A 72,089-nucleotide genomic window follows, 5' to 3' on the forward strand; every position below is an offset into this window, starting at 1 on the left:
GGAGTAATTATTTTTCAGTTGACTTTTTACTTCTACTTACAGTTTCACACAATTATCTGTACTTTCTACTCCTTACATTTTCAAATTGCCTCATTACTCCTATTTCATTTCGGCTTGTCATCATTCAAATAAAAAAAAACCTATCCAGATAAATCGCGCCATCTGGAGAGAGTGAATTTAATTGTGGTTGGATGAGAAGTATAAACATATACCATTCTGACACCCTATTGGTTTGTACGCAATCCATCACACCTGACTTTTTGCACCATTCCAATACTTATATTCAACTAGTCATCATATCTTCCGCTCCATGAAACACATTTTAATGCTCAGTAGTACACATATATGGTTCTTTAATACATTTGTATTGGACTAAAATGCATTCCTTTTCAATGGGCATATATGGAACTCAAACAGGTAGACTAGTGCATTGCAAATGTTTCAACATTAACGTTTTAACATAACATTATAGTCATTATGGCCTTTAGAAAACTGTTTTTTGGGGAGGTGGGATAGTGCACTATAGGTCCCTGTGGCACCAACCTAAGCTTTTGTCCTAATGGCATTTTATTCCCCTTACATTTACTTTTATACTTAAAGTAATTTTGAAACCAGTACTTTTACACTTGAGTCGATACTTCTTACTACTATTTTAAACCCTAGTATCTATACTTCTACCTGAGTAATGAATGCGAATACTTTTGACACCTCTGGAAATAAAACATTGCGATTTTCACTACAATTTAGAAAATACTCAGAATTCATTAATAAAAGGAATATTACAGCGCTTATATCATATAAGGCCTTGTGCTGTCATCACACAGGCGCTATAACATCTACGTGCACTCCCTGGTGGCAAAGTATAAGCAGACTCTCGAAATAAAATCATGTGAGGGACAGCTTGGGGATGAAGGCTGTCTCCAAGGTCTCCTAACTGCCTGAATCTAAACTTAAGGTCATTCCTCTGCTGCTCGACCAATTACCCATGCAAGCAGCTCTGCAGAGTCTCAGCCAGACGCTTTGGCTGAATTGTTCCAGGACATCCTTCTGTGGGTTTATATTGGAAGTATGTGCTGCCATCGCCTGACATTTTTTCATCAACCACCAATGCACATAGGGGCGAGGAACTGATTTTGTACATGCCAGTTATGGAGAGAGGCTGACGGACATGAGTTTGTATAGCGGTGAAATATCGTAATAATTTTCCATTTTCTACTCTTTTGAATTACTAAAAGACCTTCAGTGACACATCACCACAAAGATGTCTAAAACACATTTTAATAATTTTCATATCTCAAAGGAAATGTGTAATTACTCCCTGATATTTTCTCAGGGATGTGAATGCTTTTAGCATCCGAGACATAGTGTCATTGACATCAGGCACATATTTGTAGACACTGTTTGGTGGGGTGAGTCATGTCATGACTTGTCTGTATGTGTGTTCCATAACCCCCGGTCCCTGCAGAGAATCTCATTACAAGGAAAATGGTGGTGATTGTTATTTTTTGTCTGTGCGTGTGTGTGTGTAGGGAGGAGGAATCTAGATATGTCAAAGCACAGACGAAACCGCAAAGGAAAGTTTGTGGACTGGAAGTAATATTAATGACCAGACATAAAGGCTCTGTTATTAGCAGAGGTGTGTTTCTGATCATCAAACGTATGGACAGACCTTTTATCTGTAATGTAAATAAACTAAATCACACTGATGCACCCACATGGGAAAAAGCCTCCAGTGACTAGATCAGATAAGACAGGAGTGCAGGAGACATCTTTATAAAAAAAGAACACATGTAGTTTTTGATCAAATCATGAATGATATAAATGAGATAAGCCTTATTTATTCATGTGCAGGCAGTTAATATAGTGTGAATATTAGGCAAATGACATAAAGCAGCAAACCTTCAATATTATTCAATTAAAAACTTTCTCAAGGTGATAAATCAGGACAATAGTTTATCTTTTAGTTCATTGTTTTGGTTTCTGGCTTGAAGCTGTAATGTCTACATTTGGTTATTGTTCACAGGAGACTAATTTTTAGTTGCAGAAAGAATAGAAAACAAGCAGTTAGTTGGTAGAGACCAGAGCAAAGTGAAGAGGTGAGTGAAAAGTAACTGGCAGTTTAACAGAAACATAACAGTCTTTGGGTAATGATGTCCATTTACCCTTTCATGCATACTGGTCACTACAGTGGACAGTTATTCTACAGCTGTTCTCTTCTATATTCATGGGTCTTGTTGTTTTAGTTCCATATCAGCTGACACAGTGGATGCTTGTGCACCATCCCATTACACAGACATTCATACCATTACTGTAATTTTATGTTCTTGATAAACCTGATCTGCAGTGACATGATTGAGTGTAAGTCAATTGCTAGTTGTTATTAGACTGAAATTAACAGTTTTCTCAAACAAAAAGGTTTTTTTTTAAAATATTGTCTCCGTGAAGTGAGTAAGAGCTAGTATTAGAATATGATAAAAGGTGAGAAAACACCAGATTAGCTGCATTAAAAAGGCTTTTGTTTCATAGTTTTCCACACAGTTTCACTTTCTGATATTGCGTTTAAATATGTTTCTTTGCTTCAAAAATTAAACACATGGTGTCCAAATGAGTGGACATTTTTGTAACTCCATGAAAAATGGGTTAATTTAAAAGAATAATAATAATTCAGTCTCATTGTTTTTTTCATGCCTAAAAAGGAATAAAAACACTCAAGAAAAAAATCTTGATAAGGTTCTCATAATTCATGCATGAAAGGGTTAAATATGTGAATATAATCACTATCAGCAATAATAAATATATAAATTGAAAATGGTAAACAAGGTGAAAAAATTAATAGTAACAGTACGTAGGTTATATGTATGATACACGTGTCCATAAATCCACTCCACTGCTGCACAAAATGATAATTTTCATTCTAAAATATGAACATGCTCCGTTCCTATTGAACGCCCCCAGACAGAGCGTGTCCGTTTTGATTTATGGAGAGGAAATAGTTGCGTTCTCCTTGCGGGTGGGCCTGTAAAAACCATGTCCCCCCCCCACTCTGGCGTGGCCTTGTGTAAGCTGCAGCGTAAGCCCAAATCACAAGAGGTCACCATCCCTGATAGTCAGTTGCAAGTCTTAAATTACCACTTGGTCACTGTAGAGAAATATTCCCAGATGTAGCTTTAGTTTGAGGGGAGAACCATAGAGGAGATACTTGATCAGCCCAAATACTCTACAGGGGAAGGGCAGTCCTTTGCGCTTCTTGAAGAGCGCAGACTGGAGTGAATCCCTTGATTACTGAGAAGGAAAGAGAAATGGGCTGTGATTCAAGCAAAATATATTCGACGAGTAAATCTGATGCATATCAGTAGTTACTGTAAATGATGTGCAAGACAATGAGCATTGAGTATTGACTTGTTATGGGGGAGTAATGTGTGAACTGACATATGAGGGTAATAATAAAACCAGACATTGTGTAATAGTCAAACACTCATTTACTGCTTCTCCGGTTCTCAGTACCTTTTCAATGGACTGTAAAAATGCAGGATGTGTCCCATGAATTCACAAAATCGATGGTGGTTATTACCTCCCAAAAGACTGTAAGGAGAAAGTATCAAGAGCAGGTGTGCGCATATAAAAACCATAACAGAATTACAGCATATGACTTTGCAAAATGAAGAGATTGAATAAGTTTATTCAACACATGGAAAAAATTTTTAATAATACTGCGCAGTGGGCATATTAAACTAAAACAATCATCCTACGAGGTTAATAGGGGTCTATAGCCATGAAGAGAAATATTATCATAAAGCAGTCCAAAACAGTTCAGATATCATGTGGAGTCTATAACAAAGAAAGTCATTTCCATAAGGATGGTCAGGTCCAATTTACTGCTTACGCAAAGCTGTGACATCTATGTTGGCCCGCTCACTGGGAAGACATGATGTAATTGCGATTAGGTGGTTGGTTTTGGTATCACCTCAGAATGATGTTCTAATGCCGTCATTAAGCAATGTGTTTCTGTGCTCCAAGGACTACAGACTGACGGCTTCCTCGCTGTTTCATAGCTCTGCGGCTGAGCTAACAAATACAAAATTTACTTTTCAGTCTCTCTCAGAGGTCCCCATATCTCTCCGGAAAACAAATTGTGTGCACAAAACTAATAAATTCTAGCTGTAATACATCGTGAAATGTTAGACCACTATAAATCAAGTTAGAAGAAACTTGACAACAATGGGTGTGAGCGAGTAAGTGACCCACCAAAACTCTGTTCTTTTACTTACTGGAGTTTCACAAGAATAAATTACGGATTTTGCTGACAGCTTATATGAATGAATGCAGTACTACTTTAGCGCCATTACTGTTTCCAAATACAAATCAAGAGTATAAGCATATATTGAACGCTATTTACAATTAGTGATGTTAAATGTATGCATTTACCAAAACAATTGTGATTTGTTGAGTTTTATTTTGTCAAAATTTAGCTAAATTTGTTTGACTCCTGAGGCTAGGTCATAGATAATCTTAATCATAGAGTGAAATTTCATGTGAATTATACAGTTCCATTCATCCATCCATCCATCCATCCATTAAGGTTTTGGGGTGCTTGTCTTTGGACCGTGATAGTCGCAGTTCCAAGAGAGAACATGACAACTATCAAATTATAAAATACTGGCCCATAACCATCAGTTCACAAACCAGTGGGTGACATCACCGTTCTTCCGTCCACTGAGTATAAACACTTTATGGTTGACACCCAGATGCTTCAATATGATGTAAAAATTTGTATGCAATTTTTTCAATTTAATACTGTAGCAAAAGACATTAAAAATGCATATATTAGCCATGTCAGATATCACAAAGCAGCCAGACAACTATATATCAAGCAGCTGCCTATTAAAAGCAAAACTCTCATCATACATCATGTGTTTTCAAATGTAAGCAATATTTAATGATTGACCCCTTTAATTTAGAGAATAAAGCTCACCACTAATAACAGAACATAGCAGTAACCTATAGAGCTCGCTCTAGTCCTGAAAACCACAGAAGAGGAGAAGGGAGAAAAGTGACGCACTTTGTTGCATATATATAAATATATATGTACACCCATGGTGATTCCACCTCTTTCCCAAACGGAAAGAATGTCTTGATAGATCCACCCCACATGCATGCAAACATTCATACAGAAAACTGGCACTGGCATAAGAAGCTAGCATTAATGCGCAGCTGCAGTATAGTGATGGTTAAATTAGCATTTCATAAGAGTCGCTGTAAGTGAAACTGTGAAACGGAGTCTATGCAAATATTTGGAGTCTACGCTCAAACCTCGTCACCTCCTGGAAGCTTACAGCAACCATGGGATCAATGGGCCAGAAAAAAAGGTCTGTGATGTTAGATGATACTTGGCAGCACAGTAAAAACATCAAAGTGCAATGCATTCAGTGAGTTAATAGTTTAGGAAGACATACAGTGATGATAACGTATAGAAGAAACTGGCTGGTAGAAGTGCCAGGAGGTGTACCACAAACGTAGTTATTTCCCCGATGAAGCAATATGATCAGAGTACTGTCTGGCAGTAGCAGGAGTTTGCAAAAAAAAAATCAGGAAAAGAGGTGACAAGGTACTTTATATAAGTAATATAACACTACAATAGCAAGTATAACAATAACAGTGACATTATGACTCTCATTTTGGCTATGATATAACTCAGGGCACATTAAAAAAGTTTATATGGGCTGCATAAACAATGTGTTCACTCTTGATTCTGGCAGTGGATTGTCTAATCAAAATGTGTGGGAAAAGGCGATTTCAGTGGCAGTATCTCATGGTAAGTGTAAGGTTAAATAGTTTGTGGTGAATGACAAATTATACTTCACCATGAATTGAAAGGTTGAAAAAAGGCACAACCACTGTGTAACGGTATTGTTCCAGACAATCTTACACATCAGATCCAGTCTGGAATTGTTTTTGGGACAAAGTTGGACGCCTTCTCAGAAGAAAAGAACGCAAATATTCAATGTTTCTGACTCTCAAAACATTGGTCTACCACAGGTGCAAGTTTTCCATACCAATTAGCAAGTGCTCCACCCACAAATTTTCCATCAAAATAAACTGGGAACACATAAAAAATGCACATTAAAATGGGAGTGATTGTCTTTGATATTCAATGCTTTAATTGAAACCAGGCAGTCGAATTACAGAGTCTGTTTTGACGGCTCCATGGTTTCCATCAATAAAAGGGGATTCCTGACTGATATCCTGAGGAACACTAGATTTCCTTTTAGAGGAAAACCAAACAGGGTAACACGTCATTGTTTTGCATTGGCTTCATGGTCAATCGACATTACAGTTTTTTTCTGTACCTGTAATGGACACTGGGTCAAAGGTTCACGCTCCTTCTGACTGCCACTCACACATTTTGCACATATAAGTTCAGTAACAACCGCACATATGGCAGGGCTGGGTAAACATCTGGTAATCTTTGTTTCAGCTTCTCAATAGCTCACCAGGCTATGGTCTGTGTGTGTGTACTCAATCTTCTCCAATTACATAGTTGCTGGCTGCTCCCCTGAGGTTACATGGACAAACCATTTGGGATAGCGGAAGGAGTTTCCACAAAATAGGTGTTGTCCAAAGATTCCTTGCAGTTATGGAAATAAACCCACAAAGAGAGAAAGTGATATAGAGACTGAGAAAAGTCAGGAGAATGAGCTTATGGACATACCTCTGGGTGCATTTAACCATGAGCTTTGTTTTTGATATCATCTCACTCTGTGATAAAGTGAGAGACGTCAAGTGGCAAAATCTGTAAAGACATTTGAGGAGATACTACAGGAGATATATTTCACGCTGGCTTGTTTTGAGGAGACAGGACTACTTCAGAAGTTTGACTTAAAGTCTAAATTGAACCCATTCTCAGGCCATAGATGGTTACAATTATTCCCTCAGTTTGTGGTTGTATTAACTTCAAAAGTTTCAGCCCATGGTTTTAAGCTGGCGGCTTCCTTTTGGAAGTTCTTAAAAGAACACGTCACAGTATTTGAACCTGTGCTTGATGGTCCACACCCTCATGCAGACTTAATCTATTGTGTTGGCTTGGCTTTACCTACTTTGTCAAACATACTCATTTGCCTGGTTTTGATGTGAAGCTACGGTACAACCAGTGCCGTCCATTCATTAATTTGCATTTATAAACGGGTGCATCTGGTCAATGACTTCACATGTCCGACTGTTGAGGCTGCTCCTACCACACCTGGCGGGCAGCCAGAAGGAGGCTGCCGGCCCAGGATCCTTTTCCCAAGTTCCACCCAGACGCTGCGTGCACCGTCATCCTGCTGAAATGTAAACCCCAGATTCAGCTGTGTTTGTTATGGTTGCGCCGGCCCTCAGTGAACACACAACGCTGTCACAACGTAGCTATAACAGCAGGGCAATATTTCAACAACAATCTATTTGGTCAGCTGCAATTACATCACTAGGTGGTCAAACACATACGTTTGCAGGAATGATAATTAGGATTATTTCATGGGCACTCTTAGCAAGGGTCCTAGACACTATTCTTATTTCCTAACCCACCTCGACGTTTAACACAGGAGTTTAAGTCAAGTGCTTTCAAGTATGTTTTCACAGTCTATGAACTTGACCCCACTGGACTGTGTTCACAGGAGTACCATCATTACTGTTTTTGGTCAAGATCCTTTATTTAACAACAGGGCTTATTCTACGCTTATGTCTCTTTTAATCAACCAACTACAGCATAAACACTAGTTTAGACTGAACACTGCTGTTGTCCTTGAGATCACTGGCCTGTTGCACGAATGGCTATTTACTTTCCAGAGAAAATGAGTAACCAAGAAAGTCTAATTTTATCCTGAAATGACCCCTGTGTCAACCCCACCGAGGTAAAAGGGGGGGGGCACATCCTTAACTTTAATCAAACCGCCGGCCCTGCAGGCTGCACACTGTTGCAACAGACTTAGTGTGATTAATTTTTTTCCTGTCCTCTTGTGAGTTCATGTGACCCAAAGTCACTATTATACAGCAGATTCAGAGAGGAGTTAATGTGAAAATATAAATATAAAGTCTGCCCGGTGTCTGTGACAAACGGAGCTGGGGGTCTACGTATTGTGGCATCAGTTGGGTGGGTAATTTATTGTAGGAGCTAAGTGTTTCCATTTGCAGTAAGAGCCACTAAAAACAGACTTGCTGAGGGTTTCTGGGGGGCCCGCTTGTAAAAGTACTGATGCGGTGCTGGCTGGCTCTCAGCCTGACAACCTGCTTTGGGAAGTGTATAGATGGTGTTTTAATGAATACATAATCCAGTCATCACAAAAAGAACTCCTCACACTTGCCAAAAGTTACCTCTGGACTGGTGTATTCTTATTCACCTTATACAGAGAAACGTTTTAAAGAAAATAAGCAGAACTTGCAAATAAATTTCTGTTGGTGGTTACCGTTACTGTGCTTTTGTAAAGATTAAAATACAGACCAGAAATGTATATTGGAGTCATGATTAAGATCAAATATGAGACCCTGAATTCAGTGGAAAGGAGGAAGTGAATTTTTTTGTTAGTGCTTTTCAGTTTTAGAAGTTAGCCCAAAAACTAGACCCCTGATATGAATACACATGTACTTGAGTGGAGTTCAGGTAGACTGTAATATGGGATTTCACCTGGAATTGATTTGAGACTGATACTACTGTATGATACTACAGCCAAGTTTGGTTTGGCTGCATAGCTGTTAACTCGGTCGTAGAGAAATGAGAAAAGTTTGTGAAACAAATGCCAGAAAACCAAAGTGTGCCTCAAAGACCAAGGAAAACATAACAATAAGTGCAAAAGCACATGATATCATCATGCAGCTCAGCATCTGGGAAAGTACCATCTTAACAACCATGAAGAAAACATTTATGGCTGGACTAAACCAAAGAAAGATACAAATTCAAACGACGTATATGCAAAGAATGTATATTTACAAAGACAGACAAAAGTTGAAAATTCACAGGCGAATACATGTCTTAAGTAGAGTCTGTCGTTCATCTAAAAAGCTGTTACTGACAAAAACATAACGTCAACACTGAGTGTCATATCACTGTCTTTTGGAGACTACATGTACACCCCCTGGTTGGACTCAAGCACCTTTCTTCCAGGAACGTTTTCTCCCAGTTCTAACATTAACCAACAGGCCTTATTTCCTGAAACCAGAAACTCCCTCAGCAAAAGGAAACCCAGCAACACCTGCAGTAGTAAGAGGCCGGCCAGGACATGAGTCAAAAACCAGGACATTACATTCAGACGTGGTCTAATAGTGCACTGGAAGTGAAAGTTCTTTCTTTTGGCAAAATATTTGAGTTCTGTACAACCTAAAAAACTACTGATAAAAACTGAAAGTATTCTTTAATGCATCACTGAAAAATATGCAAGTAAGTTAATAAAAAAAAAAATCATCAGAGCACTTGCTGCATTATTTAAACTTTGCCAAGAAAAGAGTGAGAACTCAAGTCATTTTACAATGAAACAATAGAAACAATAGCAAAATACATACATAAGGATGACGACTTGTCTATTTTGTACTGCCGTCACATGGCTTCATATTTTGGAGTGCCGTGCAACCCACATTTGCCCTTGTAGCCCACAACTTTGGGCTGCATTCTCCAAGCAGGAGTTGATTGATTGGCCATCAGTGGAGACACGCTCCTTGAATGAGAGCGCTCACCACAGAACTATCAAGTAAACAGACTTGGAAGTCAAGGCCAGCAAAATCCCTTGTGTCTCCATACCATCCGTTAGGAAGGCAAAGCCGGATCTCATGTATCTGTGGTCAGACATGACCGCCACCACTTCCTCGTATTGCAAGGCTGCTTGAAAACCACGCCAGTGTGTGCTCTATTTCCCTAACCTTTTTTAAGGGTTGGAATTCACATAACCATGTGGTATGCTTCTGGAGTTTAGGACTTCCAAAATCTGACTGTTTATCACTTAAATCAACAAAAATAAGCAGGCCACAGTGAAAACATATTCAGACGTGCTGGAAGAGCTTCATAATGTCATAACTAGACATCTCTTTTGTGTTATCATGTGCTCTCTATTTCCAGTCTCTCACATCTTTCATGGTGGGCTGCGTTTAATAAAAGTGATAAGTTCATGCTAACTAGGACCAGACTGTTGAGTGAGGCTGTCAGTCTTCTTTCAAACTCTCCTATGGACGGCTTCTTCCTGATTCATAATTGAGCGCTCAGCCACTTGCCAAATAAATTGAATCTGGTTCACTGTTGACATAAAGTAACCCCCCCCCCGGTTAAAAGCGAGCTGACAGGGGTGGTCAGCTGATGCCAACCGTGTACGTGCCAACAGGATGTTATAAAATAGCACAGTGTTACATAGTGAAGCACCTCCATGCAACAGCACACACAGCGGCTGAAACAGTAATTAGCATCCATTTCTAGTTTGCACATTTTGACTTTTTCTCTTGCGATTTATCACTATGAGAATTGTTGCCTGTTTGACCTTTTGCTAAGGAATAATGCCTTGTTATAATTCAAGAGGCTCTTTTCACTGGCTCAGAATCCTTCCAAATAACTAAACCTAATTTTCTTCCCAGTTTATAACGTATGTTGTTTTTTGGCTTTAATGGTCATTTTATGCCAGGATACTTAAACTCAACTATTCTATTGATTCCACTCAGGTCGTTGTTCAAAACCCTCAGCTTGCCATTAATAATAATTTCAAGGCACTAAATCTTAAGCGTGTGATAAAAACACATTTGTAAGCATTATGTGCTTATCGTTGATGACAGTTTATCCATAAAATGCATGCTGGAAGTTGAGAAAATTAGGGTGAAATAAAAGAACAGCGCCTTTTAAAAATGTTTTTCAAGTAGAAATAAGGTTTTTCTTTTAGTTCCTCATAATGGAAAAATGTTTAAAGCAAGGTACTAAAACTTAACTAAGATCCATTAATACATTTAATAACAGGCAATGCAATTATGAAACTGATTTTTACAATACAGTGGCATTAACATACTGTATAGTAAAGTATATCACAGGCAAAATACTATGTTCAAAGCTTAGTTTTAAGACAAAGAGAAGGATTTGAACCTCTTAAAATGGTTACAAAAAACCATAAATGCAACACTGACACTTAATCTGTAACATGCTTGCAACTGCCTAAACAGAATATTTGCATTTGCCGATGTGTATCTGACCATATGATGCATTTAAAGCTAACATACACTCTGCTTTTTCATATATAATAAATGAATGTGTTCAGATGACTGCAAACTGTTAAATTAAGAAGCTTACGTAGCACAAAAAAGTCAGCTTCTAAGGTGATAAGTCTCTGAGTTCCTACATTTGAGTGACTGCTTTCACTGAAACACATTCTTTTAATCAATACAAAAAAAAAAAAAAATCATGAGATTAGCATTAGATCTGAAGGAAAAAATCAGCTGTTATGAGATCAGATTTATTCATTTTTGCAACTAATATCATTGCACAGACTTTCAACAGTGATGGCTTGGAAAAAAAACACTCATACATTAGAATTCAGTTACTTACAATCCCTGCTTTTTTCATTGTGAAGAAATGAAAAAGGACTTTTATCCCTTCTATTTACAGTTAATCGTGTAGTTGTATAAAGTATCCAGATTAATTTGGTATTATCAGCAAAAAGACACGTTTACACCACACTGAAATTATATTTAAAAAATATACAGGTATTTCAACTAACAGCGCAGTACGAGTTCACAGAGATAACAGGCCACAATAATGTTACAGAATTACAATAAGGGTCAGTCATTTACAGTTTTTAAATATTATCATTCTTTATCAAGACATATGCATTAGATGCAGACCTTAATGTAAGTTATTTGGCATAAAAAAAATGTAGCAACAGAAAAAGGCAGAGAGAGCGAATGCTTTCTGTTCCGTTTGAGTCCCAGGACTTACAGTGTTTTGATAAATACAGCTAATGATGGGATATATCCAGTTCTGTACACAGTAGTAATATGGAGACATGCAACAGTAAACCACGGAGAAACTATGTCCAAAAAATCTGAGTGAGAACCAGGAGACAGGCTTCAGGACAGAGATGGTTATAGAAACTTTTAGGAAGATTGATTTCACTGTGACAGTGCGACTGAAACCTTCATCTATCATTCTAAAAATAATTCTAATGGATATTTTTTTAACTCTCTTTTAACAACATGCAGCTTGTTTTTGCAAAGAATAAATGTAACTTTCCTTGATTGTCCTTTCTTTTGCTGTAGTCATTATCGATGATGGAAAAGGGCAGACTGTAGTTTTTCTCTTGCATCATCAGACCCTTTACTAACTGTTTATTCTCATTTGGACGGAATAATGTACACTGAGGGTTGTTCTGTCCATCCTTACTTTCTTAAGTTTGTATGTCTGAACGGTATGTTGCACATTGCCAAAAATGTGACGTCACTTCCTTCAGTCCAACTACAATGCATTGAATCTCAGACTTTACGGTATTCAGGTGCTAAAAACTACTCCCTTTTCCCTATGTCATAATAATAATAATAATAATAATAATAATAATAATAATAATAATAATAATAATAATAATAATGCATTTTTAAATTCTAAAATAAAATATGCAAGTTTAGCTGTGATTTAGCATATCAGTTCAATATGATCACTCATAATAGTGACTTTAGTTCTATTTGCGTGGGACCGGTTACTGCCTGTGAGCATCATGTAATGTATGATAACAGAGGTCATCTATGATCTTAATGCAAATCTGAAACATCTGTAAATCATAGAATTCCACTGTAAATTACATACTGTATTTCAGTGAACTCAGTGGTCCTGTGGTAATATTAGACCAGTGTGACTCTATGAGATTTGGTGGAATTTTCAATATTTTTGTTTCCTCTGCATTTCTTTGGCCTTTTTCAGGGTTGAGGCTGATGGAGGCTGCACTGGTGATGACTGACATCTCAAAAGATGATGAGATGGATGACATAAAAAGGAGGGAAGTTTTTTTTCAATCTTTAAACACCTGAACCTGTCCTTCACATCTGAACTTGGGAATAATGTCAGAAAATTTGAGCAAAAAACGGAATTTGCTTATCCGATGCAAATGTGCCACATGAAACAGTGATGTGGGGGATTTCATTTCCAAATCACCAGGAGCCCACAGGTTATACTAATCCTGTGCAAACAGGACTTTACAAAGTTTGTGCTACTTAAATGGGAAGCCATACGAAGCCCATGTAGCCAAATACTAACCCTGAATGCACAGAGGGCAGACTACTGACTCATTATCCCACTAACAGTCTAACAGTTTTCTAAAAAAACATATCACATACATTTGTAGGCACTGACTTGTCTCTTTCAGGAAAGTGACAGTAAAATATGTGTTAAATGCGACATCACTTTTACCACCATGATCATACTTACTGGACTTCCCAGAAATCACTTAGTGTCGTATCATGTCAGTAAACCAGCAAATTAGACACAAGTCCTATTAAAAAGTACAGTGTGTAACGTTCAGAAAACTGCAGCCAGTAGACTCAAGTGTCTATTCTTGAGCTTCTGTGGAGTTTGTGACAAATTCTGTGTTACGCTGGGAGCCGATGGTTTGCTTACTTTAGCAGACTCCACTTCTAAGCTGACAGTAGCTAGTGAAGTGTTATAAGTTGTGACTGCTGTAGAGGAGCAGGGAAGAGGCACTGAGGCACTCAAGATTTTGTCCGAAAAACCATCGTGTCTACAGGCTGATATCACAGACATAGGCAACCAAAAAGATGTGTGAAGGTGGTAATTTTTTAAGCTATGTGAAAATCCATTTAAGTTCTGGAGGTAAAAAAAAAATCAATTAGACTTGGACTTTCCTTAACATTGCTACACATTTCGCCTTGAAGCATTTAAACCGTACAACAAACGATTCTACAGCTGTATCCTAGTGTTCTTCTACTGTCTGATTCTTGTAAGGAGAGGGGAAAAACTCTTACAGTGCATTTTTCAGAGGGGTCATGGGGAGTGTATTTCAGAGCTACAGCAGTCGTTTCATGCGGCAGGTGTGCTTTTCTATGTGCATGGTTGCTCGGTCAGTCGAGCTAGTCAGGACATCCAGAACTTCATCCTGCCGTTCCAGTTCTGTCTCCGCCTCCAAAGCCAGGTTCTTCAGCTGCATCAGCATCTGCACAAACACACACATATAAACACAGTCCAATGAGTACCCATGCACATTCATTTACAGTGAGGTCCTTATATATTTGGACAGTGACACAAATTTTGTAATTTTGCCTATGAACACCACCACTGTGTGGACTTTCAGCTTTCATTCAAAGGGTTTAACAAAAAATATTGCATCAGTTATTTAGGAATTGCAAATTGTGTCACTCTTCAGACATATACAGAGTGTAAGTAGTTACACTCTGGTTCCAAGTGGACGTCGACAACTAAGGACCAGAGATTTAATATTAAAACAAACATAAAATGGTTTAACCAAATGTGAAGAGGTGAGAAGATACAGCAGGGTTAGCATATCAGTAGAAGAGGAGTACATGGGTTTGGTGTTCCTAATTTATTTTGAATTTAACACGTATCTATTCAATTCGACTTGGATTTATGTTGTTATTTAAAATGAGAATCAGTTTTCCATTGACTCACCTGGTTAAATAAAGGTTTAATAAAAATAAACAAATAAACTGATGCAGCCCAGTGTCGGAAATGTGCCTCCATACAAAATAAAACACCTCAGCTCTTCAAACCTCAGTTCAAGTGAGGAAAAAGTTCACCCAAAATAACCCTTTAACAGCCAAAAAATGGAAGAAACCTCAGCTAGGGCCAGAAAGGAAGGATCCCTCACCCAGGATGGACAGACAGTGATTTAAGTATCATGTGTAAAGACATTTACATACAGAATATTATTCTCTGTCTTCTTTCTACTAAATGTTTTCACATAAAAAAACAAAGCTACAATTCAACAGGATGAAATAACTGCTACTCAAGCTGCAGTTATAAAAATATTTCTTATACTTTTATGCAGCATATGAAATAAGAGAAGATATTTCAGAAGGAAATCTTGGCTTGCCTCGTGGGATCTTTGATATCATACAATACTGTTTGTTTTCTACTTTTACTGAGTTTAAGACATACTGTGACTACATCTCCACGGTCCAACAACTGTGTATGTTATGGTTGATGGAACAACCTAAATATACTGTGATGTGCCAAGCAAAACCTAATAAACACTCACTCCAAACCCCACCACCACGGTTTCTAAACTAATATTATGTTATGCTTCACATGCTTCCACACACACATGCATGCTCACACACTGACATTATGTCAGTTTTCAGTGGAAATATGGACATGGACATTGCAACTGAGCACAAAAACTGCTCCAGACAGCAGTTTGAAAACAGGTAGTATGTCAATACACACCAAGAACCTACTGTATTCACTCACTGTGGTCTGTGACTTTACAATTTAAACTGGGGTAAAATGTCTACATCATACCTTGCATTTACCATTCGCATGAATATTTTTAGCTGCTGCTTATACAGTGGTTAAAAGACTTAAGTCATGTAGAAATCCACAAAATCAAACATTTAGGCTAGAGCTAAATATAAAAAATATGAGCTAAAATACCTAATGTTTTGTAAATTAATGCAGTATTTTCGAGGACTGCAAATAAACACAAAATGTAACACACTACATGTAAAAGCACTTCATCATTCTAAGTGACCCAGTTTTCACTTTTACCTGCAATGGAACAAAAAGCTGGGACAAAAGTGAATATTTACTCAAGTACTTAACCCTGGATGACCGTCTGTAGATTCTAATCTCGGCATGAATTACATTAAGAATAGGGTGTGTACAGAAGCATGGCATTAAGTCAAAACTGTAAGACTTTGAAGTTAGAACTATTATCAGCTCTAGACAGTACACCATTTATAAGCACAATAGACAAGTCAACTGTACGGCTGACTCAGTGCTGTCACAGCTATAATGAATCTGTTTGAAAAGCAATTAAGTCGGCTGAAGTAACAGTGAACTTCAGTGTGCCATTTCGCACAGTGATCACTTAAATATTATTCAAAACACTCAACTTGCGATTTATGCAGTGTGTAGACAAAGTAATGTGTGATTAAATTACTGTTATGCATTTCATCATGCTTATATTGGGCTATAAAGCAATGAGTAGCATTAGTCAGCAGGCATATACTGAGCTGTAAAAATGCCAGACATGTTTCAGTCTCTCAAATGTTTGTTTTATACAAGAGCAAACTGGTAGACTGGGGAGATAACCGATCAAAGATACTAGTTAGTAACAGCCCTACTTTAGCCCCTTCAAAGTTTTAAGCTCAATAAATCTACAGCTTAATACTGTATGTATCAAATCATGTTATAACAAAGCAACCGGGGTCAAAGAGTTCACACCAAATGTTTTGTTTTGTGCAACCTATTAGAGTGGGAATCGTAGGTCTAACCCTGCATCACTTTGTAGATCTCCACAAAGACCATGTGTGTAACAGTTTGCAGTGGTGCAAGGCCCTGAATGGAAAGACACTGTACAGTTTGACCAAACAACTGACCAAGTCTCTTTTCCTCTCATAAAACCAGTACGGACTTTGGTTTGCGGTCTCACCAACTAACATTTAACTCCTACCGGATGAAAAATAAAAATCATTACGATGAATTGCGGTTTGGAAAAGAATTATCAAAGTACATGTTACTAAATCCATGGGATTATTTACCATAACAGCTGCCTTTATTTGGGAGTTTGTGTAAGTTGTCATATACAAATTAAAGCTCTATATTCAATAATAGTGAATCGCAGAAGCAGCTGGATTCCAGCTTGTCCCACTGAACCTCACCTGCTTGAGTTCCTGGGCCTCAGCCTGACTGACAGATGGCTGGAGGACATGCACCTGCAGCTGGGACACCTCTCCTGCTGAGACCTCCAGTGGGAGTTCTGTCTCTTGGCACTTCTGCTGCAAACCTAACTCCATGGGTGGAGATGGAGAAAAAGTACAGAGTGCATATGTTGTTTATGCGGAAACCAGACAGTAAACTCACAGTACAGCAACTGAGGCAATCAGGGTGAAGTGACTCATCAAAATACATTTCTGTGAAGGAGAGACACCAATAATAACTTTGTCCAAAATTCATGTGGCTGAAAAGTTTTTACACCAGACCGAGCACTGGAAAAAATACAGGGGTGGAAACATGGAGTTTTGCTACCATCTAGTGGACATTTGGCAACATTATTACCATCATTTCTTTTCCTTACCTTGAGTCCAGCTTGTCCCTTCTGCGTCACATGGAGATGAAGCTGGAGTTGTTCTGAAGGCAGTGAATTCACTAGTAAACTCCACCTTCTTTTTGTACTGCATCTCTAACACTGACATTGCCTCTGGCATCTTGGCAGACAGGAGCCGATAGCATATATCCGGTTTCCCAATAAACCGCTGTCTAACAGTGATCTCATAGGGACTGTGTACTCTGATTTCATCAATTTCATTCCGTTCAAATCGGTGAAGAAGTTGGCAGTTTGTGTCTCGCACTTCAAGCGAAGACACCAGGACTAATAAGCATCCGGGCTTCAAGTCTGAGTCTGCACCTTTGGACACCACTGCTGGGATGCTAGTGATCACCTTGTTCCTCCCAGAGCCCTCGACCAACTGCAGCTGCAGCAGCTCTTGCAGCATCCTCAGCCTTGGCTTCCTGCTGAATCTTCCAGGGTAGTTTACCAAAGGGCCACCAAGAAGGAGACTCCAGTTCTGACAGAAGCCTGAAAATTTGGGACAGGAGGAATTGGTGTCAGAATTTTACTGGTATTCATTACATTTTGACCTGTTTTGTTACACAGGTGAATAGTTACTTCAGGTTACTGTGTGAGTATGAAACACAAGCACAGAAAAATGTGCAACCAACTAATCAGAACAATATCTGATATGTACTTATCAGCCACGCCCAGGTCAGAGTCAATCTTCTCCAATCCCTGCATCATATTATCAAACTGCTCTCCCTGATGGCTGAGCACTCTCCCGGTGTCCTCCAGTCTCCTCTGAGCCCCTGCCACCAAGTTTATCAGCTCTCTGCCTTTAGACGGCTGACTCTCAGCACCACGGGCTTCTGTGCTGGGGGACAGGAGGCGTTCTCTCCAGAAATGCTCTAGTACATTATAAACCACCACTCTGTTGGGCTTCAGAGAGCCAAACCAATGCTTCACATTGCCCTCCTCAAGCACTGTGAGGGTACTGAAAATAAAGCTGGATGACTCCATCTTGATTTCCATGATTCGAGAGATGCGAAAACTGGCAATACTCTCCTTGCTCTGGTTAGAGACAAATCGCACCATGGTCCTGGTGAGTGATAAGGTGCCACTTTCCCCATCTTTTCAACTGTTGATGTAATAAGAGCCGGGCCAACTGTGGATGGGAACGTCCCTGCTCATTTTGGAAGGATATATACTGATTCACCTACAAAAGGGACAAAGAAGATTAGACAATAACCCATGTAATATAAACTACTATTTATTACACTGCTGAGACAGATATGGAGATGTTTATCCCTGTTCTAACCCATAACATACTTACAACAGTGTAATGAGAATCCAGGCAGCAGCAGAGGGGCTCAGTTGATCGTTCACACTAAGGACCTCAGTTATGGAGGACGGTCCTCTATCCACTGACCGCATTACGTGACAAAGTTTGTCCTTTAATGTTGTAAAACCAGTTAATGTATACAACTTCCTCTTGATACACTATCCGAGCCACAACACATTAGTTGAGTATAATGCTGTTTTGGCCTGTTCATGACGATACCCCATGCTAGTACACGAATGTTTATTACGGAAGTGACGTCACATCTGAGTACGGCAGTATTTTACTGTCCGATGTGGAAAAACGCGCTGTCAAAAAAAATTTCAACCAGCGACAAGGTTTGTAAATAATTATATTTAGCTTGGGTGACGGTTATTAAATACTAAGACAAGGTTTAGTGTTAGGTTTAAAGATTTATAAGCACCGTTTTATGATGTGGTGACAAAAATAGACCGATTTCGACGTCGTTCAGGAACCATAGATGGCAATCGTTGCGATGGAGTCACCAGCAGCGACCTGTTGTTGAAATAGAGAAAAAAAAAATACACCTTAGCTTAAATGAAAGGTGCGTAGGTTAACCGGTCTAGAAAATGAAGAAACGTGAAAAGAAAAGCGCCTTTCACCGGCAAATAAATAAGCCCGTCAGCTTTTACTAACCGTGTTTTCTTGGCCAGTGACAGCTAATCTCGCTAACCTCATTAGCCGAGGTGTTGTTTACCATCATGGACAGGGAGGCGTACCGAAATTGCTGTAGTCTGGTCAAAATTACAAGGCAGTCGTATGAGCAGTTTTGGTCCTCGCATTTTGTTGACTACATCGATAAGGAGCTGAGCTATTCTAAATTTTTTAAAAAGTACTTGCTTCCGAATCATCCTTGTATGTTTTCAAGGAGGTTTACTGAAGACTGGAATGCAGAAAACAATGGGTGACCGAGGAGGGCAAGCCAAATTTCCAGAAACTGCTTTCAGAATTGGTAAATCACCTTTGTACTGATATGTTAACTTACATATGCAGCTGTTGCATATCATTTAATATACTTTTTTTTTTTTTTCAATTTATTACAGATGAGACGCCTGTTCCCGTTGCAAACTGCAATGCCAAGGAGTACAATGCAAACCCTAAACAAGTAATGCCTTTCAAAGAATTTATCCACTACTGGAAAGAATACATTCAGAATGGACACTCATCACCTAAAGGATGCCTCTATCTTAAAGACTGGCACATGGCAAGGTATCAAACTACTTCACCATAGACCAGTAGTATTTTTCTTTCATATGTTGAAATGTGAAAAATATGTACTTCTTCCTTATGATTAATTTGTCTATTCTTTTTCTATAGGGACTTCCCAGAACACAATGTTTACTCCACACCAGTCTTCTTCACCTCTGACTGGCTTAATGAATACTGGGATACACTTGAAGTAGATGATTACCGGTTTGTCTACATGGGACCCAAAGGCTCATGGTGTGCAACAGAAAATATGATGTTGGCAATAATAATAATAATAGTGGTAATAGTTTGATTTTTGTTTTTTTTCTAACGCTTGCTTTTTGTCACCAGGACCCCATTCCATGCAGATGTGTTCCGCTCCTACAGCTGGTCCGCAAACATTTGTGGCAGGAAGAAATGGCTCCTTTATCCCCCAGGTCAGGAAGAGTTTTTACGAGACACCCATGGCAACCTTGCTTATGATGTAACGTCATCTGAACTTCGGGACAGAGGTCTTTACCCACACTCTGAGGAAGCCTGTCAACCCCTTGAAATTATTCAGGAGGCAGGTGAAATCATTTTTGTGCCAAGTGGCTGGCACCATCAAGTTTATAATCTGGTAAGAATAACTTCTTTCACTTTAACGTTCTGGTTAAAGAACACTTTAACCCATAAAGACCCAAACATCCACCACCGACCAAGACCATCTACTGATGTAACTGTTTAATACCTTTTGATCCACTAATCCTATCAATTCATGTCAATAATTGGTGTAAAAATACAGATATTCATCTTTTCATGGTCATCAGATATGATTCATTTGGACGTTCAGAGGCTCCATGTTTTTGTTTTTGTTCCATGAGTTTTTTATGTGTTCCGGGAGGGCATTCCAGAGGCAGGGGGCTGAGCGGCTGAAAGCTCTGGACCCCATGGTAGTCAAGCGGGCAGGTGGGAGGGTGAGTTGGACAGATGAAGACAACCTGAGACTGCGGGTGGGAATGTTTATGTGGAGGAGGTTACTGAGGGGCGAGATGGTTTATGGCCTTGAAGGTGAGAAGTAGAATTTTATATATGATGTGAATTTTAACATGAAGCCAGTGGAGTTGTTGCAGAACAGGTGTTATGTGACTCATGGAAGGGGTTCTGGTGATGATATGTGCGGCAGAGTTTTGAACCAGTTGCAGTTTATGAAGAGATTTGTCTGGTAAACCAAAAAATGCAAAATACAGAAGATAGTATTACAATAAATGGTGATAAATCACCTGAGAGAGGTTATAGCTATATAGAGAAAATTTCATTTGGAAACTGACACAAAAGTAGTGCTGGGTCTTTATGGGTTAAAGAGCATGTTGTCTTGTACTGGTTATATGTAATAGTTGATACATTAAAAGCGATAGCGAAAAAGGCATGTTCATAGCTTAATAGCACCCTCATTCAGTGAGCACAGGGGCCAGTATTGAATTGATGACTGAAAGTACCCAAATATAAAATATGTCTCAACCAATTTGAGCCTATAATACAGTACGTAGAATAGATTTGGGGATCAACTCCAAAATTAGGACTTACTTTTTATTCCAGACAAAATGATGTGAATATTATTATCACCAGTTGGTAATATCTGTCTTTTTTTTGTCTCACAGGAGGACACTATCTCTATTAATCATAATTGGCTGAATGGCTGCAACATTGATATCATGTGGCAGTTCCTTCAGAATGAGCTTTCTTCGGTGCAGAAAGAGATAGATGAGTGGAGAAACACCATGGACTCGTGGCATCAGCACTGTCAGGTACCTGAGAGATGACGCTGTCGACAATAATGACTGCTCTGTTAAGATATAATCCAGATTCAGTGTTGTTCTTTTACTTTTCAGGTCATCATGAAGGCCTGCTCAGGTATTGATTATGGGGAATTTGCGTCATTCCTGAAAATTATTGCAGACAACCGAATGGCTTTCCTGAACGCTTGCTCTTCTGGAGATTCATCAGAATACCCACGACATCTCTCAGAGACCCTCACCACCCTTGGACCTTATCATGCAGCTTTTGACCTACAAAGAGTAGCTCATACTATTGAGTGTTTGCTCTGTAATGAAGACTTTAAGCGGCTCGATCATTCAACACTGACTTTGCAGCCTGAAACCATGTTACAGCAAATTCGAGACACCATACAATCCACAAGAGGGCAGCATCTCCTTTATCAGGAGTAAAATGATCTGTGGTGTGTTAACAATGTCATAATCACCTGGACATAGCTTGAATGAAAAGTGCCAATGTGTAAAGTGTAATGTGAGAATGACGACAGAGGTGCTACTACACCTATGACAGTTTGAGATGTATTTCAAACTGAAATATGGCTTGTGAATGTTTGGAGTCGTCTTTGCACTGACAGATAAAATAAAAAAAATAAATATGAAAATAAACAACTTGATGTCAACCGGGAAATTTATTAAACAACCACTGATGGGAAAATATGTCCATTTTGTTACATAGTGCTGCAGTAAGTAACATAATAGAATTCTGTTATTAATAATAATTAACTTAGACTTAACTTTAGACAAAATAATTCTCAGTGTAGATATTATTCCAAACAACGGAAATACTCCAATGAATCCGCATCACATAAGCAATGACAGTGTAACATACTGTACTTCAGGGTTCTTGACAAAAAGTGTCAGTTGTGATGGATGTCACATTTAGGGAACTATAAAACATGCTCTCCTTCAGTTGGTTTTCTCATCTTTAGGCCACCAGTCTGGCACAGAGGCCTCAAGTGTTACTGTTGTGTCATCAGAGGATTTGACCGTCAATACTTCTTTGGCATGAGCTGTGCGGATTAGACTCAGTCCCAGCTCTCCAACCCCGGCGCGGTGCTTCCCAGCTGGCTTCCCTGACTCTGTGTGCAGGGCAGTTCCTTCCTCAAGGTCTTCAACTGGAGCTGACAAGCGAACTGGCATCAGGCGTTTCCGAATCACTCCAGTGTGATGAGTCCTGGCTGTGAGCTCTTGGCCGATGTAACAGCCCTTGCTAAAACTGATGCCCTGCATGTAGACGATATTTGACTCCAGTGGTAGTGCCACTCCAGGAGGAAGGTCCTTCACTCCCTCAGGCAGCCCTACACCACAACAGCAGAGGAAACAAACAAAACCTGTCACATCTGAGTACAACTCCATAAACCTTTTCTATTATTTGGTCTAATTTTTCCATATTTGGTCTTACCTATTGCATATCGATGTCTGTGATACTCCTCTGTGTTTCCTTTCTGACATGACGTGATGATATCTAAGGGGTCGACCTGAGAGTTCGTCACCAATCTCCAGCCCATTCCCTGAGTTCTAGGGTCAGCCTCCCATACCACAGCCTTTTCTGGGGCAGAGAGCTCAGGCTTTATGTCTTCTTGACCTGTTTTTTGTTGGGGTAACACTGCCCATACAGAGAGCTCTGGACATGGGTTTATGTTGACCTTACGGCGTATTTTAAACACCTTCAAGTGTTTCAAGAGTGAGTCCTTAACTGTGCTGTCACACTCCAGGAGAACCCCACGAAATGCATCAGCTTCCATCATGCTGAAAGGGAATAGGAAAAAGGGGAAAAAATATTATTTTCCATAAAAATGAATACATTTTCTTCCTGTTATCCAGCAGACAGGGCATGAGTATACATCTTTGTGAGTCCATTTACAAGGGGTTAAATATGACAGACTATAGTATGACACATGCATATTATTGATGATACTGGGTTTATATTCACTCCTAATAAAAATGGGTTAAAATTTAAAGTGCAACACAGTTATGGTGTTATTTATAATAGCATACAAGCTACAGAGGGAATTCTGGTTGATATTAATACAACCTGTGTGTATTAGTAGCAGAATCAACAATTTATCAGCCATTAGTTGGTGGATGACTGACCAATTAAATGCCTTTTAGAGATGATCGTGTTAGCTGCTGATTATTCTTCAAGGACCATAAATGCAAAAAAAAATCACTGTTGATATATCTGTAGTGCAGGTTGCATTGTTGTTGTGTCTGCTGTGGAAGGATCTTAGAAATTTAATACAAGTTTATTTTACCCTCATTAGACCCCTCCTGAGGTAAAACAGCACATACATGAACAAGCAGTGAAGATGAAATAAATCCACTCACGCAAACAGAGGTAATGCAGACATAATAGTGTTAAATATACATGTTCATTTCAGCAATTTTGTATCTCACTGGTATTACATATGCAGCTGTTTATTGTACTAGCAATTGGTCCAAATAGTCTGAGTACTATGGGCACACACTGTAAAATTATATCAAGTCCCTTTAATCTCTGGTTGCATTTTTTATAGAACCAAAACTAATGATTATTTCCAGTATTGATTAATCTCTCCATTATTTTCCCGAATAGTAAATTAATTTTTTGGTCTGTAAAATGTCAGAAAGTGGTGAGAAAGTGTTTCCAAAAGCACAAAATGATACCCTTAATTGTTGTGTCTAGTGTACAAAAAAATTGTTTACTGTCAATGAGGATATTCAGGAAATAAGAATATAGTCAGAAATAAGCAGATGGATTTTTTTTTTTTTTAATTACTTAAAACAATTATCGATGATCAAAATATTTCATTAATTCAAGTCAACAATTGCTAATCATAATATCTAATATAATCTGAATGAGGAAGTTGGATAAATAGTAATGATTAACTTATGGAGAAGGGGTGAGAATATATGTTCTGAACCTCCTCGCACTCCTTTTCTAATGTGTAAGGCAAGGCAAGTTTATTTCTATAGCACATTTCATGTATGAGACGATTCAAAGTGCTTTACAAAAAACATTAAAAGCATTACAGCAGAAGCTATAAAAAGTATAGGCATGTACTTAAGTACATGAATGCATTATGTGATTTTTTTTCTGCCAAATGTAGCATGCCTTAATTCCACTTGTCTCTGAGCCTTTATTTTCTTCTTTTCTTCTTCTTTACTTCATTTCAACTAGTTAATTGATTATTGCAACTCTCTAACATTCCAAGTCAAGGAAACAATCTCAGGGTTCCCACTCTTTCCCTGAAATTATTTTCCAGGACATTTTCAGCCACTACAGAGACAAGATATCACGTCATACACTACTCTATTCCCCTGCCCCCCTCATTCTTTGGAAGTGTTCTTTTCTACCGTTGTAACTTGCATTTACGCAGATTGTTTCTATGTTTATTACTCAGACATTTGATGTGCAGTCTATGGCTATAATATATCTATGAAAAACAATTATGACAAATGTATCATAGAATAATGCAAACACACCCACAGATTATAGCGTAGCACTTCATTAGCAAGACAAACTGGAGTTACAATGTTCCACTGGGAAATTCCCAACTCAACTTTCTCTTCTCTCTTACTTTCTCTCCTGCACTTCTTCTAAAAATATTTGTATATTTTCAGTAAATTACTTAAAAACAATTTCCTTTGTTTCATCTCAGTTTAGGCATACAAGGTCACAAGGCAGGAGGAGGATAAATAATTTCCCAGGATAATGTAACTATTTCCAGGACAACTGACCTTTTTTCTCATTTTCCATATGTTTTCCATGACTGGAAAATTGGTCAACCATTTTTCAGATTTTGACTGAATCGGTTTTATGGCTGAAATGGAATCTCAAAGGACTTTTATATTGTAAATATCAACTCCTTATCCTAAACCAAATACACCACTGTAACACTTACAGTACTATATATACTTAGTACTTTAAAGTTATCTTTTTAATCATAGAGGAGCAGGAGTCTTATAGGAGTCATATAGATACTGTATGTAATGGGGAAGGAGAGCATAAAGAAAACAGAATAAAATACAATAAAATTTGAGTTTTATAATGGCCGAGGGGTGGGTTTATACAGGGGTCTCAAACATGTGGCCCAGGGGCCAAATGCAGCCCGCCAAAGGTTCCAATGCAGCCCGTGGGATGAATTTACAAAGTGCAAAAATTCCACAGTCAAGGCAGTGGAACTCATTTTATTTCAGGTTTTCCACAAACAGATACATACAATATGATCTCATGTAAAATAATAGCATAATAACCTACAAAAAATAATGACTCCATATTTTCTTCTGGATTTGATGTGAAAAAAAAAAAAATTGCACTCAGCCTATAAATAATGACAACTTCAAATGTTTGTCTTTGTTTTAGTGCAAAAAATAACATTAAATTAGGAAAATATTTACATTTACAAACTATCCTGTAACAATAAAATGTGAATAACCTGAACAAATATGACCAACTTGAAATGTCTAAAGAAAATTAAGCAGAATTTTAAACATTTTCTGCCTGTTACTAAGTGTTTAGTGTCTTTGTAGCTCCTATCCGTAATGCACATGTAGAAATGATAAGTTAAGGCATAATATTGTTAAAATTGCACTTATTTTTCTTAAGAAATTTCTTTTTTTTTTTTTTTTTTTTTTTTTAGGTTATTCAGATCTTTATTGTTTGGATAGTTTATAATAGTAAGGATTTTCTTTATTTCTTTCTTCATTTTTTTTCCCACTAAAACTGTTGTCATTATTGTTATTATTTATAGGTTATTATGCTATTATTTACTGGTCTGGCCCACCTGAGGTCAAATCGGGCTGAAAAGTGGCCCCTGGTTTAATAGGTCAACCAAGTTAGCAGGTAAAGGAAAAGGCAGATTAAACTGTCCTAAACTTGAATTAAAGTGTAACAGAGTGTTTATTCTTTAATCCATCCTGCAGACTCAGATACTGGCTTTGTACCAGAGTCAGCTCCTGCGTCACAGTGATAAGGAAAGCAGCCACACCTACACTGAATGTGTAAACTGAATGTGATGGGTGTGATGTGTTTTACCTGTACAACATAATATCATACAGAGTCCTGCCTTGGACATTGAGCATGTGTGAATAAATGACTGTGTTTTCATTCTCCTCCAACAGCCTCATGTCGTTGGTAATGATTCCCTGAAGAAATGCGCCGGTGTCCTGTCCGTGGATTTTTACCAGTGTTCTGTGGGGAAGGTGGTAACACACATACTGTCCCCGGTTACTTCCACCCTTCGCCGTGTCCTCGCTGTACCTCCTGACACGAACACTGTTGTGAAACGTAACGCACAAATGTCGACCGGTGAACTTTCTGGCGTAAAAACCGAGATTGCCGACGGACGTGAACGCACCTCTCACTAAGCACAACACCCCCATAATGTTCACGGTCCTATGTGTAAATAGTGAGATAAAATGAAGTGTCTTGTCCTCCCAAAAAATAACTGTAAAGCTACATTACGTAGGACGCCGTAACAACTACAAGAGCTCCATATTGAAATCCCACAATGCACTGCTCGATAATATTACAACACGTGGGTGGAGTGAGTGTTTTTTTAGCTCGCGCTTGAGTGGACGTCATTACACAATCAGTAGCGCATAATTCAACAAAATAGAGATCATTCTTCTAATTTATAGTCCAAAATTGAAAAATATATCATATCTAAAAGTAATAATGAGATAACTATAACATCCCAAAATGTAATTACATATTTTAAACATGATATTCACAATTTAGAATTTGTTGTAAATTTGTTCATGTTATTTGGAAAATTTCATATATATATATATAAATAAACAAATATACTAAAACACACCCAAATTTTAAAATCTTCCCACTGAAATTTGAAAATTATGTTAAATCTTTAGAATTTATCTATTAAAAAAAAAAAAAAAAGCTCTAACACCTTGGCTATTTATAAACAATTCTTTAATATTGACTGAACTCTCTGTTGCATTTATTTATTTATATTTGTCAGATTTGTTATTTTTATTAATTTATTTACTTTTTTATACTATTATTTATATATTATGCTTTTTGTTTTTAAATCTATGCATTATTTTCTTAAACATATGTGAAAATGCTTTTTCTCTTTTGACATCTTGTTGTTTGTTCATATTTTTGTACTGTACACTCAAATGTTTTCGATAAAGTTGACCAAAAAAAAAGAAAAAAAAATCAACAAAATAGAGATATAATAATAATAATAAGAAGAAGAATAAGAATAATAAGAATAAGAATAAGAATAAGAATAAGAATTTAACTCAGTTGTTGCCTCCAAATAAAAAAGTATGTTTCAAGTGATCCATGCATCCTGTATAAATCATATTTTTCATGAACATTCTAATAACGGGTGTGATAATTCTCCACTACACATTCACGTTCTGCATTGAGTTAGCTAACTAGCCCATGAAAAGTATTATTATTCGAGGTTTTTCACAGAAAAAACAAAAGCAAAAAACAAACACCTTTTTTCAGCTTTGTGGCATTTCCAGCTTATCCAACAAGGGTTTTAAAGTGTTTATTGAGTTTAAGTATAGTTTTTCTTTAGTTTAGTTGCATATTATGTACACTAAAATGACACAAGTAATAATTATATGTAAAAAAAAAAAAGTTAACACATTGTGTTAGAGAGGTTGGAAGCACAAAATATCCAAATACATCCCCTTAATACAGATAGGTAAATAAATAAAAGAAATTCTACAGTTTATGCTATTTTCATGTTTTAGCTCATTTAAATTATTGTATTTGTATTGATTTTAATTGTTGTATTGTGCCAGTGTTTTGTTTTTCTTTTATCACCACAAATCATCCATGTTTTCAGTGTAATATTAGAATGTTATTTGTTAGGTTATCTGGTGTTTCGAGAATCACCTCTTTTTAATGTCATTATTTTTTCACATTCTCTCAGTACCACTGAAAATGATGCCTTCATCTTGATATATTCCAATATATAAAAAAAAGTTGCAAATGTATTTTGATGCCACAGGAGAGGGATTGAAAATTCAGTTTTTGCCTCCTGACCTTTCTGAACAAACGCCATCTTTTCATTCATCTGTCTCCAAAAAGAGAAGATAAGCAAGAGGTTAAATAACAGAGAATCACAGATGTTTCAAATGAATTTATTTCTTGAATAAAACAGTCTTTAAATATTTGAGGCACTTTGAAGTATGACAACAGTGAAGGCAGGATTAACTATTACTCTTAAATTCAGTTTTAGAAACTGCTTCAATGAAAGAAAAAACTAAAATGCTCATCTTCAAGACAAAACATGCCTAAACATTAGATACATGGAGAGCTAACTCAGTAGCTAAGGATGGGATTTCTACTGTGACCTAGTGTATTTACTGTGTGTTCCCAGATTTAAAGCATGCATTATCTGATTCAGTTTGAAAAAGAAAATGAGAGTTCAGTCGAAAAAGTGATTACATTTTCTGTTCCCTTACCTTTTCCCCTTTATACAATGGCAGTGCAAGGCTTTACGAAAACCTAGAATATATAAAGGCTTTACGTCAACACTGTAGATCATCACACCCAGCAGATGTTTATCAGAAGATCGCACAGTGACACATCCCTGTTTCATTATGATTTTCACAATACTTCACATTTAATCTGCTTCCAGCAACACTCATTCATTCTACTTCCCAGTTGCTTTCCCAAACATTGGACATGCAACTTTCCAACAATCAGAAATCATTTTTTAGAAGTGAGTCACTGTGCAGTTGTACAGTGTATCGCACTGCAGTTGCATCAAATTTAGATTGAGGGTACAATCACAGATTTACACAGTTAGATATCTTCAAATTAATCCAGTTCAGTGGCAATCAAGGGTAGATCAGATGAATAGCTCGAAGCAGTCTGTTTATACTTTATAGCTGGAATTAGAGATGTTTAACTAAGTAAGCATATGTTAATCATGTCCAAAAGCTATGTCAAGCACAAAATGACACTCTACAGTAACAAAGAAGATTCTAATGCCGGGTTTGATCATTTCTTCATGTGTGTTTTTTAATCCCCCATACTACGTGTACTGCACTTCATTTAGCTGTGATTGAAGTTCTCAAGTTATTGTCCAGAGATGCATCTCACACTTGCTCTCTCTAGCTGCATCACAATGCAGTCCAATTATACACTTTTAATTTATTAAATAAATCTATTTCTAGATCCAGACAGAAGTCTTCCCGTTTTTTGCAGTTGATGTAGCCTTCTCTGTGGCTGACTTTGGCCTGGCTCCTTGTTTCTCCTGGACTGCATTGACTCGGTTTTGCTCTGCCATAGTGCCCCCAGATACAGGACTACTGGTTCTGGAGGTCTGCTGGTTATTTTTGGTTTGATATGTTTGAAAGGCCATATCGAGCTGCTCCTGGGCAACTCGCAAGTGACGGTGTAGGCTCGCCAGATCTGAGGGGATGTTCTCGTCTGGGCTGGTGCACTGCTGCTCTTGAGCCACATTGGCCATGTTCTGCTCATGGGTGATGAGACTATTGGGCATCCTGCTAGGTTTGTCTGACTTCACCACAAGGTTGTAGCCCGGTGGAGAGGCTGGAATGTTACGAGAAAACGGGTAGCCGTAGGATGTCCGCCGGCCCCGATTCCTCTTCAGGCGAAGGGTGTCCCGGAAAGTGCCGATCCCCAAGTGAAGCATCTCACATACGTTTAACACAAGACAAAGACAGCTTACCACGTACATAATGAGAAGGAAGATTGTTTTCTCTGTGGGCCTTGAGATGAAGCAGTCCACTCTATGAGGACAGGGCACCCTGTTGCACACATAGGAGGGACTAACTCTAAAACCATAAAGGAGATACTGTCCAGCGAGGAAAGCGATTTCAAAAATAGCTCGTGACATGAGTTGAAGAACGTAGATTCTCATTAATCCTTCTTGCATAATTCTGCGGCGGCCATCATGCTTTGTTTGCTGTTTACTGGTGGTGCTTACTGGTTCGGGCTTGGCCTCCTGCACCTCCAGTGTATCCTCATAGATCATGGGCTCAGCATCATCATCTTCATCCACCTCTAAGACGTCCTCTAGGTGGTGGGATTCTCGCCATCTGGTGTGAGGGGGTGGCTTTTTACGGAGCCGGTGGTGCTTCTTACGTTCCTCCTCTGAGGTGCGGGCGATCTTGTGGATGGCGTAACCCATGTACATGATGGACGGTGTGGATATCATGATGATCTGAAAGACCCAGAAGCGGACGTGCGAGAGGGGAGCGAAGGCATCGTAGCATACGTTGTCACAGCCCGGCTGCTTGGTGTTACAGGTGAACTTTGTCTGCTCGTCCGAGTAAATGGACTCCCCCCCGACCGCTGTGAGCACGATCCGAAAGATGATGAGAACAGTCAGCCACACTTTCCCCACAAAGGTGGAATGGTTGTGGATCTCTTCCAGAAGACGAGTGAGAAAGCTCCAGCTCATGTTGGTCCAAGAAGCTTTTCAACTAGAATCTGGAAATAGAGGTGAAAGAATTAAGATTAAGATCTCATGTAGTCATAGGTTGTAAATAAGGTGGAGCAGACCAAATAAATATACTTTTGGTTAATTGTGTTCCCATTTTGACAACTTCAGTGATTGATAACCTTTTCTCCATAGTTTTTGTGTGATGGTTAAGACAGAAAAGTACTTATTCATATCTAGATAGACACTGAAATGACAACTGCACCCTTTGAAAATGATCAAAGTAAGAATGTGTTTAAAAGCTGATTGATTTATCTCCGTTTTTCAACTTCAAAGTAGTAATTAATCCTACTTTGTATATGCTGTGTCAAACAAAAACTGTAGACATTTGCACATTAGGACTTTTTGATGTTAGGTTCCATTTTCCATTGATTGTGCTGCCCAGGACAAAACAATGACTTGTGTTGATTCATGTTGGTAAGCAGGATGATGTCACTCAGTCAGACAGGCTTAACCCAACACACACCATGCAACATTTCCAGCTCTGCTCTTACATGGGTCGAAATAGTTTACAGAAATGCTGAAATGACACAAGTGGCACAAGAAGGGTTAGTGAAAAAAAAAAAAAGAGAACATTTTTTTATCTGGCTAGCAGCAACATTCATTTTGTTATTTGTGACCCAAGGACAAGCTGAACATGACAAGAGGGTGAAACATAAAATAATCCTGACAGACTTTCAAGTGTATGAAAAGCTTGTCCTGGTACCACAGCGTACTCCTCTCAGGCTGCCACTTAAACACAGATCGCCCCTAAAGTGTCTCCTCGCTGTCAGAATCATCACCGAGTGTGTGAGGTCAATGAAGACGCTATGGGCAGACGGCGTCACGCTTCTGTCCTGTCATTCACAAGGCAGATCTGCGGAGTTCACGTTGATCTCATGTCCACGGCACTATGTTCCCTGGCGTGGGACGTGCCATCTCCCCTGCCATCTGAGTGAACAGGAGAGGCTTGTTGCTCTGCCACGAGGCCTCCCCTCCAGTTCCAACACTGATGACGCTGGGGAGGGGTACAGACACATGGAGACAGATGGCACCTATGGTGGGCAACTCAGAGTCCGCCTCAGGAAGGCATGACAGGAGGGCAGCTTCTTTCACCATTTACACAGAAGTATGAATGAGTCTGTTTATGTAGGGTAGTTTCAGCCATGTACCCGAACATTTCACTGATCTTATCTGCCTGTTATTAATGTGCTCAGAGACAACTAATGTGTATATTATGCGCTGCTTTTTTCTAGTTTTCTCTCCTGCTGCTGTTTGAGTGAGATCTAGCTTTAAAAGAGATTTGATCAGATTAAAAAGGTAATGATATGTGCACGTCTTATTCAGTTAAAAACAAACAAACAAACAAACAAAACAAAAGAAAACACAAGTTTGACAGTTTAGGTTTCCAAAATTTTATGATGTTGAGAAAAGCAATATTTGGTAAACGATAATTCTAAAATGGGCAGAATTAAGCAATAAAATCACACAAGTATTTTACTGAGTATTTAAATAATTCCTAAATACAGCCAAATATCTAAAAAAAAAAAAAAAAAAAAAAACTTGGGTAAATATATTAGTATGTGTAATGATAATAAGTGTTTATTCTTATACTTAGTTGTCTTTTGTTTATTTTTTAATGATTCTGTATTTTGTGTTTTTATTAAAATCTCTGCTTCATTGTTAAAGGTGTAATAAAACTATAGTAAACTGTTGCATTAAATTCAGTTATTTCTTCATCTTAACACTCAACTGCTTTGCATTTATAGATAAATTGTGTTTGACAAAGTAATAGCATGATAATATCTTTAAGAAAACTACGCTGTGAAAAAATGTGTAGATTTCATTGTGTATCTACAATAGTATGACAGAACAGTTGATCACCCTTCTGTTTCTTTTATCAATGACTTATTATATCAATAACTGAAGCTACCCACCTGGAAAAGTTGCACGTGTGTCACCCATCCTAAAGGTCGTCCATATCTCCTCTGCCTCCCTACATATCCCCTCCGCAGTCTGATCCACAGAATACTGCTTCCATCCTTATGCTCTGGCCTTTTCCGTCTTATTGATAACTTCTGAAACGGCGCAAACTCGCAACAGTGATGGAACCTATTAGACTAGACTTTGTATTTATCCTGTTTTCCCACTCTGTGCAGAAGTGAGGTCTCGCCGCTCTGAATGCCTCACATACTGGCTTGTGTCTGGTTTCTATTACACCAGCCTTTTGCCCAAGAAGGAAGTATAAAAAACAGAGAGGCAGAAAAAAATTCCTCCTCTGGCAAGTGACCCTCATCCAAGGGTTCAGACTGGAGGATATCGTACTGCGGATTGAAATGAACACCCAGCTGGGGGAGCGTGTTAATGGCACCACAGTCTGCCTTCCCCCAATGCTCATATGCAACATTTGTAACACACATGATGAGGTCTCCCTCTCTCTTTCTCTCTCTCTCTCTCTCTCTCTGTCTTCATCTGTCAGCTTCCTGCCAGGTCACTGTCTCTTTGCTTCCTCAATTAGTATAGTTCAATCTGAGAAAAAACAAACAGTCTTTCAACACTTTATACACTTTTCTAAACATACAAGTAAAGGAAAAAGTTCATTTCAAGACCCACTCCCTTCTCTCTGTCACATGCATCCATGCATACGTTAACCATCAACCCCACTAATTACCTCAGTCTTATCTGTCAGTGTCATAATGGGTGACAGATATTAAAGAAAAGCACATTTAGGGAAACAAACATGGGGAGTTTGGGGACAGAAGTGTCATGAAGACATAAGCCACCTTGCCTCAGTGCAGATCCGCTAGAATGTATCCAGCAGGTATGCTCAGTCATATCAAGTGTCATAATATTTAGCTCTTCCATCCAGGCAGATGGCCAGATAACAGAGCAGTGGACAGGTCGCACTCTGCTCTCCTGCTGCATGTCCTTTCCGACTTCATGTTTATACTTCAAGCTTTCACCTCAGCCTGTGGATTGCAGTAGCACACGCTGTTACTTAAGGTGTGTGTCACATCTTTGCACACGCCGGCCACAGCAGCTGTATGTAGACAGGACTCTCTCTCTCTCTGTATATCACTATCAACCTCTCTCTCTCATTCCACTCTCTCGCACACCAACACAATCCTCTGCATTTTTTTCTGTCTGAAAAGTTCATGACAATGAACAGATGAGGTTGATTCATGCAAGATTAAAATCGGAAAGGAATTTCTCCATCTCTTTATTCTATGTGCCAGAACATGCTGTCAAGTTTGGGAAAGGATCTAAACTCAGCTACTTTTAATAGAGACAGTAGACTGGTTAGTGTCTGGCTTATGTTAATGAAACATATCTGGTCATTGTTACAGTGACCATATTGTTATAACGTTATTTTCACCGGGCTTTCAATAACCCTTAATTATGAGATGTGTACAGCTATAAAGCGGAGAATAACGTGCGACACATTGGAAAGTTCACCATCAATCAGATGAAGATGATTTTTACTTTTAGCAGAATTCTTGTTTTTTGTGTCTCACAGGATTTTTCCAGTGTCTGCAAAGCAACAAAACAAAACACTAACACAAGAAACAACAAGATATGTGCTATAAATGCACAGCAAAGTGTGGATTTACATTTTATTCTGTCTGAGTGGTCTGTGGTCTAAAGAAAGCACTGACAGCTCGCCATCTGGGCCTTCAGGACTCATCCTCCAGAGGCCTTGCCTTTAAGTCTCCCCTCTCCGTCTCACTGAGGAGATGTGGCGTAGTGAGCACCCCTGGTGCAGCGTGGAGGATAAGGAGACAGGGGATGCTGCTGGAGCAACCAGAGCATTTGGGGTTTGAACATGTGCTGTCCCTAAGGGACGTGGGAGCACGTGTCTTTAAGTTGCAAGCATTCCTCATTCTCCAAAATTTCCCAGTCAACCAACATTCAAGATGGTCACTTGAAGAGGCTTGACAAGTGAGTGTGATTTGGACTCAAAGTCAGTTAGAGTTTCTGTTCCTCGACAGTTTATTAATCTTACTTCCTATCGTTGTGTTTTGCAATTTCTCTTACATATGTTCTATTCTATTTTGGTTTATTAAAACATTTTGAAAGGTAAAAAAGTAATCTTGAGGAAGAGGTAAGAGATAGAAAGCTTACCCTGTAAAGTAATTTTATTTCATCACTGTTCGGATTCTTATTAGACCATTACAGTGCATAAGGTTGTACTGTGGGATGTGCACATTTATTTTCTTTCTAGCCTTATATTTTGCATATTTACAATTAACATGCTTCTTTGATGCTGTGATTTTAGATAAAATATGACCTATAATAATTAGGAAACAGCATTTTTTTTCCTCAAAGTTGTTAATTTTTTCCATTAATTAGTTAGAATCAAAGATTATGATAAAATATCTAACAAACAAACAAACAAACAAACAAAAACGACAAGTGCAACAAATGACAGTTGAGCTGCTGACAGTCTTTTGAACGTGTTGTCCTCGTGTCCTCTGACAATTCAGGCAGCTCTTGCTTTGGGTAACTGTGTGTTACGTTGATAAATATGATTGGCGTGCCCCAGAGCCAGGGAAAATACAACGTACCTTCCCCTGTAAGTAATATAGTTTGACATTGCTCCTGTTACAAGGACTGGCATCATGTGATAGCCAAATGCCAATATTAATATTCATTAAGTTTAAGTTATATTTAGGGGTAAATGGTAAACCAGATCTCTGTTTATTAAACGTGGTAGTATCTGATAAAGAAGCAGCTAAAATAGCTCTCATCTTAATAACTAAGATTTTTTCAAAGTGGCAATTGCAAATTGAGTCGTGAAAAAACAATTACTGCTACTGTGGATTTATGTATTAGCATTTTTAATTCTCTGTATTTTTTCCATGTATTAGCATTATTTTACAATAATTACTCTCCTTCTGTCACATTGAGGTAACTGGGAGCTGTGAGGGTTTTCAGCACCGAGGAGTGAAAATCTCGACAACTCTCCTTGGCCGCCACTAATGTCATCGCAGAGTTTTTCTCCACATGTATTTACTGAACAAAGTTGATGCGAGCAGACTGGGGGCTGTAGAGGTCTGCATTTATGTAACAGATCAAGCTCGACCATGTGACTTGGATGCGCCCCCCCCTCAGAGAAAAGAGTGACACAAGACACCAGAGCAAAAAACATGCAACGTGGTGTTTTGGGCTCCTCTCCCATCTCTCCTACCACTATCATTAAACTGCTCTTACCCGGTTGTACAGGGCTATCCCATAGGCTGCCTGAGAGTTGTGGCAGTCCCATCTCATTTGTTCATTTTTCTCCCAGTTTCTCAGCCGAGTCTATCCTACCCCCGGGGTGAGTGCGTCCCGTGCCAGTTTTACTAAGGCTGCACTCCACTGAAGCGACTGAGATGAAAAGCCTTGAGGAGGATGCCAACAACTTCATCAGCTCTGCATCTCCCACATATGAGCAAAGCAACTTGTGTTGCACGTGCATAACACTGTTTTAACATTGCACTTTAAACATAATGATGCCTGGCTTATCTGCAAGAACATCTCACTGAGTTAATATTTTGAAATGTTGACAGTGAGGAATTATTACTCCTCAACATAGAGTGCTACTTACATTAATCTGGTCTCAAATCTGTAAGATGTGTCAGTTTATGGAGAGTATTTGATCAGGTAGACAGTCTTACAAGAAAACAAACGGCAAACATTTACCCCAAAATCTCTTGTTCACCCATATGCTTTACAGAAAACGTGATCTGTTATTTCAGGGTTTTTTTTCCTACTTTGACATCACTCCCAAGTGTTGCGCAGCCGTGTATAGCCATAACCTTATATAGGCCACATGACATATGGGAGTTTTATTTTTTTCATTTATCACTGCTGCTTATCAGATCAGAAGTCATTATATGGAAGCAGTGTCATTACTAAGAAATTATCAAAACAACATTTTAAAAAAGTAGGTTAAGCATAATACGTCCTGTTCTGTGTACATAGTGAGCAGGACGTGTTCGTGATCTGTCCATTCAGTACAATCCAATAAACAAAATAACACCACTTTGTTTGGAGAGCTGGAGGACCTTAATCTCTGACATTATCTTGTTTTAACTGGCCATGTCATAGGCTCATCTGGGGCAAGCCCAAAGGAGCAGCAGACCCAGTCAGGGTCATTTGGACTACCAGAGATATGTTTACTGCAGCTCTTTCCAGACGCCTTGGTGCCGTTGCCCTCTCTCCAACTCAGTGAACTCCAGACACTGGTAGCAACGCTGCAGGCTCGTGTAGATAACGGCAATAATCTCACTTTCTGTGACGTGAACTTACACAATAGAAGCTCAGATCAAAACTTACATGCAGAGATAGTGTTTGGCATGCTGATCTGCACATAGGACATGACCTTTAAAGCCTGGCTATTAAGGGACTGATAAGAGAGCAGTAAATGGCTGAAAAAGACGTTTTATGCTGGAAGTAATTATTCACAGGAAAAGACCGTTTTTGCTTGAAGATTATTAAGGAATTATGTAAGGGATACAATGAGTGCTTTTGTTTGCAGCATCTAAAAACAGAATCACTGCAAACATTTAAAAAACTCTTGACTTAGAATAATTTTCCTTGTCACTGGACCTTTGGAACCACTAGATGGCATTAGACTCACTCAGAAAATGATGACTAAGTTACTGGAATTTTACTGACGTTGATTAGGGGTTACTGGTTAGGGGTTATCTGTTTCTGGCAATTTTTACTGATACTGAGAAAATCAAAGCACCTGTGGTAATGGGAGCAATAACTGAGTAACCCTTCAGATGATTGTCCTGCCTAAACACACAGTGTCACAATTAATGTTTGCCTTTCAGGTGGACTTTAAAAGTATTTCATTAGTCCTTGGTGTAGGACATGCTGTAGTTAAACTCTTCTAGTTTGTGGCAGAGGCTTGAAATCCATTAAAGGTCTGTGAGACACTGGTGGACAACTGACAACTCTGTCACCTACTTGAACTCTGGTTAAAAAGGTTTAGTTAGTGGGATTCTGGGAGGCCTCAGCTGAGCAGACGTGTCCGAACTGAGCTCTCTAACCTATCCTATAACTTAACATAAAACAACACTAAATTAAACCTTGGAGTGGGTTACTATAAGGTAAAAGACAGCTGATATGGAATAGATGCTCGACTTCGAAACAAAGACCGAAAGAAAGATAAGAAAGACAAAACTGTAGCGAGCAAAGAAGGTGTGGCTAAAGCTAACACTAGCCAAAGCAGAAGAATGGCCGGTCAATATAAATTCAAACCATGGGGGTGCTTCCAGTTGTGCTTAAGAGTTAAACTAGTCTCCCTCTGAGAAAACTGACTTGAATTCAGCACAACTTCAAACTTCCATCAATGGAGTGGAGGCTACTTTGGATAACGAGGGTGACGGAGGCTGAGATTAAACAGCTGAGGAAGCAGCTAAAAAGTGACAGTGAATTCCTCAAAAGAAAAATCGACCAGCTCGAAAATCACAGTAGAAGGAATAATGTTCAGGTTGTGGGACTAAAAGAAGGCGCCAAGGACACGGACCCCATGAAATTCTTCACAGACTGGATACCGGGGGTTGTAGGGGCTGACGAGCCATGGCTGGAAATTGAAATTGAATGAGCATACAGGAGTCCAAACCAGGTGAGCCTCATTGTCTTCTTCTTCTTCTTCTTTCTCTTTCCCTCTCAGGTGAGCCTCATTGTCTTCTTCTTCTGCTCTCTTATTTCCCTCTATCTCCACATGAGCTGGAGCGCAGCAAAAGTTTACCATAATTCCTAATCTTTGGAGCCTCCTCGTCTCAGCCCCAGACCCGTTTTGATCCGTCTACTTTGGTTTCAAGATCGACACAAAATATTGGCCCTAGCCAAGAAGAGGGGGAATATCTGCTACAGGGTCTGATCATGCGAAAGTGGACATCAACATGAAAAAGTAAATTTGCACACATCATTTATCACATGGGCTCATTTTTAAGCTAAAGATCTCTAATTTATGGAACTGTTATCCTTTTCAAAATGCCACATACATAGTACAAGAGAAGTTCTGAACCTTCTGCTAGGCTGCATTGAATTAACAAAAGAGATGTAAAAGACTGTCTATTACTTTGAGAAATTAAAATCCTGAATGATGAATATTTTACTCCAAAATTTATTTTCAGCATAGCTGAACATAATATCAAAAAGGTTTTGTCCTACTTGATATCAATTTCTGTCAGGAACCGCATGTTTTGAATGTTTGCGTAAAGCTTAAAAAATTGATGTTAACAAGTCCACGTGCTACCGAGCAGTAATTTGACATTTTTCACCTAAAAATTTTATCTCCCCAAATTTTGTTATACCTAATGTTAAAGTGCTTATAAATACCTACTCAAATATGTATAATACATGTTTATAAGTTGCTCTGCTTGCATAACAGAGACTGTTGAACACAAAATGTGTCCATGTGTTACCACTTGATATGACCCTACAACATGAAAATCAGCTTCTTCCCTGATCTGACCCAGAATTAGCAAAACACCGTAAGCAGTTCGTCCCGGTGCTACGAGTGATTAAAGCAAGAAATACGGCCTGCGCTGTTGCCAACTCCTCAGTAAGGAAAATAGCTATTGGCTGTCCTAAAAGTTGCTAGAAGTTGCTAAATGACAAATGAAGTCATCGCCTAATTTGCATATATACCAATTTGCATATAATTGTAATGGACACTGTAGGAGAGAGGAATGACCTTTTCCTTTGTAAACTCAACTGTTTGTATCATTGAATATTTTAGTTGTCACAATGATGAGGGTGAAAGTGTGTAAATTTGATGGTTGTTTAATACATTTGGCCAGTATCTTAGTAAACTAGTAAACTAATGATTTTAAAAAAAAATGCTAATTAAATCTCTTTTTAATGAATGTGGTTTTGTATGTTCTGCATGTACTTAAAGGTGTCCTGTCACACAAAACCGTTTTTACTTGTATTTTTTAAAATATGTTAGGTCCATAGGTGTTTGTGTTATGTAGTGAATGTGAAAATGAACCGTTACCTCCTCTGCCTGCTATTGCCACTGAAGAGAAGTAAGCAGAAACATCAGGTGTATCTCATCACTCTGTGGGTATGCGGGACAAGAGGGTGTGGCCACTGCAGTTCAGCCCACCCCCGAACAACAAAAGTGGTATGAACTAGATAATGAAGCATCACCACTAATTTCTTTAGCCTTACTTGCAAATTATAAACTAAGCAATTTAGACCCCATGACTAAGAGATTAAACTGCAGTGGACTGATTGCCTGGTTCTTACCTATGCACCATCAGAAGATGCATGGAAAATTACCCACCTCACCTCTGACACAGTGATACTGGCCTCTCAAACACTAGAGCGCTTTTCCATGGCAGAGAGCCAGAGACAGACTCATTACTGGCCTCCAGTGACATGCAGTGGGGTTCATGGCTGGGGAGACACTGACTCTTTCAGAGCCAGATCTACAAATATATGGTGGCCTGAGAAACTAGAATAGAGAGAGTGAGCAAAAGGAATGACCTGGGTATATGGGCTCTGCATCAAGTCTGCATAGGTAGACTGGCAGGAACTCAACAGGAAACCTTCAAAAAGAGCCATTTCAAACTAAAAATAAAAAAAGTTTATGGTCTTACCTTTATTTTGTACATGAAATGTAATCCTCCATTTTTGATGAGGTGAATTAAAGTGTATAAAAAAGAACGAAGAAGATTATAAGCGCATGAATCTGTGGACTCACAGGCGCCATCTATCATGAGGCAGGGGTACTGTTTGCCTCCCCTAGTGACTTTTTCACTGCGGTTTTATGATTAATCTGCGAGCCTAAACACATTACAGAAATACATTCCATACGTTATGCAGATTATGGAAGGACAGAGCATGTAATCAGAGTGTTTGAAAGCATTTTAACTGCGATATACAGAGGGACAGCAACACAATATTTTCATCGGGTACCAGCAGAGTTCATGAGGGGAGTAGACAGTTCTCCTGGAGGCACAGCACAGCGCTGCCTCTCCTCCCTGTATTTGAACGGAGCATGCGGAAATTCTGCTATTCTAATTGACAAAATAATAATAATAATAATAACAATATTGGATTTGAACGGAAAATGAGTTTATAGGACATACCAGCTGACAACTATCCAACATTATTATATTTTATAGTCAAGTTTTTTTTCTTTCAAGATTGACAAGGGAGGCTCTGCCTCCCCTGCCTCCTCTGACTGCATGTCACTGCTGGCCTCAGTTCCCCCATTGCTGTGGTCAACCTCTTCTAAGGTCACAAGGCCTGTGGGGGCAGTCACTATGTGCTAAACACACAGCAGGGGTAACTAAAGGTATTACAAAAAACCCGCCCACATAACCATCCACTCACAGTTTTGATAACGCATGGGATGGCTTTGTGACATCACAGGTACTCTCACTGTCAGGGGTCAGAGCAGGCCGATCAGACAAAAACATTGACTCAATCAGATATCACCTACAGGCATAAGGGAGTGAATTTAGCTAACTTAATGGACCCATTACCACTGCTTAGATCTGAGGGGAAAACAGAACAGGATGTGAAATTAAGAGAGGGCCTGTGAAGCCCCCCGTTTTCACCTGACCAGACAGGCATGAATCTCTATTGTGATGGCTGTTGTTTTGGAAACCAAGACAAAGGATTGATAGCTTCTTCTGCAGTAGTGCAACAAACAGAACAGGGCACAGCACAGTAGCATCAGGAACTACATTTAGAAAGACCCACTTGATCCAACCTTGCTTAGTTGTAGAGCGAGAAATCACTGCAGATGCCGGTGTGGGCTGCAAAATCATATTTGGAAAAATAGCTCTTTATCTAATAAGTGGGGCTGATTGGGTTAAATTACATTTTCTAGATGCCAAAAATGCGTACCTGCACGGGCTGGGATGTTCTCCCATAAGGCAACGCTCCTCATTATTGTCGTAGCACTATTAACAGTAGGCTAATTCCCCTGCTTTGGCTGGAGGCCCAGCAGCTGAATGCGGAGGGTATTCAATGAAACCCCTCCGTCCAATCCACCTGTTTCTCAAGTTCACCAGACCTCACACCACTAGACTTTTTTATGGGGATACCTAACAGACAAAGTCTACGCTATGAGACCTGCAACAGTTGCTGAATTGAGAGCAGCCATTGAACGTGAATGCACAGAAATACCAAGGCAATTGTTTCATGATGTATGCAATTCCATTGCTTCACATTGTCAGCAGTGTCTGGACCAGAACGGACGTCAGTTTGAGAACAGGTGGTGACATAACAATAAAATGATGTTTATAAATTCTATTACATTTTGAAAATTAAATGAATTTTTGTAAACACCTACTTTAAAATTATTAAGTGTTATTTTATTAAGTGTGTAAAAAATTTTTGGGACACCCTGCGTGTGTGTGTGTGTATATAATATATATATATATATATATATATATATATATATATATGTGTGTGTATATATTAGTGGTAGGCAGCGATTAAAATTTTTAATTGCGATTAATCGCATGGCTTTCTGCGATTAATCACGATTAATCGCATAGTTGGGGGGGGGGGGGACCCATCAACAGCATGTATTGCCTTTCAGTGATATTCCAGACTGGAAGTACTCCGGTGATAAAAATAATTGCACGTCAGTGCTTCCAAACAACTGTGTCCTTCTCAACCCCACCATCTGAAGACATTTAAAATGAAAATGTCCATGTAAAAAACCACTACTTTTACACATGTTTATGTCCCCACCAGTGTATTTACAGTTGTGAGTGATTGACAGGAGTCTTAAGCCCACTAATCAGTACTAATACTAACTAGAAGCACTCGGAGAGCGCAGACCTCCGCCAAGGCTGATCAGTGGCCCCCCCCACGCCAAGGAGGTTATGTTTTTGCCAGGGTTTGTTTGTCTGTCTGTCTGTTTGTCTGTCCGTTAGTGTGCAACATAACTCAAAAAGTTATGGACAGATTTTGATGAAATTTTCAGGGTTTGTTGGAAATGGGCCCCCCCGTGGGCCCGATCACCACCAAAATGTAATCATTTCTTCCTTATCCCATTTCCAACAAACCCTGAAAATATCATCAAAATCTGTCCATAACTTTTTGAGTTATGTTGCACACTAACGGACAGACAAACAGACAAACAAACAAACCCTGGCAAAAACATAACCTCCTTGGCGGAGGTAATAAGCCCATTAATATGTGATGTTCAGTTGTTCAAAGCAAGCAAAAGGGGCCCTGAAGTGGTCAGAATAAGTTGCACTAACGTATGTTTTGTCCTTTCCGTGTTACCGTAGTTAGTTCAGACATAAAACAAACAGACATGTTTCTTTCACTCTGTTTGTTTGGCCCCAAAAACGTTTGCCTGTGAGTATTTTATGTTCAGTTGTTGTAAGAATGAATAGTATCAAATATCTCTGATGTGAGCCTTTGTTGCTGAATAAAAAGACGTTGTAAATCTTTAATTAACCTGTAAATGCTAATCGTTAGCGTGTCTATGGATTTTCCCATTCAAGTTAGCATCGAGATAAAATGACTGCTAATACAACATTCACATCGTAAATGAGTAAAGGTTAGTTCAAAGGCTGACATATTAGACCTAAACACAACCAATGAATTTACATAAACTTAGCATGAGCCTACAGAAAGAATTAGCAACCCATCTCCGACTGCTTGCATAAACAAATTAGCTTAAACATCAGCATTACTTGTAAAGTTCGCCGGTTTTCTCCTCTCAGCCGGCACATACACACAGCACCGGTGTGTGGACCGGCAAAATAAAAGCATGAGTTTCAAAATAAGAGTCCGTATGTATAAATCAACTAAGACTTGCTTGAAAGGCAGAACAATAATAAAACGGCGTTAACGTGAGATAAAAAAAAATTGTCGGCGTTATTTAATGAATGCGTTAACGCGATAATAACGCGTTAACTTGCCCACCCCTAATATATATATATATATATATATATATATATATATATATATATATAAATAAAATATGTACGGTTGTGTTGACATTTCATTGACTACAAATGTGTTAGAACACGTTCATCTCACAGACGACCTCGTTCAGAATCAGCTTTTATCACAAATCGACTGACTCAATGTTGTTCACTTCTCATACATTCCCGTTGCGCTGTTTTCTCATTCGATCTCTGCTCAGTGCATTTGCCCGTAGACACCCGGTGTCCATGCACTTCTATGGGACTGAGTGGAACAGTTTTTTTCATTGCCTCAAAACTGGACGGTAATTGGATAAATGCCACGATGTTGTCCCGCCCCCGGACGCCTGGCATCTCTCGGGGTGAATGGAGCTGTGGGCGGAGCTCGGCCAGGCAGGACGCCAGGATTCCACATGCTGATTGGAGGATCAGTTGAAAGGCTGAATCCCGTTTGATTGACAACTATTTTGAGATCTACTCCTTTACTTGACAGAGTTCAGTTTAATACCATCGCGCATTCTGCTGTGAAATCAAGAGAGAAACCTCTACAAAATTACTTGTTAATTTCTTGCATTGTAAATAAAACACAATCATTGTACTTCCTTGTTTCAATTTAACATAATTTCAGCGTTTTCTTGTTCACTTGGTACGATAAGGTCACTGACCATTTTCTTAAAAAGGAATGGAGGGCCGAATTTATGTTTAAATAACTTGACTTTTTTTTTTAATGTAAGCCGACAATGAGCTTCCCCTGTCTGAAAGACAAGCAGCCACCACTGATATATATACGAGGGCTGTTCAATAAGTTCATGGCCTCACCCAGAAATACTGGTTGTTACAATACAGGATGTTACATTCTGTCGTGATGGGATAGTGATGCTTGAACATCGATGGACCAAGTGCATTGCTGTAAATGGAGATTATGTTGAAAAATAAAATATAAATTATCAGTCTGTGTTGTTCTGTTCTGGGTGAGGCCATGAACTTATTGAACAGCCCTCGTATATATATCTATATATATATATATATCTATATATATCTATCTATATATATCTATATATCTATATATATATATGTGTGTGTGTGTGTGTATATATATATATATATATATATATATATATATATATATATATATATATACACACACACACAAACAAAAATATAAACGCACCACTTATGTTTTTGCTCCCATTTTTCATGAGCTGAACTCAAAGATCTAAAACTTTTTCTGTGTACACAAAAGGCCTATTTCTCTCAAATATTGTTCATAAATGTATCTAAATCTGTGTTAGTGAGCACTTCTCCTTTGTCCTTTGCTGAGATAATCCATCCACCTCACAGGTATGGCATATCAAGATGCTGATTAGACAGCAGGATTATTGCACAGGTGTGATTTAGGCTGGGCCACAATAAAAGGCCACTCTAAAATGTGCACTTTTACTGTATTGGGTGGTCCAGGGGGGTCAGAAAACCAGTCAGTATTTGGTGTGACCACCATTTTCCTCGCACAGTCTTCTTCATGAATTCTCTGAAACAGCTTTGGAGATGGCTTATGGTAGAGAAATGAACATTCAATTCACAGGCAAAAGCTCTGGTGGAGATTCCTGAAGTCAGCATGCCAACTGCATATTCCCTCAAAACTTGTGACATCTGTGGTATTGTGCTGTGTGATAAAACTGCACATTTTGGAGTGGCCTTTTATTGTGGCCAGCCTAAGGCACACCTGTGCAAAAATCATGCTGTCTAATCAGCATCTTGATATGCCACACCTGTGAGGTGGATGGATTATCTCAGCAAAGAAGAAGTGTTCACTAACACAAATTTAGACAGATTTGTGAACAACATTTGAGAGAAATAAACCTTGTGTGTACACAGAAAAAGTTTTAGATCTTTGAGTTCAGCTCATGAAAAATGGGAGCAAAAACAAAAGTGGTGCGTTTATATTTTTGTTCAGTATATATATATATATATATATATATATATATATATATATATATATATATATATATATATATATATAAATAAATAAATAAATAAATAAATATATATATATATATATATATATATATATATATATATATATATATATATATATATATGTGTGTGTGTGTGTGTGTGTGTGTAGCTTTACTCTCCTAACACTGCTGCTTCATTTTATGCATACATCACAGTTTGACCAAAAGTATGATTTAGGAAATTGTGCTATGAGGCTAACAATATATAAATGCACAGTAAACCTAACAAAAAAAAAAACTTTTTACACTGCTGTGGAAATGCAAAAAAACAGAGGAATTGGTAAACTGTTTTCGTAGGTGCAACTGGCAATGGTCTCTTCCTGAATCTGATCAACAGTTCCTTGTCATATGACTTTTACATTGTATTGGATCTATTCACAATTTTTTTTTTTGCAACAGAGTTATTATGATAGAAGGACTGACTGCTAAGAAACTCATTACTTTTGTCAAATATTTACTTATTCTGTGTTCTCAGAGGATCTTTTTAATCCCTAGGTTATGATAAAATATTAATCATTCTTTGCTATTATGTTGTTGAACTATGAATGTGTTTGTAGTGTGTCCAAGAGTTGTTAGTCCGTGTTAGTTTCTGGGATATTTGGAGACCTCATAATGTACACTAGTGTCCTGTTTTTTATGTCACAGTAAACTGCAAAACTCAAGTCCACATTGAGAAGTGATAATGAAAAGCAGTACGTACCTGTCCATATGGATGAGGCGGTCGCTTATTGTGGTTTTATAGTAAAGCATCCTGGGCGTGAATCCAGAGGCATCGTGTCACTGTTCAGGCTTCGAAGCAGGATGAGAGACACAATGGGTCATTTTTCTTCAAAACCCCTCACCACCAAGTACAGGCAGGACATTCAGGAGACCAGCATCCTGCCAAAGGCCCCATTGTTCCCCATGCAGCTTGTTCGTCTATATCGCCATGACCACCGACTGTTTATTTATTTAATCCAGGATGACTCTCACTACCATACCATACCATTCATTCACCCAGAAATGAACACTGATGCAGCTCTAGGCCTCTAAAATTTCACTCCTTCTGTGCTTTGGCTCATTGTGACTGTTAGTGGTTGAGTCTGTGTAAATAAGGATGGTTACTGTAGGTATCATGCACACTCCCACTTTGATTGCAAGACACATTTGTGTTTAACATATCTGTGTACAGCAGCTTTTCCTTCTATTTAGATCTGAAGGCCTTTCTTTATGATATTTGGAGGTTATTTTTAAGGCCAAAAGGCAAGAGGATGTGGAGCATTTCCTGAGCAGAGCACAGAGGGCTGTTGGTTTAGTTTTTCTTCCAAATGATGGAAATCGGGTTTGACAACTCCTTTTCCTGATGTGCCATGACGGAACTACAAATTTTATACAAAAGATCAGGAGCTGTGTCACAAAAACACTCAGAGAATCCTCTTAGGGAGCTTTTACCTTACCATAAAAACTACCAAGGAGTTTGATTAATCAGGGGAAAATTCTCATAGTAATTCTGAATAAGCAAGATCGAAACTTTTAGTCAGTGAGGGGGTGTGCTTGATCATGTTTATAGGTAGGACTTTCTTTTACAAGGTGTGACAAAAAATTTGGCACATGTGATAATGGGTAGTACATCAGTCATGAAATCAGTAGGACTAATGAAGTGTTATATGAGAGCGTTGTTCTTTGGGTTTTTTAATACTTATTTAGTCTCTGAAGCTGGGTTTTGATTTCCGTTTGACTTGGTTAACAACATCCATGAATACTTTTACTTTTATGTTCTTTTATGGAAATGACTAACTTGAGTAAAGTTTTTCTGTTTCAGATTTTCAAGTATTATGAGATAAACCTGGAAAGGTGTAATTAATGAAGGCATGGCATCAGATACACGCTATAAAACCACTGTTGATTAAATGTCAATTATGATGCCACAACATTTCATTCTTGTTTAATATCACCAATTAGTACAAGAGATAAAATGAAATCAACATTGTGTTTCTTAAATATATGTATTAAGTTTTTACCCCCCCCCCCCCCCGGAGTGGAGGCAAGGGGTATTGTTTTTGATTTGGTTTGTTTCTTTGTTAACACTCTAACAGCAAAACTATTGGTTGAATTCATACCAAATTAGGTTTATAGATTGCCAGTGACCAAGAATAGATCTGATTACATTTTGGGAACAATAGGTTAAAGTTCAATTTTTTTAAATGAATTTTTAAAAGCTTTTTTTCCCCTCCCATTTACTTATAATGGGCGAATATAAAAACATCAATTTTGTTTCAATTTACTTCAAACCTGGCACATATATAGAGGCAATTAATATGCTGACATCAGTACACATATAGAAATAATGACATCAACTGGATCAACGCCAAAATAAGTTACAATATGTGCGAGGGGCGGGGTTTGTTGTGCCTGGCACCACTTGTTTTATTAGAAAACATTTCACTGAAGAACAATATTTTTTCACAGCTAGATTCAGTTTTAGGCATAGTTTTTATGACCTTTGTCTTTCTTCCATTCTCTCCTTTGCTTCAGAAAGTCTTTAGCCTCTTCAGAGTCCTCTTCCCTACTCCTCAGTGTTTCACCTCAGTAGCTCTTATTTTGAGAATAACTTGTATCTGTACTAGGATTGACTCAGAAGTTTAAAGTCTCCACGATAATGGCTACAAAGTCAGATGGAATCTTACAGGAGGGTTAGGGTGCATCATTCCCCAAGCCAAAAAATTAATTTTCAAAAATCACTTTGTCCCTATTCTACATTTGTTCCAATGCAGCTCCTAAAGTTTATGACCAAATTTCAAGCTGTTCTGACATTATCTAATGGGTGCACCATGCGAATGAAAATTTTACTGAGGAAGAATCAAACGAGAAAATGTGTTAATTCGAGATTTTATGCAATTTTATAACAATCCACATGACAAAGTGAAACACATATAAAGTGACTTAACTATAAACTCTTCCAAATAAATCCACAACTAGTGTTGGAATAATAAAATCAGTTATGCATCACAAGTCCATTCGGTGACAGTTTATGTCACTACTTAACGGCGTTGTCGTTGGAGTCATCAGACGAGTCTTTTGCAGCTTTGTGGCGCAGAATGCTTTTCCTTTTTCGAAGATTGGGATGACTTTTTCGGTCTTGCTCAATGACTTGCAGTACATCTTGGTAATGTTCCTCACTTTCTTAAGCTCCCAGGAAGTCTGAACTCAATTTGACACCTCGCTCGGCGCAGTCGTTCACAACATTGAGTGCTCAGAGTTTGGCAATGCATCCTCAGTAAGCTTCGTTCGTTGGCCAGGTCTCTGGATTTGAGGTGAGGAAGGTGTCATCCAGTTTCATGAGGTGAAACAAAAGCCAAGAGTCCAACATCGCAAAGTCTGCCAGTGCTGATGACATGTTGATACCTTGTGGGAACTTTGTCAGTCTTCATGGACTGGAGAAATTGGCAGTCCACAGGATTCTTTATCAAGTCCTCAGCATTCATGGGCCACAAATGAAAAGTCTGTTCTAATTGTGTGCCCATTTCTTCAGCCTGTTTTGTCATGGATGGCACTGATCTACGACTCTTGGGTATAACTCGGAGCTTTGCATTGTCATCAAGAAGTTTAATAATTATTTCACAGGCCTTTCACTCCGAAATAACTGGGATATTTGCCTTTTCGTAGAACTCCAATATTTTCCCGAAAACCAACCTTGCAGAATCCCACTTTTTTCTTTTCTCTGTGGTACCATCTTGTACATGCCACATCATGCATCTCAAGACTTGACGACATGTTGGCAGCATAGAACCAGTGATTATAGCGTCAGTGTCTGTTATTCCTTTTCCTAGGTCGAACACTGATGAAGACTGTCTGGTCACACATGGTCTTGTGCTTGGTGTAGCCCCAGATTCTGAATTGCTTTTTTCATTGGACTCAGCTACAGCTCCTAAATCTGGACATGGAGCACTACACTGTTTGTCATCTTCAGTATCAATTTTGTACTATCAAATGAAATGTCTGTGTGAGACCAAATTTTTAGTTGTTGAGCTCAATATAGCACACGGTGTGGTTTTCTGGAACTGGATCAATGAACTAAACCTTTATCAAATCACACATAGATGTAGTTGGGGGTTGTACTGCTTTCAAGTGTAACAGTTTAATAGTCTTCAACTAGAAGCACTCGGAGAGCGCAGACCTCCGCCAAGGCTGATCACTGGCCCCCCCCGTGGGCCCCCCCACGCTAAGGAGGTTATGTTTTTGCCAGGGTTTGTTTGTTTGTTTGTCTGTCTGTCTGTTTGTCTGTCCGTTAGTGTGCAACATAACTCAAAAAGTTATGGACAAATTTTGATGAAATTTTGTGGTCGGCGCCCCCCCCGTGGGCCCCCCCACCCCCGATCACCACCAAAATGTAATCATTTCTTCCTTATCCCATTTCCAACAAACCCTGAAAATTTCATCCAAATCTGTCCATAACTTTTTGAGTTATGTTGCACACTAACGGACAGACAAACAAACAAACAAACCCTGGCAAAAACATAACCTCCTTGGCGGAGGTAATTACTTTATGAACTGTTTACATCTACAAACTAGAAGCACTCGGAGAGCGCAGACCTCCGCCAAGGCTGATCAGTGGCCACCCCCCCCCCCCGATCACCACCAAAATTTAATCATTTCTTCCTTATCCCATTTCCAACAAACCCTGAAAATTTCATCCAAATCTGTCCATAACTTTTGAGTTATGTTGCACACTAACGGACAGACAAACAAACAAACAAACCCTGGCAAAAACATAACCTCCTTGGCGGAGGTAATTACTTTATGAAACTGTTTACATCTACAAACTAGAAGCACTCGGAGAGCGCAGACCTCCGCCAAGGCTGATCAGTGGCCACCCCCCCCCCCCGATCACCACCAAAATTTAATCATTTCTTCCTTATCCCATTTCCAACAAACCCTGAAAATTTCATCCAAATCTGTCCATAACTTTTTGAGTTATGTTGCACACTAACGGACAGACAAACAAACAGACAAACAAACAAACAAACCCTGGCAAAAACATAACCTCCTTGGCGGAGGTAATTACATGAAAACTAAATGTGCTAAGAGGTAATTGTCAAAAAAACAACAACATCAAATCAAATAGTTGGTGTCAATCGCTGATGATGGCTGATTCTGGTTAAATATTCAGAATATTCATCCCTGAGGTGGACCCATTTAACATAATTTTTTTGACGAGATATTGTACAAAGTACAGTGGGGTGACATGGTGGTGCAGTGGATAGCACTTGTGCGTCACAGCAAGAAGGTCCTGGGTTTGATTCCAACACCAGTCGATGGGATGGGGGGTGGGACCCTTCTGTGTGGAGTTTGCATGTTCTCCTCGTGTTTGTGTGGGTTCTCTCTGGGTACTCCGGCTTCCTCTCACAATCCAAAAGACATGTACTGAGAGGTTAATTGGTTAATCTAAATTGCCCATAGGTGTGAATGTGAGAGTGATTGTTTGTCTCTATATGTCCTGTGATGAACTGGCAAAATGTCCAGGGTGTACCCCGCCTTCGCCCGTAAGTAGCTGGGATAGGCTCCGAGTGACCCCCATGACCCTAGTGAGGATAAAGCGGGTTCAGATAATGAATGAATGAATATTGTACAGTGCCATATTTTAGACATTGGCATGATTTTACAATGGAGACAGATTGTTTTTCCAACTTTTGAGAAAATGATGCACCCTAAAGAGGGTGACTGGCGGGTGGTCAGATGTGGATGTATGTGACAGGAGTAACTGATTCATGACTCTATACTGTTTTAGATTTGCTGTTTGTGGTAGTTGACAATACCGTTCTCTGCAGTGAAGCACAGGTCAAAATGTACCGTGGTGCAGTGCTCTGACTTTACCTGATTCAGTGTGTATGTGGGTCAGCCCTGTTCACATGAACACTAATAGGCCAATGTTTGTTTTGTTCAGATGTATGGACGCTGAGCCAATTTTATCACAACTAACATGATGAGGGAATGGAGCAGGTAAGGGAAAAGTAATCATGACAGCTTTTAACACTGCAGTTAGTTTGCCTCAACCCCTGCATACACTATAAACTGTGCCCTAATATTTTTTGACGTTTGGCATCAGCCTGCAGACATCACTGCACTGCAGAAGGTTAAATCAATCCATATATTGTGATAGTGTTTATTATATAGTTACAGGGAAGGTAGAGGTTTCTATTGTTGGTACTAACAGCTGCAGTAGCAGTATATCCACTGTTAGTACTTGGAGTAGTAGTATTAGCAGTTATGGGTAGTTGTACTAGTTATTTGAGTTTTTAACAGTTATTGTTCAGCTTGCTGTGCATCCATGTGTTTCCCCCTATTTCCTTTCCCCCTCCCCCACTATACAAATAAAACTGATATAGTGCCAAAATCGATCGATCAATTGATTGATTTAGTGATTGATTCAAAGTAAACATAAGACTCAGACAGTTCATTCAATAATCTTGTAAGCTTCCTGTCGGTGTCACAGTCTGTGAATTTCTTGTCAGTGGACAAACTGAGGGTGTACTTAGTACTTTTTACAGCACTGTACTTTGACTTGTATATTCAGTGTATGTGTGTCGTGTATGTGATGCATTCTAATGTTTGTGTTGTGACTAGAAGGTTCACAACTCTGCATTGTCATCATTTTAAGCTAATAGCAACTTGTTAGGAGTACACTTAAATAAAAGCTGGCTGTAGGCCTACGTCATCATTATAATTCTAATTGTAGGTGTAATTCCAGTAAATGTAGTGGAAGTTTCATCAGACAAGATTCCCCCCTCTGCTGTGTGTCAGCAGCGAATCGGATTTAGAGGAGAGTGGGTGAGTTGTTTCAGTTTTTACACAGAGTGACTGTAAAGTGAGGCTATGGCAGTAATGCTTCCAACTCAAGTATGTACATATATTTCAGGATGTGGTGCATCTCAGGGAACAATAACAGTGGATCTGAAATAAACTGTTTAAAGAAATATAGCTTTTGGAAAAAAAAGAAAAGAAAAGTGGTCTTGTGGCACAACTTGCCCCTGGTACGGGGTAAGTTGTGCCTTTGGGGGAGAATACATTGGGCAAATTGTGCCTGTTAAATTAAAACAACATTTTAATCTCATAAACAGTAATACTATATAAAAGCAACACAAATTCAATTAAAAATAAATTACTCATTTAAAGTTTATTTAGATATTGTCACCCTATTAAACTATTGGTATAAGTCATATTTTCTAGTCTGTGGGAAAACACAAAAAACTTAAATACACAATATATGACACTTGTGAATCATTTCAGGCAAAAAGGCCTAGGCAATACATGACCATTGACATACGTAGAAGGCTTATGTAACATATAAGAATACAGTGACTTAGGCCACTTTCTGAAGTTCCCATTATGACTGAGGCCACTTAAAAACTGGATAAAACTCAGTCCCTCCAGAAAAAGGCGATTGTGCAATCACATAAGTCAATGTATAATCAAGGAAATGGTGTACATATGGCTACATACTATTTTGCACCCCATGCAATTGTACGTTGCAACATAAGACAAAATCGACACTGGAGACACTGTACCACTGTGAAACATTTGAAAATGTTTTATTATGTTATATGAACATAAAGGCTCTAATAGCCTTGAAACAGATGGCCTGTTCTACCTCACTTTTGTGAGGCAGGAAGCAAATATTTTATTTTTGACACTTGTGACTCACCTGTGCCATGTTTGAGCTATGATTAGAAAATCAGTCCCTCCAGAAAAACGTGATTATACGATTGCATAAGTCAGTGCATAATCAAGCAAATCTGGGTCTGGGTGAGTGGGTGTGTGGGTTAGGGTCTAGGTCTGTTGGTCTGCGGTTTGTGTCTCTGGTTGTGTGGGTCTGCATGTGAGGGTGTTTGGGTCTGGTTGTGTGGGTGTCAGGGTTCGGGTGTGTTTGTGGGTCTGGGTTTGTGGGTGTTTGGGTCTGGCTGTGTGGGTCTGGGTGTGTAGGTGTAGGTGTATGGATGAGGGTGTGTGGTTATGTGGGTCTGGGTGTGTTGGTGGGTCTAGATCTGGTCTACTACTTAACATCCCATTTGTCGATGCTGCAGCCCTGTCTGTCTTCTGTTGGTAAGTGCATGGCATGGTGGGTTTTGGTCTAAAATTAAGAATGTCATATAGTTTTATTGATAAAATGTTAGCATATAATATACAATTACAATAAAATAATGTGTTGAAAATAATCATAAGTGGGGGTGAGTTGTGCCACTGGCACAACTTAACCCAGGCCCTTTGGCACAAATCACCCCAGCCCCACCATTTTGAAAAAACTAGCATGATCCAGCTGTTTAGAGCTAACATTATGCTAACTATATAGACTCATTGTGTAGCCTACTAAAGCACCAAAACACATGTGAAATGTTTTTAAACTTGTCTATGATTGTTCAGACACAAGAATCACAAAACCTCGATCATAGAAATTTTACTTTGAAAGGCAAGAAACATTTTTTTGAGCTAAAATGTGCTTACCCTTGAGGCTATGTGTCTCTCTTCTTCGTAGGATGAGTAAAATGGATGACACTTCAAAAATATGTGTGACCAATTTCCTCAATGATTTTCTGGAAACAAGGGGTGGCATTACTTCCCCCCTTGCACAAATCACTCCTCTCTCCTTACTTCTCTTTTTGAACCTTTTCAGTTCAGTTTCATTATTGGTTCTAAATCCTTCCATGGAACAACTCACTAACTTCACTCTGACTGGAGTCATCTTTCTAAACCAACTGACCCCTGAACTGTGTGAAAATCAAATCACTGTTATGATCTTCCTAAAAAAACAGCTTGTTTCTGTCCATGCTTTCATCACATCTGGCCTCGACTACTGCAATAACATTCCTTATGGAACGTCATCTAAGCTATGTATTATAGTATTGTGTTCTTCATTCTGTCTAAGCGCTTTTTTTTTTTTTATCGGAAATATGACTTTACAGTTAGATTTATTTTCTGTGTTTCCAGTGAGACATGACCAAATTGGAGACTTGTTCATTTTTTCTTTATTGTCTTTCCCCAACAACCTAAGGGAAAACATGAGTTTACAAAGTAATTAAAGTAATTGCAAATAGCATATTCCATTTTTTTTGTGTCATATACAATGGACAATAACTTTGATGTTAGAGTTGCTCCTGAAGTATAATGCCCAAAATGGTTTATTCTTGGTTTACTATTATTACATATGCATTTATTTTACTTCATCAGTCACGGCAGTACAAAGTGGAAAAATAGGGCCAATGGCCCTGTAGCTTACCGGCCAAATTAAAAGCTTTGGGAAATGTATCCAGATGTCACTTATTATTACCCAGTTATGTGTATTTATTATATTACAGAAATAGTCCATGTTTTGGTCATATTCCAATCAGATCTGTTAAAAAATCAAATTCCAACTTGATATCATTAATATTTACTGATTTATTGGATCAATCCACTTCCTATCTGTTATAATGGGAAAATTTTTCAAAGTCGCACCAAATCCAGAATCAGATCCAGACTGAAATAATTTCAATACCTTGTGCTGACATCATCATACAGAAGCTGTATACCAAGTTTGAAGTCAATCAGAACTGTAGTTTCGGAGAAGAAGACGATTGAAATTTTTTCCCCATAAGAGCCCATGTTAAATTTTCCGTAAGTTCCCGGATCCAGAAGAGGATCCTGATCAGCATGTGACCATTATGTTTTGGTCATCTCCCCATCAGGGCTGGACTGTAGAAATTTACACTTGATATCATTTATATTTACTGAGTTATTGCATCAATCCACTTTCTATCTCTTATAATGGGGAAATTTTTCAAAGTCGCACCAAATCCAGAATCAGATCGGGATCCAAATAATTTCACTAACTTTTGTTGACATCATCGTAAAGAAGCTGTATACCAAGTTTGAAGTCAATTGGAATTGTGGTTTCAGAGAAAAAGATGATTGAAATTTTAGTAACGGACGACAGACGACGACGCATGACAACAATAACTTACGGCCTGTCGGTTGGTAAGCTAAAAAGCAGGCGTGAGATGAGGACTGGAAACAGGATGGCCCTCCAAAAAGTGCCAGATACACAAAAAAGAGTCAGTGACATCACAAACATTGCAGATGTGTACTCTGATTTTCCATAGATCTTCATGAGAAGCAACTTACAGCCTGTTGTGTTGACATTTCCAGAGCAGCTGTTAACAATTTGGCAAACATTCCATCCTACTGTTTGTCCAAACTCCAACACAACAGACCTAACACAGCACTGTTATTGTATCAGCACGTGACAGCAGCTGTTCTACTAAACGTGTCTGTTGTTAATGTGGGATTAAAGTTTTATATTCCCAAAGACTGAGCTTTCAAAGAACTCTAGACATTGTTACTGAAACAAAGTCAACCTATAAACATGTGTTTCTTTAACAGAGGAATTTTTATGAGAAAGGGATATTTGAGATGCAATACCTAATAGGCACATAAGTGAATCAGTAAAACCAGTCCAGTTATAACTGATTCAACAGCATATTACACCAGCAGCTCAGTTACCAATGTTCACAATGTTTAAATTACAACTTGATTTGGGAGCAAGAGTTTCTACAGCGTAGCAGTGAGCCTCAGTTATAAAATAAAACTGTCTCAAAGACTTACTGAGATGGCCAAAAAAAAGTTTAGTATCTGAGTCTGTACTGAAACTGGACGTCTCTGTCAGGTTGCATTGATCCAAAGCCCCATTGTCTGACGTCTATTTCAGGTCAAACTCAAACTAGGCCAGTGTGAGGAAAACAAACTGTTTTAGCTCACTGGTGGCAAAGAAATGTCCAGGGCACATGGAGAACCCAGTGCCCCAGGGCAGGGTGTAGTACTTGACCATCTTCCCTCCTTTGTGAAAATCAGTTTTCTTGCTCTCATCTGGATTCAGAAAGCAGTCGTATTTGAATGAATGTGGGTCAGGATGGATCTCTGGGTCAATATGAATGGCGCTGTAAGGAAACACTGCCGTTCTGTCTCCTTTGTAAATGAGGTATTCACGGCCACCAGCCATCTTTAGGGTCATGTCTTGGAGCACTGACCTGGTGAGGAGGGGTGCGATAGTGAGGTGGAGGGTTGTGTTTCTCCGTTTAATGAATATACAGTAGAGTCCTATTTAGTACTAAATCTAGGTTTGATCCACTCCTGTTTGAGTTGTTAAATAGAGTGCAATATGAAATTACAAGGTTGAAACTTACCCGCATGACAGTGACACAATAAAACGTCACACAGTAAAAGTAAATGGTAATAGGTCGTTTATGCTCTGAATACATTCTAACGCCTCAAATGCTGGAAGGCTTTTACCACGTAAACATTTTATTACTGTCACACTGGTAGTTTTCTACAAATGAGAGTTTCACTGAAAACATGAGGCACACACCACTGTTATTGAAATTGGAGAATGATCTAGAACAACAAAGTGTTGAAGTAAATGGATTATATTGTTTATTGCATTAAACCAAGTTAGTACACAGGAACACTGTGGTTGATAACAGATTTCATAACAGACAGAAGCAGTTTATCCATGTAGTCTTTTTTTACTCAGCCTGTAGTTCTCTTAAGATAATCTCTTAAGAAAATAAATAATTAAATACAATACAGAAAATCTGAAAGAAAAGTATATCCCATTATCTCATGTCTGAATTTTTGTTTTTATTTACACAAATGAAGATATTTCCACCATAATTTACAATGGCATTAATGGGTTAGTAAATTTCAGCAGAATGTAGAAAATGGCATTCATATGACATGTGCTCAAACCCCTCACTGAATGTGACCCTTCAGTTCTCAACCAAATCCCAGACTGATGCAACACGGTGCACTATATCATTAACCATTTCTAAGTCATTGAGTAATTGTATATGAACACTATGGTTGACACATTCATATATTAAAAGAAATACAAAACATGGCAACCAAAGTTTAGAGAGAGCAAAAAGTATAACATGTTGAAACAGAAAAGAACAAAATACCACATGACTGTTGCTTTAGTATCTGAGTCTGTACTGAAACTGGACGTCTCTGACAGGTTGCATTGATCCAAAGCCCCATCTCCTGACGTCTATTTCAGGTATCTTCTCGTCAGGATTCTTCAGCTCAAATTCAAAATAGGCCAGCATGAGGAAAACAAACTGTTTTAGCTCATTGGTGGCAAAGAAACGTCCAGGGCACATGGAGACCCCGGCACCCCAGGGCATGGTGTAGTACTTGACCTTCTTCCCTCCTTTGTAAAAATCAGTTTTCTTGCTCCCATCTGGATTCAGAAAGCGGTTGTATTTGAATGAATGTGGGTCAGGATGGATCTCTGGGTCAATATGAACGGCGCCGTAAGGAAACATCGCCATTCTGTCTCCTTTGCGAATGAAGTATTCACGGCCGTCAGCCATCTTTAGGGTCATGTCTTGGAGCACTGCCCTGGTGAGGAGGGGTGCAGCAGTGAGGCGGAGGGTCTCTTCTACAGCACTGTCCAGGACTGGGGTTTTCATCAGCATGTCACGGGTCAGGTTGATTAAAGGGCCACCAGGCTGGACTTCCTGCCCTGTTTCCTTCAGGACTTTATCTACCTCTCCCTTTACAGCCGCCATGGCTTCTGGATGTTTCATGAGGAAGAGGAGTAACCAGAATGAGGAAGCCCCTGTGTTGCCCTGAGAGGCCCAAAGAAGTACGAACATGTACCTGCTTATCATTGACTCTTCCATACCATACTCTGCTTTGGCCTGTTGGATGTCCCACACCCAGCGACTGATGTCATCTTTGTTCTTCAACTTTTGTATTGCCAGGGCATCCCAAAAGAGTCCCATGAGTCTCTCTGCCTCCTTCTTTTTCTTTGGGGGCAGGACTCCATAGGCCAGGTCAGGGAAGAGTTGGTCATATTTACGGAACTCATAAAATAATGCGTCTGATTCAGTTCTGTCCTTCTTTTTTGCTTCCTCCTCATTTCCTTCTGACTCAGGTGGGACATTGCCAAACAGTGACAGGTACCCGGCTCTAAAGAGAATGTTGTAACTGTACATAAACAGTCCATCTTCTTTCCAGGTGCTTTGGTTTGTAACTGAGCCAATGTTGTGCAACATCAGGTTCTGTAAATTACTCATCATGGCTTGTGTCATTAGTACCAGACCGTCACCCATGAGGTGTCTGTTACTGGCTGTCTGAAGTATGTGGTGGTCATCTGTTATGCCTTTGTAACTGAAAACTCGTTGCACTAGTTGCTTAGCAAACTTGTTAAAGTCCAGTTTTTCTCGTTTTTCCTTAACAAAGGCTCCAAATGAAAAAGGATCCTGGAGAAATGTGAAGTAAAACCCTCCCAGCTGTACAGTGAATACATCTCCATGGTTTTGTTTCATCCTCTCCAAGAATTTAAGTGTGTCCCGGCGAAACTCAAAGACATGACCCAGCCATGGAATGAACCCCTTATCCAGGGGGGTTCACCTGGACGGCAGCTGACGAAACACCCCCAGAAGGTACAGTCCCTCCGATCAGACAGGCAAGAAACCCCAGAAGGATTGGTATCAGCAGGCCCATGACTGATCTCTCCTGCAGACACACAGTGATTTGGAGAGAAGATTTAGTCTTGGGAATAAACAGAACTTTGCTCCTCCCTCTCCATGTAGGACTGGTGTCTAGATTCCTGGAACTGCACACATAAAACGTTGTGTTTAAGCAGGGAAGAAGGAAAGTCATAGGACAGAGCTCATACATGTGATTACATGAGACACTGACACTGAGCAACATTTAAAGAATGACCCTTGTGAAACTGTGTTTGTAGGATTTTATGTAATGCAATATAACAAGGGGAAAAAGGAAAAGTTTTCAGTTTGTCAGTATGTAAAACAGTACAGCTCAGAGATAAGACATGACAAACCAGCAGTCATTGAACTGTTGTAAGTATTCTTTTATGATTACCAGGAGACAAACATGAAGATGCCCTCTCAGATAAGTGTGAACTCTTAATGCTCTAGTCACACTACTGTGATGATGTTCTAGATAACAAATACTCAAAACGTTTCACATATTTATGCAACAGAATTTTTATGACAAATATAGACCCGTGTGATATGTCGATTTCCCAAAAAGAGATCCTGCTTGGTAGAAAAATGAAAAACATGTCACAGAAACACAGATTGAGTATTCACAAATGAATGGCATTATGGCTGTTTAGTCTATTATTTACATCATATATTTAAAAAAAAATACACAAGCAAAATCTAGATTGAATATGTGAGTTATGTATTACTTTTAGGCGTGATGCTTGATATCTATCTATCTATCTATCTATCTATCTATCTATCTATCTATCTATCTATCTATCTATCTATCTATCTATCTATCTATCTATCTATCTATCTCTATCTATCTATCTATCTATCTATCTATCTATCTATCTATCTATCTATCTATCTATCTGTCTGTCTGTCTGTCTGTCTGTCTGTCTGTCTGTCTGTCTGTCTGTCTGTCTATCTATCTATCTATCTATCTATCTATCTATCTATCTATCTATCTATCTATCTATCTATACACACAGTGGGGCAAAAAAGTATTTAGTCAGCCACTGATTTTGCCAGTTCTCCTACTTAGAAAGATGAGAGAGGTCTGTAATTTTCATCAGAGGTACACTTCAACTATGAGAGACAAAATGAGAAAAAAAAAAATCCAGGAAATCAGATTGTAGGATTTTTAAAGAATTTATTTGCAAATTATGGTGGAAAATAAGTATTTGGTCACCCACAAACAAGCAAGATTTCTGGCTCTCACAGACCTGTAACTTCTTTAAGAAGCTCCTCTGTCCTCCACTCGTTACCTGTACACGTACACATCTATCCATCTATACACATACATATATACACATACAGGGTGGGGATGCAAAATTTACAATATTTTGAGGCAGGGATTGAAAGACAGTGTATGACCAATTAGTTTATTGAAAGTCATGAGAATTTATTTGCCACAAGAAAATTGACATAATAGAAAATGTTTTTATTCTATGTGTCCTCCTTCTTTCTCAATAACTGCCTTCACACGCTTCCTGAAACTTGCGCAAGTGTTCCTCAAATATTCGGGTGACAACTTCTCCCATTCTTCTTTAATAGTATCTTCCAGACTTTCTCGTAATAGTTTTACTCATAGTCATTCTCTTCTTTACATTATAACAGTCTTATGACACTCCAACTATTTTTGAAATCTCCTTTGGTGTGACGAGTGCATTCAGCAAATCACACACTCTTTGACGTTCGCTTTCCTGATTACTCATATGGGCAAAAGTTTCTGAAAAGGTATGGATAATAGTGTTAGGTATGATTATGACATCAATATATGTTTGGTTTCAAAACAATTGACGTAGTGCCTGCTGAGAAAAAACAACTAAATGTTCATTATAAATTTTGCTTCCTCACCCTGTATACATATATACATACATACATACATGCACACATCCACATATATCATATACACATACACCTACATATACATACATACACTTATATGCATATACGCACATATACATACCCATGCTCATACACTTACATGTACATGTACAATTCATATATGCACTGTTACATACATACACATATACATTCACATTGGCTTCTCTGCCTCTAATCCCTATGCCATATCAATAAATAAAGGAAATAGTCAGTATGATAATTATCAATTATAACTGCTAAACAAAATATTTTTGTACATTTTCTTAAACTGGATAATATTTGGACTTTGCTTGAGTTCCTCACTTAGATTGTTCCATAGATTAACACCAGAAATAGATAAACAAAAGCTTTTTAAGGTTGTTGTCCTGTTTTTGATTTTGAAGTTATGTTCCCCTCTTAACTGATAACCTCCCTCCCGATTTCTAAAAATTTTTTGGATATTTTTGGGTAATTGTCTGTTTTTTGCCTTGTACATAATTATTGCTGTTTGGTAAGATACGATGTCCGTGAGTTTCAGTAGTTTTGATTGCCTAAAAAGTGGATTTGTATGTTCCAAGTACTGAGCCTTGTGAACAGTCCTTATTGCTCTTTTCTGCAGGATTGTAAGTGATTGTAATGACATTTTATAAGTATTTCCCCAAACCTCAGCACAGTAATGTAAATATGGCAAGACCAGTGAACAGTAAAGTAAACTTTTATCCAATAATTGCTTTGCCTTGTATATGATTATAATATTTTTGGAAACTTTGGACTGTACATGTTTAATATGTGATTTCCAGTTCAGCCTGTCATCTACTATAACCCCCAGAAATGTATTTTCATGTGCCCTTTCAATTTCAATCCCATCCAATTCTATTCTCACCTTTGTGTTCGCTGTGCCTTTGCCAAATAACATAAATTTAGTCTTTGCTACATTTAATGATAATTTATTCAGATCAAACCATGTCTTTAAGTTTTTCAATTCCCCATTTATAACTGCTTCCACTTGTTCTATGTTTTCTCCTGAAGTAAAAATATTTGTGTCACCTGCGAAATTAACCAGTTTTAAACATTTAGACACTTTACACATGTCATTGATATACAAAATAAACAATTTAGGGCCCAATACTGACCCCTGTGGGACACCGCAAACAACATCCAGACATCCAGAACAGCAATTACTGTACAAACTGTTGCCCTCCTTTCAAATAACTCCTTACCCAATCTAATATCAGTCTCCTTATCCCATATTTTTCTAGTTTATTGAATAGTATTTTATGGTCAATTGTATCAAATGCTTTTTGAGATCGATGAATACTCCTATTGTATTTTTTTTTATTGTCCATTGCATCCGTGATTTCCTCAATTGATTCCAGTATTGCCTGTGATGTTGATCTTTTAACCCTAAACCCATACTGACTTTCTGCAAATAGTTTATGTTTTCTAGAAGTGCATCCATTCTATTGTTAAAAAGCTTTTCCAATATTTTGAAAGCTGTGGCAGTATTGAGACAGGTCTGCAGTTAGTGAAGTTGTGCTTGCTCCCAGTTTTTATATAGTGAAATAACCTTAGCAATTTTCATTTGATTTGGAAATGTACCCATTTGAAAAGACAAATTGCAAATATATGCTAATGGCTTCGATATTCCCTCAATCACCTGTTTAATTAATGCCATATCAATTAACCATTGTAGTCCGTAGATTTTTATTTTTACACTTTTAACTATGTTGATAATTCATTTTCTTCAACTGCTGTCAGAAACATTGAGTGTGGATTCCTTTCTATTCATTTATCCACGTGGACTCCATTCGGCCCTGGATTTGGGATGTTTTTTGCAAAGTGTGGACCAACGTTCACAAAGAACTGATTAAAACTATTAGCTACTTCAGCCATATTATAGTTTTCTGTCTCATTTATAACAAAATATTTAGGAATATTGCTTTGTTTAGCACCATCTCTAATAATATTGTTTAATATATTCCATATCCCTTTCATATTATTTCTGTTCTCTAATTTCTTTTTATAGTATTCCTTTTTACATAATCTTACTATATTAGTTAACCTATTCTTATATCTTTTATATTTTTCTGCTGAATCTTCTGTTCTCTGCTTTATGAAGTTCCTGTAAAGAGTTTGTTTTTTCTTACAAGCATTTCTTAAACCATTAGTCAACCATGGACTGCTCTTAGGTTTAATGTTTTATTATATACCATCATGGGACAGTGCTTATCATATAATGATGTAAATGTATTCAAAAATTTGTTGTATGCATTATTTACATCCACTTCATTATATATTGCATCCCAGTCCTGTGCCATTAATTCTTGCCTTAGAGTAGTTATTGTTTCATCTGTCCTAATTCAGCGGTGATGTTTATATTCCTCTATTTCAGTTCTACAATTATTATCATATACTGTGAATACTGGAAGGTGGTCAGTGATATCACTGATTAATAGCCCACTTACTGTCTTGTTTTCTATTACGCTGGTGAATATGTTATCTATCAGAGTGGCACTATGAGCTGTTATTCTGCTGGGTCTAGTAATTGTAGGAAAGAGACCCAAACTATTCATTGAATTTAAAAAATCATCAATACTTCTCTGGTTGTTTGGGTTTAGTAAATCAATGTTATAATCCCCGCAAAATAAAGATATTTTTGTTACCCATTTTTATTACATGCTTTCCATCCATTCCCTGAATTTATCCACGCTTGAACCCGGAGCTCTCTATATGTAGCTGATAATAATATCTTTCTTCCTTTCAACACAAACTCTGTAGTGTGAGACATTCAAGAAGACTGTCACCACCTGTGTTATAGCATCTACCATTTTGAAATTCAGGTTCGGATCAACATATATTGCAACACCATCACCTCCTTTGCTCCTGTCTGTTGTTATATACAAACTCATAGCCCTCCATCTCAAAATTCACTCCCTTTTTCTGTGGTAATCCAGGTTCAGAAATAGCAATTATGTTAAATGGCTGTTGAAAATGTATTAGATAATCCCCGATGCTGTTAAAGTTTGCATACATACTTCGGCAGTTGAAGTGAATTATAGATAGCTTATCCTTTCCTATAATATTTCCATTATATTGATCATTGTTGTAGTAGTAGCATGTATGGTATGTTTTGGAGAAGAAGTTTCTAAGTAGGAGAACTTATAAAATCAGTGGCTGACTAAATACTTTTTTGTATATATAAACCTGATTAACAAAGTGAGCAGATGTAGCTGTTTGCTTAGGCTACTTTGACATTTAGTCAGCTCCTATGCAGTACCAAAGAACATGTAAAAGCCATGAATAAGAAATAGCTTTGACTATAATGTCTGCTGTTTAGGGATTGTTAAGTTTGAGTGTACAGGCCTATGTATATGTCTCCACAATATAAGACTGATGTTTTAAGTGTATATATGAACATCTTCACTTCACATGCACACCACCATATTATGCACCAACTGTAGATCATGTTAGTATTGTTAACCCTTAAGAAACCCTGACCCCTTTCCTCCTTCAAAGAAAAGTACGGGGTACAAAGCAGACTATATAGACTACATAGAAGACTTTTGATTTTTTTTAAAAAAATACTGCCCCCTACTGGGAAAAATCTGTCATTTGAAATATGTGTCACATTGGGTGTAATAGTAAATTTATTGCCCATTTCAAAGTTAAATAATCAGCTTTTTTTGGTATGAAAAATTGGTCTTTTATTTGCATTTCTATAAATCACAAATATATTTAGGTTTAACAGCAAAATTCTTTTCTCAGATTTGTTTACAGCACAAAGATTTTCTAAATGAATAAAAATAAATAAGACTGCTTCATATTGGAAGAAATCTCAACAAATTACTGTAGCCAGAAAGTTGGACACAACTATGAAGTTTTATGTAGAAAACTTTAGAAACCACTTATCTCAGAAGAGTGTAAAAAAAAATCATGTATGCTCAGCACCGGTGTTTGAACCATTGTTATTATCATGTGTGGCAGTTTAAACTACACTTAATGAAAACATTTGAAACAATTTCTTTCCTCAGTGAAGCCAAAGATGCACATCAAATTTCTCACAGAGGGTGGTGGTTGAATTGATTTTGATTTTGTAGAATTTGCATCGACCACACTTGTCACATTTCACAGTCAGTGTGCAACCTGGTCCCACACAAACATCATCTGGAACTTCACGCAAAGTCTCTTGAAGGTGGTGATGGAGGTGTGGTGTTGAGTGATGGGCAGCCCCTTGGTGCATGCAGGAGAATAAGGATAGTTGCAACCTCTGCCAGGAAGCTCCTTTGCGTTAGTTGCTTGCGGACACTAGTAGTTTACAGTCACAATGGTAGATCAGCCATGCACTGACAAGGGCAAGCATTATGGTTTCCCAGAATAAGTAAAGCTCATATGGTACTTGTATCGCGCAATGCATGCATCTTAGAGGTCACGCCCCCCAATTAAATGTGTTTACTCCTTCCCAGTGTGTGTTGTGTTGACTTCCAAAAGCTTCCAAAATGCTTTGTCTGATTTTCTCCAGCGTTGAGCTTTGTGTTGAGGTTCAACTGTACAGTAGGATGACAACAGAGTAACAGATCTGTTGTCATACCACTTGATAATGGTTATGCCTATCTCTTAGGTCCTCTGCCTCTCTTGGCAAGACTTTACTCATCTTCAAGCTGACAACCAATCAAGCGATTGCTGCGGACTGTTCTTACAAAGTAGATCTAGCACTGAAAAAGCCGAAGCACCAGTGATACTGAAGAAAAGAAGTTGTCTACAAATACTATGTAGTTTTTGTTTGATGGAAGAGTTTCACACAGATTGACTACTGTGTCACCTCCACTTCTTCTGCTCTTGTGTGCTTTTGTATTTTGCTGCTGTAAACCTGGAATTTCCCCTTGTGGGACTAATAAAGGCATATCTTATCTTAACTTATCTTAAGCCAAGCGGGGTTCCTTTTCCAGTGCCACCTTCATACACCACAAAATCACAGAGGATTGAGAGAAAGTGCAGTGGTCCAGAATTTTCAGTCCCCACGGGTGGAGCTTTGCCCTTGACATACTGCCTTATCAGACTGAGCTGTAGTCCTCTGGGGTGATCTACAGGCATTGCTTACGAAACTTGTCAAGCCTTCCAGCACTTATCCTCTTCTTGTCTGTTTGACAAATCAGTGTTATCAGTGAAGTGTAGAGATGCCAACAGGGTCTGAAAACAGTTACAGTTAGAATCAGTCAACAGTTACAATGCATGCCAGTACCTCCATATGTGCCCACTGTCTCTCCGGTGCAGGGGTCTCCATCATCAAAATGTTACACCTTGGCTGCTGAACGAGAGTTGTCCCTTTTACATAGTGTTCCAGAATCATGATTCCACCTTTATTACAGCTCTGTTACTAACTCCACCCTTACCAAAAAGAAGTATACCTCAAGTATATTTGATTAAGTATACTTAAGTTTATAAGTAGACTTCCCAGAGTATACTGATACAAATATACTATTAGCGTACTTACAAGTAAACTTCTAGGGACTAAATTGGCCCAATTTAAGTTTATGAAAGTACACTTTGAAGTATGCTTACTTACTTAAAAGTAAACTTCTAGGTATACTACTAGTTTACAGGTAATAAACTTCTAGTCCCCTTTTTAGTTTCTGAAAGTATATTTTGACATATACTTAAAGTTAACTTTTTGAGATGCTATTATTTCAAAAGCATATTTAATATTTATTTAATAACATATTTATCCCACTTTCAATGAAAATGTTGAAGGAAGGTTACAAATTAGATTATTCCAGTATTTAATTTGTTTCATCAATTAAAACAGTTCTAGTACTATTTAAAAACTCACACTGTTTTTAAAATTTTAACTTACGAAATGCTGTGTACAGAACAAGTCCAATGAAACAGAACTGGGGTGAAAATATTTAAGTTCTTTAAATGTCCAGGGTTTTCTTTGTGGAAGTTTTTTTGTAGCTCTCGTTGTTACATTTCTTCCTGATAATTCTTCTGATATCTTGAATGCTTATACCAGGTAACTTTGCTTGAGTGTGACCTGTGAGATAAACAAAAAACACACATACAAAAACAAAGAAAACATTAAAAAAAAAAAAAAAAATTCTATCCACAGCTGCAATTTCAGTAAAAAATGTAAAGATATAAACAACTTTGGGGCCACAATCAAAATGTAAAGTATCGAAAGTATTTAGCAAAGGATTAAGACTTAAATTGGATACTGATTGTATGAAGAAAACAATGAAATGAATTGCTTAATATGCATTACAAATAATCTGACTTCAAAAGAACACAAAGTGGTAATGACAGGATGCTTCATATACGGATGTAGATGCTCAAATGTGGACACTTCAAATAGATCTATGGAATCAGTTGTTTCAAGGTGGCTACCCAAGACTAGTGTGGCCAAGTCAGTATGAATGACAACCAAAAGCAAGGCCCAACCTCCCCTTCTGTTCCCAGGTGACAGTGTTGTCCACTGGCTGGAGAGTTTTTGGGTTCGTTTTTAAACGCTACATTACAGCAAAGCTTTGACATGACAAAGCTTTGAGTATAAAATATCTCCACTGAATTATTTTATCATTTGATTTTTGTGTTAAAGTTCATCATCAGTGTGGAAGGTTATAATGTGCTCACAGCAGATATTATAATTTCCCAAACACTGATGATCTGGGTTTCCTGTGTGATCACTGCCACTGGTTGTACACAGAATTTCCCATTTCAAAATATTTCAAATGAATGACAGTGGTTCAAGTCAGTCACTTTTACCTCCACTATACAACATAATTCCAATTCATATATATATATATATATATATATATATATATATATATATATATATATATATATATATATATATATATATATATATATATATATATATATATATATATATATATAGGGCGACACGGTGGTGCAGTGGTTAGCACTCGTGCCTCACAGCAACAGGTCCTGGGTTCGATTCCAACACCAGTCGACGGGGGGTGGGACCTTTCTGTGTGGAGTTGCATGTTCTCCCCGTGTCTGCGTGGGTTATCTCCGGGTACTCTGGCTTCCTCCCACAATCCAAAAAAACATGCACTAATAGGTTAATTGGTTAATCTAAATTGCCCATAGGTGTGAATGTGAGAGTGATTGTTTGTCTCTATATGTCAGCCCTGCGATGAACTGGCGACTTGTCCAGGGTGTACCCCGCCTTCGCCCCTATGTAGCTGGATAGGCTCCAAGCGACCCCCCTGACCCTAGTGAGGATAAAGCGGGTTCAGAAAAATGAATGAATATATATATATATATATATATATATTATATATATATATATATGTGTGTGTGTGTGTGTGTAAAAACAAAACAAACTAGAAGTTGGGTGTGAGAATTTATCTTAGAATGAAAAAATAATTAAATACACTTACCAAGAATAACATCAAGTGTTGTGCCATCGAATACTGGTTTTGGTTCCACATCTTTGTGTGCTCCTGACTGTCTGCCTGTCAAACTTGAGTAAGGCAGTGTCTCCTGCCATAGACGAGGACAGTAGGTCTGCGATGTAAACTGATGGATGTGAAGTTTGCAGAGACAGAAGCTTGTGTCTTGGGACTTTGAGTTCAGAGCCTGGCGCAAGGGACACCTGCACAACAATTGAGTTATTGGTTAATTTGACACTGGCCAAACATTTTTGTTACTAGGTGTGGAACAGTACACACTTCTTCACAAATAATGTGCTAGCAAATCAAAACTGTAAAAAAAATAAATTCATTAATTATACTATACCAGTGCAGTGCAATCCTGAGCATTACCATGTCATCAGAATCCACTCGAGGAGAGGCATGTGCAGAAACTGGCAACTGCAATGATCATACGGATGTTGATTCGGCTGATGCATGGCTTGAGATCAAGGAAACTTGCTCAACTATGTCTTTTAACTGCTGCACAACTGCTGGAAGCTCTGTTATGAGAATGAAGACAAAAATAATTATTAATAAAAAAACAAACAAAACAGAACTGAAAGCCTCATGACTGCCAGTTAAGAAAAGTTCCAAATACCATACAATAAAATAAGGGCTTGTGTAAGTTTAAGTAAGATGAATATAAAACATGTATATTAATCTCGTCTCCTCATGAACAAACAGTTTTGACCATTTTTTCCCCTAAATTCATAGTTACCTTTCATTACATATACTATCTGTTTAACGTTCTTTTCTTTAAGCTTCTTGTTCTCTGCTCTTAATTTCTTCATTTGTAGTTGTGCTGTGCTCCAGTTCCTAGGCTGTATGTCCTCATCTGACGAGTTGCCATATTCGGAAATTGACAACAAGACACAGACACAACAAAATTATGTCGTGTCATACACAACATGACTGATGAACACAAAGCAAACATTTAAAATTGCACAACATGAAAGTCTACGGCCAATGTAAACATTCAAATAATTTACCTCTAAAGCTATAGCTATATATTTGAGTCATCGGGTCGTTCTTCAGGCTCTTGCTCACTGACCAAAATATTTCTATTTAAATATCACTGTTATCTATGTTACACTCATATGAATAAAGTATATAGAGCAGTATTCGTTTGGTCACTGACAGGTATAATATAATACTACATTACCGTATAGGAGGCTAAAGAGCTAAGATGAAACAATGAAGGTGAATGCTTTACTGTACAGATGCTGTTGTTCATTGAAAACAGTATAAGCCCCCCACAATCACGCATGGCCAACCCCAAAAACTTCTACACATTACATCTTTATTTCCACTTATATAGAAACTGAACATCAAAAGAAACTTATCACATATTCTATGTGATGCTATTTCACACCATTTTATTAAATATGAAAACAAATTCTTTCTTGTTCTTAAAAAAACATTTAATTAACAAACAAAATACAACAAACAACAAAACAGTGGATGAGTATCCAGAGGATAATGTAAAATATGACAAAGGGTAGTTCAACAAAGTTCACATTTAGCAACAAGCAACATTATTAATCCACAGCATGTCAAAGATCTCAATCCCATTGAACATCTGTGGGATATTTGTGGTAGATCCGTGTATGCTAGGCGTCCAGCACCTGGCAACCGCCAGATGCTCATCCAGGCCCTTCAGGAAGAGTGGGATGACATCCCCCAAGATAGGATCAGGAGGTGAATCCAGAGTGTGCGCAGAAGGTGCACAGCCTGTGTTAGGGCTCAGGGAGGACACACCCAGTACTGAGGACATTGATCTGGACCATTTGGTCATCTTTGATTTGCTGTGGATTAATAATGTTGCATGTTTGCTAATGTGAACTTTGTAATTGGTGGTTATTCGTTTTCATGTGCCCTTTTGGAAATTTGAGCCCCTGCCCCTTTATAGCTCTCTGCACGGCCCTGCAAGTTAACAATACTTTTGGCAAAGCAATATATGACCATGCAGTGCCTTTGCAAACATTGCTATAGTGGTTCATGTCTTTTGAAAATTTCAACTTTTGATGTGTTCTTTTTTTTCTTTTCGATACACAGGTTAACAACCTTTGCTCAAAAGAAGCTGGACACAGAAGAGTCTGCTGCAGGAAATCCATAGTGAGTAACCAGGATCCAGGGAAAATGGACTGTCAACGGTGTATTGATGCGGAACCTCAAACCCTTGGACATAGAGACTGTGAAATACTTCTATGACTGAATTCACTATTCAGTAATACTGTAATTACTGCCATGAGAAGAAACTTAGTGACTGGATACAAGATGTGAGCAGTCTGTGGTCCATAAGTGTGTGTGACAGTGGACCCCACAAGTCCTAAATGTTAGAACTGGGCCCCAAATATAACTAAAAAAGGGGTGTGGAGACAAAACTATTGAATTCCATTAAATTGAAGTGATAGTTTTGGTCTAGATTTTTTTTTAACTTTCCATGATTTTTTAGAGATGCAGAACCGACAGAAAGGCTGGATCTCGAAAGGAGGTTAAAAAACATGATGTGTGTGCACTTGAAAACCCTCGGCATTACTTATCAGGCACTTTTTTCCTCGTCACTGTCACCTAGTGCTTGCTCGTGGAGGATTCTGTTGGGTGTCTGTGAATTGACTTAATAAGAGTCCGGTCTAGATCAGCTCTAAATATAATGCAGTCAATGTAATGATGCAATATATACGATGTGATATATATAATAACTGCACTGCAATAATAAGTATTACTGAATTTTTTTTATGAAGACCCTAGTTTCTTACAAAAGTCAGATAAACACTAGAGATCAATATTTAATTTCCAATAGTTGATTGAATAAATGTCAACATAAAGATATTCCCAAATGTCTTTATTTTGCAGTTTCCCCATGGCAGTCTTCAAAGTGTAGACTGAGTAGGTCTGTGGAGTTCTGATATTTCATAAATTGTCCACCAGGTGGAGATATTTAGATGCCAGACCTCCCCAAAGTCATTTCACTGTTTCCAAGCTGCCACATTTCACATTACTGAAACTGGAGAATATAGTTTCAGATGAGTAATCTAGAATAGTAATTGTCAAAGTGGGGGCTGGGGCAACCTGGGGGGCGCTGGGGGGCCTCAGAAAATTGACGAAAAGATGAGAAAAAAAATGCAAAACCAAACAACCTAAAAAAAATAGATGCTAATTATCAAGGATTATTTTGAATATACAGTTAACATGATACATGTTAATAATACTTTTATGCTAAACAAATGTAATAATTATTGAATAGTGAATAAAAGAAAGAAAACACGTTCTAACAGTCAATGTTTCTTGACATATTTTGTAGTATTGTCTATGGGTTTGCAAAGGGG

The 72,089-nt window shown here is 38.4% G+C and overlaps 5 protein-coding genes across 8 annotated transcripts; 1 reads left to right on the plus strand and 4 right to left on the minus strand.

Annotated features, from left to right (window-relative positions):
- Positions 1–11,431: 11,431 nt before the first annotated feature.
- Positions 11,432–18,438, minus strand: snap47 (synaptosome associated protein 47). Its single transcript, XM_030159749.1, is given in 5 exon segments — positions 11,432–14,150; positions 16,837–16,961; positions 17,253–17,664; positions 17,666–17,753; positions 17,923–18,438. Coding segments are annotated over 5 exon segments (1,269 nt in total). The 5' UTR covers positions 18,420–18,438; the 3' UTR covers positions 11,432–14,003.
- A 406-nt stretch (positions 18,439–18,844) lies between these two features.
- Positions 18,845–22,163, plus strand: jmjd4 (jumonji domain containing 4). Its single transcript, XM_030159755.1, is given in 7 exon segments — positions 18,845–19,473; positions 19,476–19,553; positions 19,632–19,797; positions 19,906–20,031; positions 20,128–20,395; positions 21,417–21,563; positions 21,648–22,163. Coding segments are annotated over 7 exon segments (1,305 nt in total). The 5' UTR covers positions 18,845–19,289; the 3' UTR covers positions 21,984–22,163.
- Positions 22,164–22,198: 35 nt separating this feature from the next.
- On the minus strand, positions 22,199–27,092 carry iba57 (iron-sulfur cluster assembly factor IBA57). The gene is made up of 3 exons (XM_030159754.1): positions 26,608–27,092; positions 22,993–23,339; positions 22,199–22,888 (listed from the first exon to the last, which is right to left on the minus strand). The coding sequence occupies exons 1-3, from the start codon at positions 26,952–26,954 to the stop codon at positions 22,497–22,499; spliced, it is 1,086 nt and encodes a 361-aa protein (XP_030015614.1). The 5' UTR covers positions 26,955–27,092; the 3' UTR covers positions 22,199–22,496.
- A 1,589-nt stretch (positions 27,093–28,681) lies between these two features.
- gjc2 (gap junction protein gamma 2) lies at positions 28,682–46,750 on the minus strand. Of its 4 annotated transcripts, none has more exons than XM_030159751.1 (2): positions 46,633–46,750; positions 28,682–31,020 (listed from the first exon to the last, which is right to left on the minus strand). In XM_030159751.1, the coding sequence occupies exon 2, from the start codon at positions 30,989–30,991 to the stop codon at positions 29,735–29,737; it is 1,257 nt and encodes a 418-aa protein (XP_030015611.1). In that variant the 5' UTR covers positions 30,992–31,020; positions 46,633–46,750; the 3' UTR covers positions 28,682–29,734. The 4 variants fall into 4 exon arrangements, with proteins under 4 accessions (XP_030015611.1, XP_030015610.1, XP_030015612.1 ...); XM_030159750.1 differs by lacking the exon at positions 46,633–46,750 and adding an exon at positions 32,947–33,390; XM_030159752.1 differs by lacking the exon at positions 46,633–46,750 and adding an exon at positions 31,813–32,368.
- An 11,078-nt stretch (positions 46,751–57,828) lies between these two features.
- LOC115436807 (5-beta-cholestane-3-alpha,7-alpha-diol 12-alpha-hydroxylase-like) lies at positions 57,829–59,465 on the minus strand. The gene is given in 2 exon segments (XM_030159748.1): positions 57,829–59,398; positions 59,400–59,465. Coding segments are annotated over 2 exon segments (1,536 nt in total). The 5' UTR covers positions 59,451–59,465; the 3' UTR covers positions 57,829–57,913.
- Between the last annotated feature and the right edge of the window lie 12,624 nt (positions 59,466–72,089).

Source organism: Sphaeramia orbicularis, chromosome 17 (genome assembly GCF_902148855.1).
Source record: "Sphaeramia orbicularis chromosome 17, fSphaOr1.1, whole genome shotgun sequence".
Classification (NCBI taxonomy): Eukaryota; Metazoa; Chordata; class Actinopteri; order Kurtiformes; family Apogonidae; genus Sphaeramia; species Sphaeramia orbicularis.

Bases quoted from the DNA above. Each gene is read 5' to 3' on its own strand.
- iba57 (XM_030159754.1), bottom strand. From the start codon at position 26,954: ATGGGGGTGTTGTGCTTAGTGAGAGGTGCGTTCACGTCCGTCGGCAAT. The intron at 23,340-26,607 runs GTAAAACACATC...ATTCCCTTTCAG, and splicing joins TATGATATTATGTTGTACAG to CATGATGGAAGCTGATGCAT. The intron at 22,889-22,992 runs GTAAGACCAAAT...GTTGTGGTGTAG, and splicing joins CAGACATCGATATGCAATAG to GGCTGCCTGAGGGAGTGAAG.
- gjc2 (XM_030159751.1), bottom strand. From the start codon at position 30,991: ATGAGCTGGAGCTTTCTCACTCGTCTTCTGGAAGAGATCCACAACCAT.